The 72,089-nt window shown below is 47.4% G+C and overlaps 1 protein-coding gene across 1 annotated transcript; it reads right to left on the reverse strand.

Annotated features, from left to right (window-relative positions):
* Positions 1–5,189: 5,189 nt before the first annotated feature.
* Positions 5,190–43,984, reverse strand: LOC139275546 (NXPE family member 3-like). The gene is made up of 5 exons (XM_070892714.1): positions 43,868–43,984; positions 36,651–37,423; positions 33,060–33,133; positions 14,298–14,365; positions 5,190–5,789 (listed from the first exon to the last, which is right to left on the reverse strand). Exons 1-5 carry the CDS (start codon positions 43,982–43,984, stop codon positions 5,190–5,192), a joined length of 1,632 nt encoding a protein of 543 aa, XP_070748815.1.
* Between the last annotated feature and the right edge of the window lie 28,105 nt (positions 43,985–72,089).

Raw genomic sequence — 72,089 nt, forward strand, 5'->3', positions numbered from 1 at the left:
TCGAAGATTTTGGAGGGAGTCACGAACACTGTCAAAATCAATAATAAAGTTCAACTTTTTTTTACCTGTCAACATAGAAGTGTAAATTTGTTGGATTTCAGAAGTTTTACTCACTCACATGCCACCAGCGAACGTCTTGCAGCAGGGCTGAAGGGTCGTAGGTTTGGCCGGCAGAATTGGCCTCGTGCCCGGACACAGCGGCTCGGGGTTTGGCTACAAAACAAGCCGTGGGATGGGGGGCGCAGGAGAGAGAGCGAGGTGCCATCGGAAGGCTTGGAGCCCAGGGAGGGGGAGGGAGAGAGAGAAGTCACAAGACTACAATTAGTAACGACTGAGTGGGGGTGGGGGGGCGGGGAGGCGCGGGGGGGTGAGGAGAGGAGAGAGAGAGAGCGAGGTGCCGATCGAAAGGCTTGGAGCTCGAGGAGGGGAAGGGGGAAGGAGAGAGAAAAGTCACAAGACTCAAGGGGGAGGAGTGGGGGGGTGGGGGAGAGAGAAGTCACAAGACCTTTGGGTGTGGTCCATCCATACAGATTTGGAGAGCTACAACTGCGAACCTGTGCTGCCTGCTCTCCTGCCGTTTTGGGCTTCTTTTAAATCTGGGGGCAATACTGACAATGCCATACCTTGTGCGAGCCTTCTGCATCGTGGTGCTACATAGGAGACAATTGATTCGACTTCATCGCATCAGGAACATCAGAGCCCATAGGGTGTTGGGCAGGAGGCCTTACCCACCTCGGGTATATCGAGACAGGCGTTTGTACCTCCACCTGAGTGATGCAGACTGCGTCAGAAGGCTGCGTGTCCGCAAAGAAGTTATAACTGAGATCTGTGAGTTGGTCAAAGCAGACCTGCAACCTAGAAGCATCAGGAGGAATGCTTTGTCAGTTGAAGTGAAGGTTACCCCAACACTGGGACCCACAACCTCGGAAGATGTGAAACCATGGAATGTCCCACCAACATTCAAACCACTAGTCACGGAACGGGGCTGTCACCTCCATGAGCGGCACCTCCTCCCAAGTTAGTACAACAGTGGGAGCTTCATCCAGCTCCATCCCCTCCCCTTCAGCCCCATGGATGGATTGGAAGATGTTCTTCTCTTCAGGCTCGTCTGCGTCTGAATCTTCTTCTGCACGGGCAGGGTTGGCCTCAAGTTCTGCAAACTATAACAGAACAGTCAACTGGTTAGCAGCAGAGGAGGGGGCAGGGTGGGTGGCATGAGTAGGCTCACACATCGCAGGCCAGGCAGCAAGTTGATTTGAAGGGCCATGATGAATTTGCAGGACTTACCCTCTCCCTCGAGTGTGGGCCCAGCTTGTGCAGTACTGATTGCTTTTTTCCAGGCAGGACCCATCGAAGCAGCGACCCTCTCTTCCAAGGGTGTCAGTGGGTGGAGATTTGCCGGGCCTCCTCCTGTTCGAGTTCTTTCCCTTTTATTATGTGCCACCTTCCTCTGCAAAAATGAAAATGCAACTTTTTAGAGAGAGGGTCTTACTTACACTAACTACTTGACCAAGGTCCTGCCACTTCTTTTTACACTGGCCTCCAGATCTCGGGGTGGTCACCACTGCACGGTAATCTCCTGCAACTTGGTTCCGGCGTTTCTTCATTTCTTTGGATGGAACCTTTATGTGACCTCTGCTGGTGTCCAGCTCCTGCCATCTATTCTCAATCACAGTAACTACTGCCTCCACTTCTTCCTGTAAGAAATTCTTGGTCCTTGCACTGCGTTGCATCTTGTATTACTGCAGGTGCGATTTTTCCAATGCTCTCACAATACTCCTTCTCTCACACACACAACTGGCTCTTTAAAAATGGGCAATTGCCAAATCCAAGCTGTAATGAGCATGCGCATCCATTGGAACGATGTCAAAAACGTAACTTTTTTTCCACGTATGCGCAGAAGGTGCGGTTTTGTTTTTCGGCGCAGACAGCAGGCTCCACCCCCCGAGGCGACTGGACACGCTGCACGGCGCCATATTCAAATTATACATCAGGGAAACTTTGGCAAAATATTTCTGGCACCTTTCTGGCCTAGAAAAACGGGTGTAACTCTGGCAATATGCCAGAAAACGGGCTTGGAGACAATTGAGCCCATTATCCCTTCAATTGCACTGGAACATGAGGTTGGTGAATTTATCCTTGTCTCATAATCTGAGCTTGGGATGTGAAGCAAAGTAAAACAAATATATAAATGAGAATGTTCAGTGCCATTCCTTGGAAATAATGTCCTTCTTCTACTTTTAAGAGCTTGTGCTTACCACTGCACTTTCTAATTCCTAATTATCTAGCCTTTGACCTGCTATTCTTCACGACGTCTTTGCAGCTACTGACTTATTAAATCACACCCTCTCCATCAACTTTAATGCCCTTGTCCCCACTTAAACCATTACAACCTCTCACCCTGGTTGTTCCCCTGGTATACCCCTCATCTCTGCTCCCTTAAACCTAAGGGACGCAGACTTGAATGTCTTTGGCGGACAAGTGGTCTAATTATCCAATAACCGATTTGGCTAGACCAGATAAAGCACTACTGGGTGGTGCTTTCCATCACTAAAACCGCCGAGTATTCTAATACCATCCAGGATGGCAAATATAACACCAGGCTTCTCTTCACCACTAATCAGCTTCTCCAACCACCCTCTTCTGCCTCTTCCTCCTTCACCCCCAACAATAATTGTAAGGAGCTCATGAATGTCTTTGTTAAAAAGATTGATAACATCCATTGAACTGCTTCTGCTTTCAATTCCCCACTTCCCTTGCCCATCGGACCTTACTTCCTCTCCATTTTTCCTCTACCCTAACCCTAAATTTGCATAATTCTCTAATTTCTCTCCCATCTCCGCTCTTGTCCTTTCAAAGCTGATCATGTCAATGAGATCGATTGTCTGCTCTCTTGATCCTATTCCTACTAAATTGCTGACAGACAACTTTCCTTTCTGGCTTTCATGTTAACAGATATTGTTAATAGTTCTCTTGTATTGTTCCCCTTTTGCTTCAAATCTGCTGTCATCATCCCTCGCCTCAAAAAGACCCCTCAACCTCTCTGTCCTTGAAAACTATCTTTGACCTCCCTTTCCTCTCCAAAGTTCTTGAATGCTTTGTCACTTCCTAAATCCATGCCCAACTTTCCCAGAACTCCTTGCTTGAATTCCTCCAATCTTGCTTCTGCCCCTGCCACAGTACTAAAACTGATTTTACCAAGCTCACAAATCATATCCTAATTGACTGCAAAGGTAATCTATCCTTTCTTGTCCTTCTGGACCTGTCCGCAGCCTTTGACATGGTTGACCACAAAATTCTGCTCCAACGCCTCTCCACTGTCATCTAGCTGGATGTGACTGCACTTGCCTGGTTTCATTCCTATCTTTCCAGCTATTCCATGGAATCACCTGCAATGGCTTCTCTTCCCGATCCCGCATTGTCACCTCTGGTGTCCCCTAAGGATCAATCCTTGCCACCTCCTATTTCTCATTTACGTGTTCTCCCTCGGTGGCATCATCCAGCACCACAATGTGAGTTTTCACATGTACGCTGATGATACCCAGCTCTACCTCTCCTCCACCTCACTTGAACCCTCCACTGTCTCTATACTATCAGACTGCTTGTTCGACATCCATTGCTGGACGCGTAGAACTTTCCTCCAATTACATATTGGGATGACCGAAGCCATTTTCTTCGGTTCACACCACAAACTCCATTCCCCTTCCACTGAATCGATCTCTCTCCCCGGCAAAGATACAAGGCTGACCAAGTCTGTTCGTGACCTTGGTGTCAGATTGGATCACCATTGAGCTTCCTACCTCAGATCCGTTTTATCACAATGACAGCACATTTCTACCTTCATAATAGCGCCTGCCTCTGCTGTTACTCAACTTATCTGCTGCTGAAACCCTCATCCATGTCTTTATCACATCTAGACTTGACTTTTCCAATGCACTCCTGGCCAGCCTCTCTAGTTCTACCCTCCATAAACTTGAGGTCATCCAATACTCTGCCGCTCGTGTGCTCGAATACACCAAGTCCCACTCACCCATCTCCCCTGTGCTTGCTGATCTACGTTGGCTCCCAGTTAAGCAACACCTCGATTTTAAAATACCCATCCTTGTTTTCAAAACCCTCCATGGCCTTACCCCACCTTATCTTTGTAATCTCCTCCAGCCCTAAATTCCCTAAGATCCCTGTGCTCTGCCGATTCTGGTCTTTTGAATGTCCCCGATTTCAAATGCTCCACCATTTGCAGTCATGCCTTCAGCTGTGTAAGCCCTAAGCTCTGGAATTCCATCCCTAATTCTTTCTGCATCCCCACTTCTCTTTCCCCCTTTAAGATGCCATTAAAATCTACCTCTTCGACCAAGCTTTTGATTATCTGCCCCAACATCTCCTTATATGGTTTGGTGTCAAAATCTATTTTGTTAACACTCATGTGAAGTGCTTTGGGACGTTTTATTATGTTAAAGGCACTATATAAATAGAAGTTATTGTTGTTGTTTCCCACACCCTGTCCAGTAACCTCCAGCATTTCAAGGAGCTTCGGTGTCTGGTCCCACCCCAAAATCCACTGTCACCCACATTAATTGTGTGCCCAATCCTCTTAAAACATTATTTTTTTTCGAGGTTCACACACGTCTAAATGTCACTTGGCTGAGGTACGGGCTGACATGGTACCCATGGAAACATGAATCAGGAATTGTGTCAATCCTTCATTAGAGGAATGGTGTTAAGGTAAAGAAACAATAATATAACCACATAACACCCTTCCTGCAGGCATCTTGGCCCGTAGAGGGACCGGGACATTGGCAGTCATGATGACAACCAATGTAACTGCATTGTTATCCAGCAGTCGTAGAATTGATCTACAGATGTTCTGTAGCCTATGGTTGTATAGTTCTACGAGAAAAGTATTGAAATGGCACCAAATGGTGAAGGCTGTAACTGTGCTTTTTTCTCCTTTAATATCATCTAGTTTACAAGGAATAAATATGCATCAATGCATATTCCACACATTGGAATATGACTAATTTTTGAAAACAGTACAGCCTATAGATTTTCAACATTTTGTTTCAAAAAAATACATTCATTTAAAAAGCTTTTCCTACATTCTTGGAATTTCGATTGCTAATCTTTTTATTCTGTCATATTATGAATCTCATGATTGCCAAAAGCTGGTTGGCACCGATCTAAATCAGTCTTTAACCCTTTTTCAAAGGGCACACATAAGAAAGAAACACATCTACTTCATTCTTTATAATGACTCGCTTGGGGTGCAAGTTATGTGGTCGATAATGTGCTGTCGTCATCTCCCAAGCATCCACAGATGCCACCTTGATGCCCTCAAACATTTTTCTGAGCAGTAAATCAAGCTGATAGGAGTACCAGTCACTGTTGTAGAGACTGGCCTGCCGTGGAAGGGCCTGGACATTGGCAGTCTTTATTACAATCAGTGTATCTGGACTCCTATCCAGCAATCGCAGAATTGATCTCCGGATGTTTTGCAGCCTTCGGATGTATGTTTCTACTGGAAAAGTGTTGAAATGGCACCAAATGGTGAAGGCTATAACTGTGCTCTTTCCTCCTTTAATGTCATCCAGTTTATTTGCCATGAATGGCAGGTCCTGAAGCGAAATGGGAAAGATTCGGATTGGTTTACCATGGGCATAATATTCCATCTTGATCTTTTTATCGATATCCAAAGCGAGGTGAGGGCCGGTATTTGGAGATTTGCCAAGATCAAACTTCCTGAGACCTAAAACAAAAGATGTCACAGGATCAAACATGATGCTGTCATAATTCTGCAGATAATAATTATTAGCCATGAAATGAACGTACAGTTTTGGTCTACATATTTAAGGATGGATATACTTGCTTTGGAGGCTGTTCAGAGAAGGTTCACTAGCTTGATTCCGGAGATGAGGGGGTTGACTTCTGAGGATAAGTTGAGTAGGTTGGGCCTATACACACTGGAGTTCAGATCTTATTGAAACTTATAAGATAATGAGGGGGCTCGACAAGGTGGATGCAAAGAGGATATTTCCACTCAAAGGGGAAACTAAAACTAGGGGACATAGACTTAGAATAAGGGGCCGCCCATTTAAAACTGAGATGAGGAGAAATTTCTTCTCTCAGAGGGTTGTAAATCTATGGAATTCTCTGCCCCAGAGAGCTGGGGAGGTTGGGTCAATAAATATATTTAAGGCGAAGATAGACAGATTTTTGAGCGATAAGGAAATAAAGGGTTATTGGGAGCGGACAGGGAAGTGGAGCTGAGTCCATGATCAGATCAGCCATATTCTTATTGAATGGCGGAGCAGGCTCGAGGGGCCAAATGGCATACTCCTGCTCCTATTTCTTATGTTCTTATGTTCTTATGTCATTATGTCAAAACTAAAGTCACATCTGTAAGAACCATTCAGGCTCAAGGGCTGTGTCAGCTATCAGATTCGGAGGCACCCAGAGCAGAACAATGCACTGGAGGTGGGCAAGCAAGTGGATACATGATATAGGAGGCCTTGTAGTTGGATGGGGCAGCTTCTACAGGGCATTCTTTAGGATGGGGCCTCCACCCTCCCCAAACAAGAGATAATACACATCAGAGGGAGCATGGCCAGGGGAAGGGACTTTTTCAGATAGGTGAAAACAACCCACAGTCATATAGTGACTTTAACATACAAAAAACCTCCCAAGCCAATACGTGTAATCAGGCAAAAATTACTGAGACAAAGGAGATATTAGGGTGATGATCAAATGTTTGGTGAAAGAGGTGGGGTTTGAAGAGTTTTACAAAGAATGAGAGGGACGTGGAGTGGCAGAGAGGTTTAGGGAGGAAATGGCTGAATTTGAGCCTAGATGCTGAAGGCAATGCTGCCAATGGTGGGGTGAAGGGAGTGGGAGATGCACAAGAAGCTAGAGGAATACAGATTTCGAGGAGAATTTAGGGATGGAGAAGGTTACAGAGATAAGATTAGAGGAGGCCATGAAGGGATTTGAACACAATGATTAGAATTTCAAATTCGAGGTAATTGTTGGATCGGAAGCCAAGAAATGTCAATGAGCACAGGGGTAATGATTGAGTGGAACTTAGTGTGAGTTAGGACAGGGCAGCGCATTTTTGGAGGAGCTGAAAGTGGATGGGAACCAGCAGTAATGCAGGAAGCACTCTCACAAATAGGTAAACGGAAGGGCTAAGAACCACTCGGCCGAGTGGGTGTGTGCATCGCCAAGAGGGCATTGGTACAGTAGAGTTTGGAGGTGACAAACGAATGGATGAGTGTTTTGGCAGCAGATGGGTTAAAGCAGGGGAGATGTTGCTGAGGTAGCAGTAGGCAGTCTTTGTGATGGGGGGGATGTGTGGTTGGACTTTCAGTTCTGGGTCACAGAGTGCCAACAGTCTGCTTCAACCTGAGACAGTGGTCGGGCAGGAAGATGAGATAGATGGCAACAATATGGAGTTTTAGAAACATAGAAACTTAGAAAATAGCTGCAGAAGTAGGCCATTCGACCCTTCAAGCCTGCACCGCCATTCAATGAGTTCATGGCTGAACATGCAACTTCAGTACCCCATTCCTGCTTTCTCGCCATACCCTTTGATCCCCCGAGTAGTAACATAAGAACATAAGAACATAAGAATTAGCAACAGGAGTGGGCCATCTAGCCCCTCGAGCCTGCTCCGCCATTCAAAAAGATCATGGCTGATCTGGCCGTGGACTCAGCTCCACTTACCCGCCCGCTCCCCACACCCCTTAATTCCCTTATTGGTTAAAAATTTATCTATCTGTGATTTGAATACATTCAATGAGCTAGCCTCAACTGCTTCCCTGGGCAGAGAATTCCACAGATTCACAACACTCTGGGAGAAGAAATTCCTTCTCAACTCGGTTTTAAATTGGCTCCCCCGTATTTTGAGGCTGTGCCCCCTAGTTCTAGTCTCCCCGACTAGTGGAAACAACCTCTCTGCCTCTATCTTGTCTATCCCTTTCATTATTTTAAATGTTTCTAGAAGATCACCCCTCATCCTTCTGAACTCCAACGAGTAAAGACCCAATCTACTCAATCTATCATCAGAAGGTAAACCCCTCATCTCCGGAATCAGCCTAGTGAATCGTCTCTGTACCCCCTCCAAAGCTAGTATATCCTTCCTCAAGTAAGGTGACCAAAATTACACGCAGTACTCCAGGTGCGGCCTCACCAATACCCTGTACAGTTGCAGCAGGACCTCCCTGCTTTTGTACTCCATCCCTCTTGCAACATTCCATTCGCCTTCCTGATTATCTGCTGTATCTGCAAACAAACTTTTTGGGATTCATGCACAAGGACCCCCAGGTCCCTCTGCATTGCAGCATGTTGTAATTTCTCCCCATTCAAATAATATTCCCTTTTACTGTTTTTTTTCCAAGGTGGATGACCTCACATTTTCCGACATTGTATTCCATCTGCCAAACCTTAGCCCATTCGCTTAACCTATCTAAATCTCTTTGCAGCCTCTCTGTGTCCTCTACACAATCCACTTCCCCACTAATCTTTGTGTCATCTGCAAATTTTGTTACACTACACTCTGTCCCCTCCTCCAGGTCATCTGTGTATATTGCAAACAGTTATGGACCCAGCACCGATCCCTGTGGCACACCACTAACCAGCGATTTCCAACCTGAAAAGGACCCATTTATCCCAACTCTCTGCTTTCTGTTAGCCAGCCAATTCTCGATCCATGCTAATACATTTCCGCTGTCTACGCGTACCTTTATCTTCTGCAGTAACCTTTTGTGTAGCACCTTATCGTATGCCTTTTGGAAATCTAAATACACCACATCCATCGGTACACCTCTATCCACCATGCTCGTTATATCTTCAAAGAATTCCAGGATATTAGTTAAACATGATTTCCCCTTCATGAATCCATGTTGCATCTGCTTGATTGCACAATTCCTATCTAGATGTCCCGCTATTTCTTCATTAATGATAGCTTCAAGCATTTTCCCCACTACAGATGTTAATCTAATTGGCCAATAGTTACCTGCCTTTTGTCTGCCCCCTTTTTTAAACAGAGGCGTTACATTTGCTGCTTTCCAATCCACTGGTCCCTCCCCAGAGTCCAGAGAATTTTGGTAGATTATAACCAATGCATCTCCTATAACTTCTACCATCTCTTTTAATACCCTGGGATGCATTTCATCAGGACCAGGGGACTTGTCTACCTTGAATCCCATTAGCCTGTCCAGCACTACCTCCCTAGTGATAGTGATTGTCCCTTCCCACATTCCCGTGACCATCAATTTTTGGCATGATTTTTGTGTCTTCCACTGTGAAGACCGAAGCAAAATAATTGTTTAAGGTCTCAGCCATTTCCACATTTCCCATTATTAAATCCCCCTTCTCATCTTCTAAGGGACCAACATTTACTTTCGTCACTCTTTTCCTTTTTATATATCGGTAAAAGCTTTTACTATCTGTTTTTATCTTTTGCGCAAGTTTACTTTCGTAATCTACCTTTCCTTTCTTTATTGCTTTCTTAGTCATACTTTGCTGTCGTTTAAAATTTTCCCAATCTTCTAGTTTCCCACTAACCATGGCCACCTTATACGCATTGGTTTTTAATTTGATACTCTCCTTTATTTCCTTGGTTATCCACGGCTGGTTATCCGTTCTCTTACCGCCCTTCTTTTTCACTGGAATATATTTTTGTTGCGCACTATGAAAGAGCTCCTTGAAAGTCCTCCGCTGTTCCTCAATTGTGCCACCGTTTAGTCTATGTTCCCAGTCTACTTTAGCTAACTCTGCCCTCATCCCACTGCAGTCCCCTTTGTTTAAGCATAGTATGCTCGTTTGAGGCACTACTTCCTCACCCTCAATCTGAATTACAAATTCAACCATACTGTGATCACTCATTCCGAGAGGATCTTTTACTAGGAGATCGTTTATTATTCCTGTCTCATTACACAGGACCAGATCTAAGACAGCTTGCTCCCTTGTAGGTTCTGTAACATACTGTTCTGAGAAACAATCCCGTATGCATTCTTTGAATTCCTCCTCCAGGCTACCCCGTGCGATTTGATTTGACCAATCGATATGTAGGTTAAAATCCCCCATGATTACTGCCATTCCTTTTTCACATGCCTCCATTATTCCCTTGATTATTGTCCGCCCCACCGTGAAGTTATTATTTGGGGGCCTATAAACTACGCCCACCAGTGACTTTTTCCCCTTACTATCTCAAATCTCCACCCACAATGATTCAACATTTTGTTCATTAGAGCCAATATCATCTCTCACAACTGCCCTGTTATCATCCTTTATTAACAGAGCTACCCCACCTCCTTTCCCTTCTTGTCTATCCTTCCGAATTGTCAGATACTCCTGTATGTTTAATTCCCAGTCTTGGCAACTCTGCAACCACGTTAAGGACTACATCGAACTCCTTTTTGAATATATTCAGTGAATTGGCCTCAACAACTTTCTGTGGTAGAGAATTCCACAGGTTCACCACTCTCGGTGAAGAAGTTTCTCCTCATCTCGGTCCTAAATGGCTTACCCCTTATCCTTAGACTGTGACCCCTGTTTCTGGACTTCCCCAACATTGGGAACATTCTTCCTGCATTTAACCTGTCTAAACCCGTCAGAATTTTAAACGTTTCTATGAGATCCCATCTCATTCTTCTGAACTCCAGTGAATACAAGCCTTGTTGATCCAGTCTTTCTTGATATGTCAGTCCGGCCATCCCCGGAATAAGTCTGGTGAACCTTCGCTGCACTCCCTCAATAGCAAGAATGTCCTTCCTCAAGTTAGGAGACCAAAACTGTGCACAATATTCCAGGTGCGGCCTTACCAAGGCCCTGTACAACTGAAGTAACACCTCTCTGCCCCTGTACTCAAATCCCATCGCTATGAAGGCCAACATACCATTTGCTTTCTTAACCGCCTGCTGTACCTGCATGCCAACCGTCAATGACTGATGTACCATGACACCCAGGTCTCGTTGCACCTCCCCTTTTCCTAATCTGGGATTTTCCCACTTACCTAACCTATCCAAGTCATTCTGAAGCCTCATAGCATCCTCCTTGCAGCTCACACTGCCATCCAACTTAGTGTCATCCGCAAATTTGGAGATACTATATTTAATCCCCTCGTCTAAATCATTAATGTACAATGTAAACAGCTGGGGCCCCAGCACAGAACCTTACGGTACCCCACTAGTCACTGCCTGCCATTCTGAAAAGTACCCATTTACTCCTACTCTTTGATTCCTGTCTGCCAACCAGTTCTCAATCCACGTCAGCACACTACCCCCAATCCTATGTGCTTTAACTTTGCACATTAATCTCTTGTGTGGGACCTTGTCGAAAGCCTTCTGAAAGTCCAAATACACCACATCAACTGGTTCCCCCTTGTCCACTCTACTGGAAACATCCTCAAAAAATTCCAGAAGATTTGTCAAGCATGATTTCCCTTTCACAAATCCATGCTGACTTGGACCTATCATGTCACCTCTTTCCAAATGCGCTGCTATGACATCCTTAATAATTGATTCCATCATTTTACCCACTACCGATGTCAGGCTGACTGGTCTATAATTCCCTGTTTTCTCTCTCCCTCCTTTTTTTTAAAGTGAGGTTACATTGGCTACCCTCCACTCCATAGGAACTGATCTAGTGTCTATGGAATGTTGGAAAATGACTGTCAATTCATCCGCTATTTCCAAGGTCACCTCCCTAAGTACTCTGGGATACAGTCCATCAGGCCCTGGAGATGTATCGGCCTTCAATCCCATCAATTTCCCCAACACAATTTCCCAACTAATAAGGATTTCCCTCAGTTCCTCCTTCTTACTCGACCCTCTGACCCCTTTTATATCCAGAAGGTTGTTTGTGTCCTCCTTAGTGAATACTGAACCAAAGTACTTGTTCAATTGGTCTGCTATTTCTTTGTTTCCCATTATGACTTCCACTGGTTCTGACTGCAGGGGACCTACGTTTGTCTTTGCTAATCTTTTTCTCTTTACATATCTATAGAAGCTTTTGCAGTCCGTTTTAATGTTCCCTGAAAGCTTCCTCTCGTACTCTATTTTCCCTGCCCTAATCAAACCCTTTGTCCTCCTCTGCTGAGTTCTAAATTTCTCCCAGTCCCCGGGTTCGTTGCTATTTCTGGCCAATTTGTATGCCACTTCCTTGGCTTTAATACTATCACTGATTTCCCTTGCTAGCCACAGTTGAGCCACCTTCCCTTTTTTATTTTTATGCCAGTAGCGGAAGTAGCTGAAGGAAATGGCTTCAGACTTCCCAATGTTTAAATGAAACAAAATGCAATTCATTCAGGACTTATGCCAGATAAGCAGACTGACATCAGAGGCAGTAGAGAAGTTGAAAGAGCTGGTACAGAGGTCGGAATGGCTGTCATCAACATACACGTGGAAACTGGCCCCATGTCTTCATGGGGCATCATGTAGATGAGGAAGTGGAAATGGTCAAGGATAAGGCGTTGGGGGACTCCGGAGTTAAATATGAAGGCTGGGAAGAGTAGACATTGCTGGAAATGCACTGGCTATAATTAGATAGGTAAGAGTGGAACCAAGTAAGGGTGGTCTCTCAGAGAAGATATGCTAAAAGGGGTTGGGAGATGGGATGGACATCTGTATGAAAGAGTGTAGAGAGGTTGAGAAAAATAAGGAAGGATAATGTACCATAATCACATTCACAGAGGATGTTGTTTTTGACTTTTGTAAGAGCAGCTGGAGCCAACTTCCAAATTATTTTAACAATTTGATTTTTCACATCCTGCTAGTTTCAGCCAACATCCCAGAATCCTCCATCACCATCCCTAGGTATGGCCTGTCCCACCGGAAGGACAGATCCATCAGAGGTGGCCGGACAGTGGTAAACAGTCAGGAGGGAGTGGCCCTGGAAGTCCTCAACATTGACTCTGGGCTACATTAAATCTCATGGGTTCAAGTCAAACATGGGCAAGGGAACCCACTGCTGACTATCACATACCGCCCTCCCTCAGCTGATGAATCGGTATTCTTCCATGTTGAACATTATTTGGAAGAAGCACTGGGGTAGCAAGGGCACAGAATGTACTCTGGGTGGGGGACTTCAATGTCTATCAGCAAGAGTGACTCGATACCACCACGACTGACCGAGATGGCTGAGTCCTGAAGGACATAGCTGCCAGACTGCACCTGCAGCAGGTGGTGAGAGAACCAACACAAAGGAAAAACCTACTTGACCTGGTCCTCACCAATCTATCTGTTACAGATGCATCTGTCCATGACAGTATTGGTTGCAGTGATCACCGCACAGTCATTGTGGAGACAAAATCCAATCTTCACACCGAGGACATCCTCCATCACTAAGATCACAGGGTGGCACTATGACCTTGCTAAATTGAATGGTTTTAGAATAGATCTAGCAGCTCAAAACTGGGCATAAGGAGCTGTGGGCCATCAACAGCAGCAAAATTGTATTCCACCATATTCTGTAAACTCATGGCCCGGTATTTCCCTCACTCTACCATTACCATCAAGCCAGGTGACCAAAACTGGTCCAATGAGGAGTGCAGCAGAGCATGCCAGAGGCAGCACCAGATGTACCTAAAAATGAGGTGCCAACCTGGGGAAGTTGCAACACAGGACTACATGTATGCTAAACAACGGAAGCAGCATGCTATAGACAGAGCTTCGCGATCCCTCAACCAATGAATCAGATCAAAACCCTGCAGTCCTGCCACATCCAGTCATGAATGGCGGTTGACCATTAAACAACTAACAGGAGGTGGCGGCTCCATGAACTCAGGCTCCAGGTTCAATCATGGCAGAGCCCAGCACTGGAGTGTAAAAGACAAGGCGGACGTGTTTGCAGCCATCTTCAGCCAAAAGTTCCAAGTGAATGATCCATCTCAGCCTCCTCCTGAGGTTCCCACCATCACAGAAACCAGTCTTCAGCCAATTCGATTCACGGAAGTGGAACCAAGGGTCTCACACATAGCACTCCAGCTTTGTGCATGGGGTCAACACTGCAAGCGCAGCCCTCTACCCACAGAGGCCAGAAGGCCCTCGAGAAAGGATGATGTGAAAGTACATCACCAAGGCCATCACTGCGAGCAGTGTCAACACACCACCTGGCTCCAGTGCCCAAGGAAGCTTCATGACCCCACACCACTGGTCAAGGTCAGTGAATGCATCTTCAAAAGCTGTCTCCTACCACCAACACCATTGCCTCACACACTGCTCAATGCACAAACACCAATCACTCACCTACCAACAATCTGCACCAATGATGTTGCACATCTCCCATTCCTAGTCTCACCTCACCCCCTTGGAGGAGATGGTGCAGCTCATTGTTAGCGGGGGCATGGTTGCATCCTTGGCCAGTGGCAGGGCTGAAAGTATACAAGATACGAGCATCCTCGTACGCTATCCTCATTCTGGCATTCACCGCTTGCTTTCCCACCCTCCCATCAGCACACCTCTACCCTTGTGTCTCCAACATTTCACACACCCAAGAAATGCAGCCTGCCCAGCCAGTGGTTTAACAAGAGGAGGCACCTTGCCCAGCCAATAGCTGAATAGGAAGAAGCAGTTTTCCCAGCCAATGGGACCACAGGTGGATGATTCCATCCCAGATATCCCGGCCACAAAGGCGCTGACTGGGATGCATCCTTCGGTCTGATTCCTCCTCTTCGGCTTAGTCCTCTTCTGTGTCTTCCTCTTAGCTCTGCAAGTGGATGCTGTCAATGTGAAATGACAGCATAAAATGCTGGAAATACTCAGTGGGTCAGGCAGCATATCGACTTGAGACGTAAATTCTGTTTTACTCTCCAGAGATATTGTGTGAATTGCTGAGTATTTGCAGCATTTTCTGCTTTCTCAAAGCCTTCCTTTACCATCCAAGCCCTTGAAAGTGTCCAGCAGCACTGCCCACACACTTAAAAAACTTTTCCCATCTATTGCAGCAAGCCAACACTTCAATAACATTTTTTAAAAGTCCAAACCTTTAAATTCAAACTTAACTGAATGAAGTTTGGGTCCCTTTAAGAGCTTCAGTCTTCACCAATGGCAGCCTGCTTGCACACTAGGTTAACCTGATGAGCCTAGGACCTGGGGCTGAATTCAGTGTTGTGGTCAAAGTTCGTGTTGGTGACGTTAAGTCGGCATTGCGCCGACTGACGTCACTACGCCGCGATTTTTTTTTACACCGGGTGCTGACAGTTACTGGCAGTGTGAAGGGGGAGTGGAATACGATGGCCACTGCGGGACCCACCATCAGCTGGTGAAAGAGCGGCGGCTGCCATTTTATTGCCATTTCATGGCATTATGGAGTGACGGTAAGTGCATGAATTTCTAGCCCTCGAGTTAGCATGTAGGTACAGCAAGCAATGAGGACGACAAATGAAATTTTGGCCTTTATTGCAAAGTGGCTGGAGTACAAGAGTACAGAAGTCTTGCTGTGGAAGTGTCAACTATGGCTCAGTGGGTAGCACAGTCATATCTGCGTCAGAAGGTTTATAGGTTCAAGTCCCTCTTCAGGAACTTGAGTACATAAATCTAGGCTGACACTCCTGTGCAGTACTGGGGGAGTGCTGCACTGTTGGAACTGCTGTCTTTTGGATGAGACATTAAACTAAGGCCCTGTCTGCCCTTTCAGGTGGATGTAAAAGATCCCATGACACTATTTTGAAGAAAAGCAAGGGAGTGATCCCTGGTGTCCTGGCCAATGTTTATCCCTCAATCAAGGATTGATAGGATAGATGCTGAGAGGTTGTTTCCCCTGGTTGAAGAGTCCAGAAATAGGCGGCATAGTCTCAGGATCAGGGGTCGGCCATTTAAGAGTGAGATGAGGAGGGATTTCTTCACTCAGAGGTTTGTGAATCTTTGGAATTCTCTACCCCAAAGAGCTGTGGATGCTAAATCGTTAAGTATATTTTGATAGATAGATTTTTGCACTCTGGGGGAATCAAGGCTTATGGAGATCTGACGGGAAAATAGAGTGTGAAGAGGTCAGGCGCGGGCAGCGGAAGGAGCATGCGGCAAATCAGTCCCAGCCCCCTTCCCCCGACGAATGTCTGTCCCACCTGTGACAGGGTCTGTGGCTCTTGCATTGGACTGTTCAACCACCAAGGGACTCACTTTGGGTGTGGAAGCAAGTCTTCCTCGATTCCCAGGGACTGCCTATGATGATGAGAGCTGAGGTCGAACATCAGTCATGATCTTCTTGAATGGTGGAGCATGCTCGAGAGACCATATGGCCCACTCCTGCTCCTAATTCAAATGTTCTTATGTTCTAGTTCAATGACAATATTGTGAACAATATTCTGTCATTTCTGCATTCAGTTCTGGTCAAAAAGGCATAAGGACTATCAATCCCAGGAAGACCACAAGGCCTATGCCTGGTATTAGAGGACTATGTAATGTGGAACGATTAGAGAAACATGGAATCCTGAGCATTGAATGAAATGGTGAAAAGGGGACCTTACAGGAGGTATACAAGCTAGTAAAAAAGTTGAGCACAAATTCAAGACTGAAAATCCCGTGCAGTATTGAGGGAGTGCTGCACTGCCGGAGGTCCCATCTTTCAGATGTGATGTTAAACTGTGCCCCATCTGCCCTGTCAGATGAACATAAATGATCCCATGACACTATTTCGAAGAAGAGCAGGGGAGTTCTCCCTGATATCCTGGCCAATATTTATCCCTCACAACAGTGACTAAAATTTTAAAATAATTCATTGGCTGTCAAGCACTTTGGGACATCCGGAGGTCATGAAAGGCTCTATATTAATGCAAGTCTTTCTTTTTAAATGGAATAGAAACAGTTAATTTTTTGCACTATTGCAAGTTAAGTAACAACTGAAGGTCATGGACACATAGATACAATCAGACAAAAGGCAACATCGGGACCAAGGACAGGAATCACTTTTTCTGCAATGAATGATTAAAAGGTCTTCTAACTAGGGTCTTGGGGACAAAATCTCTGGAACCATTGAAAAGGTTGTTGGATGCTGTGAAAGGGGATCATTATGGAAGGGTGAGCTAGATGGGTCGAATAGCATCACTCATTTTTGTGACTAAATTTGAATATATTGATGCAATACTGAGCCAAACAATACAGAGCCAAACTAATTAGGAAGATACCATATTCCATTTTGAATAATTGGTCAATTTTAGCCAGGTCCAAGGACAAAAAAAATAATAAATGAGTCAACCAAAGTTACCACTCGAAGTAAACATCCAGTGATTCCTAATGACAAATGCACCTAAACAGGCAGCAGCTAAGGCAAGATTAGGATTGCCCTCAGCTAAGATGCCACCATCAACTAACTTGCTAACCCCTAGTCTCACATACAAAACATGGCCTATTGAGTAAATTACTTGAAGGTTTCTGTCACCTGTGGAATAATATTCCAGCTGGGCGTTCAGGCAGACAAAAGCGTGCTCAGCGCTAGGCTGAAAGCTACAATCAGGGAAATAAGCAGGCAACACAAAGTTTGCATTTTGCCTGCAGTCCTCTGAACGAGCTCGGATTGTTAGCAGATCACGAATCCCGTGCCCGTTTTGGGGGCCAAACAAATTTTTAGGCCTATGAATCTGCACCAACCCCACCATCCCTGCCCTCCTCACCGTTGTATTTACTGGGTGCCATGATTAATGCAAAGAAACCTCATATATTTCTATTATCTTTCAGAAGGCAGACTGAAAAGCACTGTGGTGAGATGAAGCCATCTGCAAACCAACTAAGTGGCTTGAATTCCACTCAACTGCCTCCATGAACCCCTCATACCTGCTCCCTCCATCCTTACCTCCTGCAACAAGATCATAAAGTTCTTTGTCACTATGATTAAGATCAGTCATTCATCTAAGTATAGGCAGACCTGGTAGAATAGCCATAGTAAGCTTTTAAAATCTATATCCACATATTAGCACTCATTCTGCAATGGGTACATGAGACTTGGAATGCCACAGAAAACTAATAAGTTGTGATGGAATGTCCGAAGTGTAATAAACTACCCAAGGCATCAAAGGCATGCACAATGAATGGTCATAGCTAACCTTACCATTAAACGAGTTTAGATATCTACAGCATGGACATAGAATGTGATGACAAAGGGGACCCACAATTATCCGATGTAAATAAACCTATAAAAGATACAGCACATTGGAGCTCCTGCGGAACTTCAATCTAGTCTTGCTGAGGGCAGCATATGCAGTCAGGACGGCACGTTTGTGATCTCCTGAACGAGTCCTTGGTATGTGTAATGGTACTTCTATCTCATATACACTGCATGGCCAAGTGGTTGTGTTTTATTATATTATTGATTTAATTTAATAAAGTGTATTAGTCAGACTTTGTCAATGTTTCAAAGTCCTCAAACTTTTATTAGGAGGTAAAGGATAATGACAATGTCCTAGAATACCTCCACATCAGGGTAATAGTGATACAGTATCAAATTTTGTCCGATTATGCTTCCATAAAGTGCTGTGGGACTTTTTTCTATGTTAAAGGAGCTATATAAATGAAAGTTATTAATGGAAATTCTTTTGGGGTTCGCATAGCACCCCATGACCTAGATAGGAAGGAGAGTTCAGAAGCAGACAACAAATACAGATGCAATGAGACCTGCGGCGTTTTCTCTGCACCAGCCCCTACCCCGGACCTCCATGTATAGACCGTTCTATGTATATTTCAATATGTCAGAGGATACCCATCTTTGCTGCTTCCACGTCACAAGAAATACCACTACCAAGATGTGCCATCTGCTGCACAATGACCTGCCAACAACATCTGGAAGAGAGGCACATTTTCCCTTAGAAATGAAAGTTATGTTTGCAAGAGGGCAATATGTTCATCACTTTCCCCATAGAAAGGAGGCATCACCTGGACAGTACAAAGCTTTGAGCAAAAGGCAAAGTTTCCTCAGATATAGAGCACTGTTAGTGACACTCATGTGACCAATAGGATTCCTCATATTAACCTCATGGTTTACATAATCAGAAAAGATTTGCAATAATATTAGGGTGGTATCTGAACACATAACCACAAAACATCAAAGTTAATAGCAGAAAGATCAAATGATTGAGAGAATGTTTTGAAGGATAGGCTCAAAAAAATTATACAATTGTTAAGCACATCAGGAATAAAGTGCTGGAATTAGAGGAATATGTAACATCAATGACCATCATTCAGGAAACAGCCATGAAGCCTTTATTATGCGGCAGTCCATGATGTCTGCATTACTTGAAGAAAAAGAAACATGGTTATTGAGAGGCCAGGGCTAATATCACTGAGAAATATCCTAACAGCAGGCTTATAGCCTAAGCATCTGTTTGCTGTGCCTCAGTCATCACCTCAATTTGCAAGAAGAGCGTGGCATCCAGCTTTGGCACAATGAAATAATGCATACAGCAAAGATCATTATTGGTATAGTGTTTGAAATGGTACCTCAGAAGTAATTCTCCAGGGCTGTGCAATGGATCACAGACGCCACACGAAGTGTGTGCAAAAGTGAGGCGCATACTCACCATTACCTTCTTCCCCATACCAGCAAATCTCTTCTGTGTTCGCAGCGAGTATGAGAATCTTGTCATGTATCTTACATTGCCACTATTGGTACTGTATCAAGGTGTGCCACCAGAGGGCACAGCAGTGGGAGACTCGTAGGTTACCTGTACAGGTGTGCCTGGCCGTGCATAAAAGGCAGGCCACCAGGTGTGATCCTGAATCTGGAGTTAACCAATAAAGGACTAAGGTCACTATAGTTCAAGTACAACACACTGCCTCGTGGAGTCATTGTTAGAGCATCTAAGGACATAATAACTGGTGACGAGATTTCGAACTTTCACGCGAAAATGGCTACCCTTGGTACGTTGCAACAGTTCGGCGATGATGATGATTGGGATGCCTTTGTAGGGAGGCGAGAACACTTTTTTACAGCAAACGGCCAGGCAGGAGACGAACTGGCCACGCTAGCTGATAAACGGCGCGCTATCCTACTGACCAGTTGTGGGCCCAACGTCTACGGCCTCGTTAGGGACTTGCTGGCACCAGCGAAGACAATGACCAAGTCGTACAAGGAGCTCGTAACCCTGATCCAGGAGAGCCTCAAGCCCAAGGAGAGCATCCTCACAGCCAGTCACCGGTTCTATACCCACCGTCGGCTTGAAGGCCAGGAAATTGCGATGTACGCCACAGACCTCAGGAGGCTGGCGGCACCGTGCGAGTTCGGCACCCACCTCAACGAAGCGCTGCGGGACATTTTCGTCATTGGAATCAGCCATGAGGGCCTTCTTCACAAGCTACTGTCGGTGAATATCATAGTCACACTGCAGAAGGCCATCTCTGTGAGCCAGTCTTTCATGATCTTGACCTGCGGCTCTCAGCAGATGTCTCACCCTCAGGACTCAAACCCGGCAGGTACTGTGCACCGAGTGGCGCCGTTCAGGAGCTGGACTATAGAGAGCGCACCCTCTCAGGGGCAAGGGAACAGGCCCCCCGAGTCCATTAACTCAGAGTACGCCGAGGGAGGGGGGTTAATCGAGTAGCACCATGCTGGCATTGCAGAGGGAATCACAGGGCTCACCAGTGCCATTTTAAAGACTATATTTGCAAAGCCTGTGGCACAAAGGGCCACCTCCAGCGAATGTGTAAGGGAAATAGGACTCACTGTGTCTATGAGGAGTCTGCAGATGGCCATGAATCCAACGTGGATTACGAATTGTTAGACAGAGAGGCAGACCAGCCCCACAATGAGGTATATAGCATGTGTACCTGCACCACTGAGTGTTCCCCGTTGAGAATGGAAGTCGAGATGAATGGCATTCCAGTCATCGTGGAAGTGGACACGGGGGTGAGCCAGTCAGTGATGAATCAAGAAGCCTTTGAGAGGCTATGGGACAATCCGGCTGAATGACCCGAGTTGGCCCTGGTTCAGGCAAAACAGCGCACCTACACCGATGAACTTATCCCAGTCGTTGGTAGTGCGAATGTAAAGGTACTCCATGATGGAGCGGATCACAAGTTACCTCTGTGGATTATTGCAGGTGATGAACCAACGCTGCTCGGCAGAAGGTGGATGGAGAGGATCCAGTGGAAGTGGGAATACCTCACCCCTCCAGCGATCAAAGCCCTTTATGCTCAGAGGCAAAGCAAGCCCTCACCTGAGGGTGGATCCGGCACCGATGAGCTGACCAGCACGGTAGCCGAGATACAGACTGCCCAGCACGACTGCGTGGAGATGATCCAGCTGAGACGACCTGAACGCACCTTCCAGGCTCCAGTGGCAGGACTCAGGAGGGAGAAAATCGGATCCAGCAGTGACTTCCCAGCTTCGGTGGCAGAACCCGGGGAGAAGAGGATCACCGCGGTCGACATCGTGGATGAAGAAAAGATGGCGCCTGTTAGATCTCTTAATTTCCAATGAAATACGAACTCCGATTGTAGTTTTAATGTAACTTTATTTTTGGCAGGCAGCAACAAGCTCTTGGCTTTAAGCCAGGTCTTTGTCCTTCTGAGACCACATGGTCAAAATGGCTGTATTTATACCTGGATCAATTTACAGAAAAGAACTCACCTTCTTTGACCTTATTGGCTCAATTAATAGTCTTTTAACCTTTTAATTGGCTCGCTACCCAAAGTCCTAAAATGTCAAGTTGATTGATGACTTAATGCAACATGCTCCCACTCACGTAGCATCTCTGACTTGGTGTCTGTGAATTCTCACAGTCTGTCTAAATGCAGCCTGTTTGAATTCTCGATCAATCCCCCCTTTGATTCTTTCACAAACTGAATCATAAAACATCAGGTTTCACTGCTTAAACATTCTACAAAATAATTTCATACATGTTAATAGAGTTTCCTTCTAAAATTTGTTGATGTCCACACAAATTTACACCAACCCGAGTTCCATCGTGGCCACAATGGAAGTCTGGTTTTAGTAGGTTAATTAACCTTATTCCAATTTAATCCAAATCAATATCTTAGTTCAACCAGTAAACAACTTTCCCTTAAGCATAACATACCCCTGCGCAACGTACAGACGGTTTGCTGTGACCTGCAAGGTGTCTCACATGCGGGACAGCAGCTACAGCCGCCTGGTCGCAACAACATTTAATAAACAATTAATAAACATAAACAAACAATATAAAAGTAAAATAATTACAACAAATAGAATTAAACCTTCCACCAATGAAGTTCCTATTGAACCTAGCCATTCAGTGGCTCCACTCCACAAAGTGAATGATGGGGGTTGCTTAAGTTTTTCTACCTCCTTTTGGATATGCTCCGCTAAGTGGGTAATTTCTTCGGAGCTATCTGGGAAATATGTGCAACACTCAGTTCCGATTAGGGTGCAAGTACCTCCCTTTTCAGGCAGAATGTAGTCAAGGGCCAGTCTATTCTGTAGGGCTACTGTGCGGATTGCTACCATTTCTGTATTGATTTTTACTAGGGCCTCTGAGGTATCATTGGCTACCCATTCCACAACGGATGCCATGTTAATGGATTCCCTTGCCAGTCTGGCAGTCCCATACCTGGGGATCAGAATGGCAAAGAACCTCTCTGTTTCTGTGATAGCTCTCTTAGGACAGTGTAAATGTTCCGACAGTGACTTTATATGATACATATAAGGCACAATGTAGGCTAAATAGCAGGATCCCGTCCAATTCTGGGGCAACCAAGGGTAAGCCTTGTGGCCACACACCCAATAGGTGCCATTATATGCAATGAATGTTAGCTGTTTCTTTGTCAGCAACACTCCGGGGCCTGTCCAGGCTTTTCCATCTGTTTTATTCAGAATCCCCGTTACGTTAAAAATTCCCACATTGGCCCAGTTTGGACGGTTCCGTGGCTTGATTATAATTCCGGGAGCAGTTACTATACCCCATATTTTGGCCTCCTTTGATGTTTCTAATCATACAGATCGATTCCCCCGGTCTTCCTTTTCCCGTTGTATTAGTGATTACAAAAAATGGGGGCCGTTTGGAATTATTGTTGCACAGTTGGTATCCCCCTTCAAAGATAGTCAGATTGTAACCTGCTGACTTCCATTTACGTGCCCAGTTTTCCGTATCCTGAAACGCATTGCCTGTTTTGTTTTGATGAATTATCCACTCAGCCATTTCCGAGATATTCAAGGGAACTGGCCTCAAGGGAATCCCTCCCTTTGAGTGAATAGGAATATGCGCACACACCCAACAACTAGAAATGTTACCTGGTTTGGCATAAATGTATGACATATATAAAAAAGTATTTACATGTAATTCCCTTGCTACCCTACTATTTCCCTTTGGTGCAGAGGGTCGGCTAGTAAGAAGTAGGCCTATGCCTAGAATACCTACAATCAATAATACAGTAAATTTATACATTTTCGCAAAATGTAATTGACCTTAATAGATTTCAGCTTCAGTTATGGGTGCTCGTTTAACGTGTGAAGCATGGATCCAGGCTTTCTTTCCTTGGACTTTAACAGCTGCCTGGGTGGTCAATAACACTTGATAAGGTCCCTCCCACTTGGCACGCAAAGGTTCTTTATGCAACTTTTTCACATACACCTAGACTCCCGGGATGATGTCATGTCCTCCTTCGGGTGGATTACCCCAAACTGCCGATACCTGTCGGGAAACAGAACTAATCGCATTGGTTAAGTTCTGACAGTATGATAACAAAGTGTCACTCATTGAATGAACATCAGCTTTCCGTAAATCGATAGTTCCTGGCAGCGACATGGGTCTTCCTGTTATAATTTCAAATGGGCTTAGACCTGTAGTTCTGTTCGGGGTTGCCCTAATGCTACATAGCACTATTGGTAGTGCTGGGGCCATGGTGTTCCTTCTTGGTGATATTTGGCAAGCTGTTGTTTCAGAGTTCGATTCATTCATTCTACTTGTCCTGATGATTGTGGATGATAAGGACAGTGTAAATCCCACGTAATGTTCAGTAACCTACAGACTTCTTGGCAGACAGCACCTGTGAAGTGTGTTCCCTGATCTGAGTCAATGCTACTCTGGACTCCCCGTCGGGGAATGTAATCCTTACACAAGACCTTTGCAGTGTGATTGGCTGTGGCTCTTTTAGTTGGGACAGCTTCTACCCATCTAGAGAATCTGTCGACCATGACAAGAATATTAGTGTATCCTTGGCATGAAGGACGAGATATATAATCAACCTGCAGATGCTGGAATGGTCCGACAGGGGCAGGGGGCCTCAGTTGGGGCATTACCGTGATGGATCCAGAATTATTTTTCTGGCAGACCACACAGCGGTCTGTTACCAGCTGGGCATGTTTTTTAAAATCCCCGACTCCACCAGTTTTTCTGGAACCGTGCCGTCATTTGTTGTGAGGCCAAGTGTCCCCACGAGTGGATCTGTTGGGCTAAAAAAGGCATAAGCGCTTGTGGCGCGACTGGCTTGTCGGTAATTCTTTGTCTCCAGACTCCATCTTCACATAGCTTAATTCCTGCCTCAATCCATGTCCATTTTTCCTCTCGGGAGCACTCGCCTAGCATTGTTTGAAGGTCTCGTGTCAGAGTCCTAAGTGCTTTCAATCTGCACATCTTTGTTGGTTCTTCTGGAGGAACGCCCTGTGAGGCGGCATCTTTAGCTGCCTGGTCAGCTAGGGCATTTCCCTGTGCTTCTGTGGTATTTTCCTTGGTATGGGCCTTACACTTCAGGATGGACACTTCCTGAGGTAGTTGTATGGTCTCCAGTAAGTCTCGGACTTCTTTTCCATTTCGGATAGGTGTACCAGCAGCAGTGAGGAATCCTCTTTTACGCCATAACAGACCAAAGTCGTGAGCGACTCCAAAAGCATAAGGTGAATCTGTGTAGACATTAGCTGTCTGTCCTTCTGCTATTCGACATGCTTCTGACAGGGCCCGTAACTCGGCCTGTTGTACTGACGTTCCTGAGGGTAAACATCCTTTTGTCACTACCTCATATAAGGTTGTAACTGCCCATCCTGCTTTTCTGGTACCATTGTCAACAAAGGTACCATCTGTAAACAGGATGAGGTCTGGGTTGTGCAGAGGCTCCTCTGCTGCTAAGGCTGCTTCTTCTGTTTCTTTTAAAATCTCCACGCAGTCATGCTCTTCACATTCTCCACCCTCTTGCTCCCTCGATTCTGACATCGGGAGCATAGTTGGGGGATTAACCGGGCTGGCCCGGACGATATGGAGATTAGGAGCTTCCAAAACTGCTGTCCAGCGGGTCCATCTAGCTGCGTCACCTGAGACATTCTATTCATAGACAGCAAAGCGTATACGGTGTGGGGACACTTGACAATCAGCTTTTGGTCGAGGACTAGACCCGCAGTGATCATTACCGCTCGACATGTAGCTTCCATGGCCCTTAGGCAACTTCCCCATCCGAGGGCTACCGCATCCAGTTTTGCCGAATAACAGCCAATAGGTCTTTGCCGATCCCCATGTTCTTGTGTCAGTATAGCTATCATATATCCTTCTTTCTCATGGACAAACAGGGTAAATGGCTTACCACTGTCGGGGATTCCCAGAACCGGTGCCGAACACAAAGCCTTTTTCAAACTCAGGAAGGCCTCTTGCTGTTCCTTAGTGAGGGTGATGGCTTCTTTAGAGGCACGTTTCCCCTTTAAAATATCATTCAGTGGCTGAGCAAGCTGTGTGAAGGAGTCAATCCAATTTCTGTTAAAGTTACACAATCCCAAAAAAGACCTTAGTTCCTGAATAGTGGTGGGTTTTTTAGCGGCCCGAATGGCTGCAGTTCTATCCTGGGTAAGTTCTCTCTTTCCTTGTGAAATCTTTTGTCCCAGGTATACAACCTCTTCTTGGGATATCTGTGCTTTGTCGATGCTGGCTTTAGGTCCTTTCAGCCGAAGGTGGTCCAGCAAAGCTCGTAAATCTTGTTCATGCTGGTCTTCCGTGTTTGAAGCTAGCAAGATATCGTCTACATATTGGATGACTGTGGATGATAGAGGAGGTAATTATCGCAAATGGCTTTGTAAAGCCATGTGGAATACCGTAGGGCTGTTGTGGAAACCCTGTGGTAACCAGGTCCAAGTATACTGTTGTCCTTGGACAGTGAAAGCAAACAACTGTCGAACCTCCGGTGCCAGAGGCACCGACCAAAATCCGTTGCCCATATCTATAACCGAGAAATATTTATGTTCCGGTTTGAGGGCATTAAAAATGGTGGAGGGATCTGCGACCAAAGGAGCTTTTTGGTCAATACACTGGTTAGCTTTCTTATAATCGACAGTCAAACGCCAAGTCTCATTAGATTTCTGTATCGGCCACACGGGGCTATTGGAGGAGCTATGCGTTTTAAAAAGCACCCCTTGTTTCTCCAATTGCTGAATAACCGGTAAGATTCCTGCGATGGCAGTTTGGCAGTTGGACTGATGGGATACTGTTTAGTGCATGGAGGCTTGGTCCCGGTAAATGACACAGGCTCCATCTGGAGTAGGCCACAATCGTTCTTATCTTTAGCCCATATCGGGTGTTCCTTCAATTCTTCTTTCTTCAAAGTTCTAATTGACCATGTCACCCGACCATCCTCGAAATGCAACAATGAATCTATTTGGATTAGAATGTCCATTCCCAAAAGGGGTTGATCTACTGGGCCTATCCAGACCGGCGTGGTTAGTTCATGTGGACCCAGCCCTATAAGTACCGGTGTTGACCTTTTAATTTCCATTTTATGGCCCCCAACTCCATAGGCTGTACGTGCCCTACCATCCAATGGCAAAAAGTCTCCATATTGTAGGGGTAAGCATGTTAATTCCGCCCCTGTGTCTAAAAGACAGTCCACATCCTTATCGCCCACCCTCACAGTTATATATAGCCCATCTCCCCTCTGTTGTATTAGTGCGAGGAGGGGGGCCAGGGTGGGCTCTTATCGTTTTTTGCTATCCCAAGTAACTCCTTCTGTTGTTGTATTGTCAGTCGCTTAAATGCTTCTATGAGGTCGTTATCTTGTGACAAGCCTGGTTTGTTGGCTGAATTATATCCCTGGCTGCGTCCTCTTCCCCAGCCATGACCTTTCTGTTTTGCCCTGCACGTCTTGGCCCAGTGACCTTCTTTCCCACAATAATGACATTTTCCGGGTAATTTTCCTAATGATTGTTTATCGGAATCCTGGGATTTCCATCCCATAGCCTGTACAGCTCGGACTTTAGCGCCCATATCCCGATCTAATTGGTTACATCGATCCACCAATGCTGCAAAGGTAGTTCCTCTACCTTCCCAGTCCGGTAACACTACCTTAAGCATTTTGGACAGTTCTGGCTTTAGACCTGCCATGAAAGCTGCTTTCAGGGGTCCAAACACTTGTTCATCCATTTCCTTATCCGTATTATTCATACCCGAATGTTCTAGCCACGTGCATCTAAACCACTCGTCATACTCTTAGGACCTCCTCTGTTCCTTTCTGTTGGCAGGCTGCAATTTTTCCCCAGTCTGTCTTAGCTGGACTGAAGGCTTGCAGCCAGTGTTTAATCGCCTCTCATCCTGCGTTTAATTCTTGCTCATTCTGCCCCAAAGCTTCATCTACCTTGTCGTGCAATTTTCTTCCCTGTGTTTTTGGCACCATTATGGTCAAAATTTACACTCCGTCCCAGGGATGAAGTTGATATATATTTCTTAAGCGGTCCAATTGGTCCCACGTTTTTACTCCCCCTTTCTTTGGATTGGGCAATTCCTTGGACCATTTATCAATTTTCTCTGGCTCTGCCGGATCATGAATTAAGTATTCTGCATACACCCTGTTCTTCGATTTTTTGGTTCCGCCCTCATCCGCAGTCTCTTCTGATTTGACTACTACTCGTCTTTTTTTAAACGGGGCAAAGCGCACCCCTAATTCTTCATCCTCCAACCCTGTATCGTCGGAGGATTCAGGATCCGTATCTATTCCTCGGTCGTGTCTTCGGGTTTGTGCTTTTAATTTATCCAAACATGGGTACCCTGGGAATTGACCGATACATTTTCCTTGTCCTATTACTGTCTCTTGACCTAATGATTTTTTCCATTCTTTAATTTCACCTTTAAGATCTTTAACTTCCGCTTCCAACTTTTCAAGTTCAAGTTTTTTCTGTCGCAGCTGTGCACAAACTGCTTGCAATTGGTCCTTTGTACTGGTCAGTTCTCGACCATGTTGGGAACGCATTATAATTTAATTCCGCTTTCGGATCTGTCCCATAACCGCTAGGGACCACCTGATTCGCTCTTTATTTTTCATACGGGTCGTTTTTCCCCAGACCCTTTTAATCTCCATTGTCGTTTGGAGGTTCCATACTTTTGTTCGATCTTAATACAGGTTTTAGATAAGTTGAATTGTTGCTCCATGTATTCTTTCAACTGTTCGAGAATTTTATCTATCGAAACTTCAGGTGGTGCCTGCCCACCTTTAACAGTTGTAGGCAATTCTTTGCTCTTATCTCCTGCTGCCATAATACTGATTTCTTTACTGGGGTCTCGAGTCGTAGACTTTCTAGCCGATCAATAGGTCGGTGATTAATTAACTAACACACCGCCGAAGTTTAGACATCTATGGGACCTCGAGCCGACTGCCAACTGGAGGATTCGCAAACCAGAGGCTTTCGGAATCGCGTAGAAGGAGAGGCGAATTTAGACTTTTGACCGAGGACTTTTATAAAGAGGAGTCCTTACCTCAGTATGGAGGTCCGATGTCCAAAATTCAGTTTCTTTCCTCAGCGATCGTGTTCGTGACGCCAACATTGTTAGATCTCTTAATTTCCAATGAAATACGAACTCCGATTGTAGTTTTAAAGTAACTTTATTTTTGGCAGACAGCAACAAGCTCTTGGCTTTAAGCCAGGTCTTTGTCCTTCTGCGACCACATTGTCAAAATGGCTGTATTTATACCTGGATCAATTTACAGAAAAGAACTCGCCTTCTTTGACCTTATTGGCTCAATTAATAATCTTTTAACCTTTTAATTTACCCAAAGTCCTAAAATGTCAAGTTGATTGATGACTTAATGCAACATGCTCCCACTCACGTAGCATCTCTGACTTGGTGTCTGTGAATTCTCACAGTCTGTCTAAATGCAGCCTGTTTGAATTCTCTATCAGCGCCCGAACCATGAGGCGATGTGCTGCAGACAAAGATGGCCGCGACCAGACCACGAGGTGCAGCGCTGATGGAGCAACACGTGCCACCAAGCGGAGAAGCGGATTGGGGTAAAGCAAGCAAGGCTCTCTTAAAGAAGGCCTGCAAACCATTGAAATTAAAGGGACAGTTCCACACAATTAAGCAATGTAACAAGTACTGTAAGTCAGAGAGTAAAAGTGCAATGGATCATGTAAAATATGTAACTGACCATGTAAAATGCGCAAATGATGATCGGAACTGTATACATGCAACGAGCGAGGAAAAGTCGCGTGATCGTGTTCGGACCCCCAGAGTGTCCATCATAAGCAAGGAAAACCTGTGCGATGCAGGGTTCCCACTGCATGCAGCCAATGCAGCGGGCAGACCCCCATCGGGTGCACACAGGTCCAGCAGGGTACCCAATGCTGTAACCTGCGTCCCGGGGACCAGGGTCAGGCACCACGAAATGTGGCCACAAGCAGCCAACATACACGAGCTGCAAGGCAAGCGACCTGAGCAGGGCAACGGCAACGATAGTGAGACCATGCCCTGGGTCGGCTCCATCTCTCAGGCAACCGAGAACTCCAATTACCACAAGGCTGATGGAGCAGAGTGCACTAAGGCCATACCCCTAGGTGTAGGATCACTCGCCAATGTTTCCCCAGAGGAAACAAGCACCAGCCAGGATCATGAACCAAGCGACGCTCAGGTCAGCGAGTCAGCAGTTCCCTGTGCACTGCTAGACGACAGCTCCTCAGGGAACAGCTGGGACCCAGGGCGTAAAGAAAGAACTAGGGGGTCACAGACATCTGTGAACCTGCCTGCTGCTAGGGACCATGGCAACAGCCCCGAGAGCAAGCTATGCGAGCCAACCGGCTTCCCACTGCCAACACCGGGCACTGAACCACCACCAGACTGCAGTGACACCACCCAGCAGCTTGGGAACGAGCCATCCTTACGCACCGGTCACCACATCTTGTCGCACCACAAACACAAACAAAAAAAAAGGAGAGAAACGCAAAACCCACTCACCTGAACTTGTAGGTACATGAAAGCCAAGAGCCTCTGCCACACCAATGTGGGAAGGGGGGCAGAATGGAGTGGTCAGTAAAACACATACACACAAACTGCAACCACCAGCACGCTACTGCACCAACTACCCACCCAAGGTCGAGCCGGCCCGCCAGAGGTCTACCAGACAGAACCCACATAGAGCTAAGCCCAGAGCATAGTTAATGAAGAGCCGATTTGTACTAAGGGTTCAGGGGGGGAGTGATGTCATGCATCTTACATGGCCACTGTTGGTACTATATCAAGTGCCACCAGAGCGCACAGCAGTGGGAGACTCATAGAAACATAGAAACATAGAAAATAGGTGCAGGAGTAGGCCATTCGGCCCTTCGAGCCTGCACCACCATTCAATAAGATCATGGCTGATCCTTCACCTCAGTACCCCTTTCCTGCTTTCTCTCCATACCCCTTGATCCCTTTAGCCGTAAGGGCCATATCTAACTCCCTCTTGAATATATCCAATGAACTGGCATCAACAACTCTTTGTGGTCAGGAATTCCACAGGTTAACAACTCTCTGAGTGAAGAAGTTTCTCCTTATCTCAGTCCTAAATGGCCTATCCCTTATCCTTAGACTGTGACCCCTGGTTCTGGACTTCCCCAACATTGGAAGCTTTCTTTCTGTATCTAACCTGTCCAGTCCCGTCAGAATTATTTATGTTTCTATGAGATCCCCTCTCATCCTTCTAAACTCCAGTGAATACAGGCGCAGTCGATCCAGTCTCTCCTCATATGTCAATCCCACCATCCCAGGAATCAGTCTGGTGAACCTTCGCTGCACTCCCTCAATAGCAAGAACGTCCTTCCTCAGATTAGGAGACCAAAACTGAACACAATATTCCAGGTGAGGCCTCACTAAGGCCCTGTACAACTGCAGTAAGACCTCCCTGCTCCTATACTCAATTCCGTTAGCTATGAAGGCCAACATACCATTTGCCTTCTTCACCGCCTGCTGTACCTGCATGCCACTTTCAATGATTGAAGTAACATGACACCCAGGTCTCGTTGCACCTCCCCTTTTCCTAATCTGAGAACCATTCAGATAATATTCTGCCTTCGTGTTTTTGACCCCGAAGTGGATAACCTCACATTTAGCCACATTATACTGCATCTGCCATGCATTTGCCCACTCACCTAACTGTACAGGTGTGCCTGGCCTGGTATAAAAGGCAGGCCACCAGGTGTAATCCTAACTCTGGAGTTAACCAATAAAAGACTATGATCACTACAGTTCAAGTACAACACACTGCCTCGTGGAGTCATTGTTAGAGCATCTAAGGACATAACAGATCTGGGCGGCTGCATTGACTTGGTTGGCAATTGCCCTCCATGCAACTGGCACCTGTGCTTTAACTGGAGTTCCAAATAGGGCCACCCTCCTGCAGTATCATCATAGGCAGTCCCTCGGAATTGAGGAAGACTTGCTTCCACTCTTAGCATGAGTTCTTAGGTGGCTGTACACTCCAATACGAGAACCACAGTCTCTGTCACAGGTGGGACAGATAGTCATTGAGGGAATGGGTGGGCAGGGAGTCTGGTTTGCCGCTCGCTCCTTCCGCTGCCTGCGCTTGATTTCTGCATGCTCTCGGGGACGAGACTCGAGGAGCTCAGCATCCTCCCGAATGCATTTCCTCCACTTAGGGCGGTCTATGGCCAGGGACTCCCAGGTGTCAGTGGGGATGTCGCACTTTATCAGGAGGCTTTGAGGGTGTGCTTGTAATGTTTCCTCTGCCCGTCTTTGGCTCGTTTGCCATGGACGAGTTCCGAGTCGAGCGCTTGCTTTGGGAGTCTCGTGGTCTGGCATGTGAACTATGTGGCCTGCCCAGCGGAGCTGATCAAGTGTGGCCAGCGCTTCAACGCTGGGGCTGTTGGCCTGGACGAGGACGCTAATGTTTGTGCGTCTGTCCTCCCAGGGGATTTGCAGGATCTTGTGGTATTTCTCCAGCGACTTGAGGTGTCTACTGTACATGGTCCACGTCTCTGAGGCATACAGGAGGGCGGGTATTACTACGGCCCTGTAGACCATGAGCTTGGTGACAGTTTTGAGGGATTGGTCTTCAAACGCTCTTTTCCTCAGGCGGCCGAAGGCTGCACTGGTGCACTGGAGGCGGTGTTGGATCTCGTCGTCAATGCCTGCTCTTGTTGATAGGAGGCTCCCGAGATAGGGGAACTGGTCCACGTTGTCCAGGGCCACACTGTGGATCTTGATGTCTGGGGGGCAGTGATGTGCGGTGAGGACAGGCTGGTGGAGGACCTTTGTTTAGCGTAAGGCCCATGCTTTCTTACGCCTCGGTAAATACGTCGACTATATCCTGGAGTTCAGCCTCTGTGTGTGCACAGACGCAGACATCGTCCGCGTACAGTAGCTTGATGACAGAGGTTGGAGTGGTCTTGGACCTGGCCTGGAAATGGCGAAGGTTGAACAGCTTCCCACTAGTTCTGTAGTTTAGTTCCACTCCAGCAGGGAGCTTATCATATACCTCCAAATCCAAAGGTGCCTACATATTGCCAGTGTGTGATTGAGAACATGAGTTCATTGTTCTGTCACTGTGACAGCAGGCCAAGCTATCTGGGAAAGCTATTGATATGTCAATAACTTATTCAATTTAGGACATCGCATCAGAACATTATTTCGAGCCTGCTCTCGGAACTTCCAGCACTTTGAGAAATCGACTCAGGTGAACCTGTGACAAGCAGAAGCACAACCCTATTTTTACCTGACATGTGGAAAAAATAAATACTACTTGAACTAAATAAAGGTTGCGCCCAAAATGTGACTGAACTCAATAAGAAACTGCATGAAACATTAAATTAAATTTAGAATATAAGATAGCATCTGCAGCACCAAAGAATTACTGCAACATTCTTCTTACTTGTATTCCCTCTAATATACTAAACCTCTATCCTGCAATAATTTATATTTCTCTTACCTGTACGAGGTGAAGGTTCAACAATGACATAACCCGAACCACTGGGTAATATGGGCTCCTTGACATTGACCCCACTGAAAATAAATTATTATTATTATTGTACATTATGCCACAATCCATGAATTGTAACAAGTGAAAGTTTCAAATGACTGAAAGCTTAGCAATACAAGGTGGCATTGTATTATTTGGGCACACGGTCAGCGGAACACAAGACTCTCCCTGACCCCCTCCCATGACATACCCGAGTGCTGAGGACCATTCCTCTTGTCTGTGATTATGCTCCCACCCACTGCTCAGCTGCCTCTTCCTGCCAGTTTTGGGCAGTAGAATGACTGGCTATGTATGTGAGTTTCAGCCCCCGCCCACCCAGGTTATAATCGGAGTGTTTTTCTCGCTTCCAGCCGTTTCTGGCGCGGAGCGGTGCGGGCACCAATTTGGGCAGGTTGGCAGCGCGGCCGTGGCCTGCGCTTGCTGTCGAGTCAGATTGTGTCGCCACGACCTGCTATTTTAGACGTCGCTGCTCGAATGTTCGCCTTCTCCAAAGCAGACACATCTGAAGGTGTGTTCAGCTGCATGACGGACCCACACTAACGCTACTTAAAGGGACACACAAAACTTTCAAGTAAGTTTTGATTGTTGCTTTTATGCTGGTTCCTGTACAGTTTATTTGAGTAGGGTCTTGGTTGTAAGACATTTAAAACATTGTTAAAGTGCAGAGAGAATGCTGCTGGACATTTGAAAGGCTTTGGCCCAGAAATTCGGATCATTTGCACCTCCCGTTAGCACACCCAGCGGTTTGCTAACGGGCCGTAAATGATTTTTTACCCAGGTGTGGCACCACTAACAACTCCCACTAAATTACGCGGAAGTTTAGTGCCGTCAGTAACCCATAGCGGCCCGCTCCACTGTGCTGGTGTTGATGACCTCATCACTGTGCGCAGTGCCCCGTTATTGCCCCAGAACAAAAATTGGGGAGCACCCCCTGAAGTTGCACCAGGCAATGCCAGCAACAGCTTCTGGGGACGTGAACCATGCTGCAGGCCGCTCTCGGGCAATACTGAAAGGGGAGGTGGCGGCCATTTAAAAACTGACAAATATCATCTGTGCCCCTGAGGCGCTTCGATCGCGGGGACCATGCCGCGATTGGTCAGCTCGCCTCTCTGCTTGAGTGCCAGGCTGTTGGCACAGCACCCCCGCTCCCCGCCGGTCCAGGGAGACCCGTTTCTTCACTGCAGAGTTTACAGCTTGGGCCCTTCCCTTTAATGAAAGGAAGAACCCCTCCTATACGGCAGCGCTACACGGCCCAGTGCATAGTGCTGTGGCCTGCTCCCATCCACCTTACTACCAGCCCAGAAATGAAGTGGAGCGCTTTATTTTGTGCTGCACTTACTTTCAGGGGAGGTAAACTGAATTTTGTGAGTCGGGCAGGTCTTCCGCACCTGACGCGAAATGTCCAGCTTCCGGGATATTACCACCCCCCCAAACGCGGTGCAATGGAATTTCACCCCATTTGTCTCTTAAAAGGAGGGGTCTTGAGACCACCACTTGCTCCCAGTCCTGGGGGCTCCAGTCCCCCTTGGGTTACAGCACGGCATGGAGATGGAGCAGAGGCAGCAAAGGAACAAGCTGCTTGCAGAGAGAAGTGGAGGAGGAAGAGAAGGAGGAGGAAGTGGAAGAAGCGAATAGGAGGAAGCGGAAAAGGAGGAAATGGATGTGGAGGAGGAAAAAGTGGAATGATGGAGGCAACCCAGACAGCCCCTTTCTGGCCTTGACATCCAGAATCAAATCCACACTCTCCACACTTTCCCCACATTCCCCACTCTCCCCACACATTCCCCCCACACACACACTCTCCACACTCTCCACACACTCCCCACTTTCCCAACACACTCCCCACAGTCCCCACACTCTCCCCACACTCCCCACTCTCCCAACACACTCCCCACAGTCCCCACACTCTCCCCACACTCCCCACTCTCCCAACACACTCCCCACAGTCCCCACACTCTCCCCACACTCCCCACTCTCCCAACACACTCCCCACACTCTCCCCACACTCCCCACTCTCCGCACACACTCCCCCCCACCACACACACTCTCTCCACACTCCCCACACTCCCCACACACACACACTCTCCCCACACTCCCCACTCTCCCAACACACTCCCCATACTCCCCACTCTCCCAACACACTCCCCACACACTCCCCACACACACACACTTCCCACACACAAATACTCCCCACACACACACTCTCCCCACACTCCCCACACACTCCCCACACACACACTCCCCACACACACACACTCTCCCCACACTCCGCACACACTCCCCACACTCCCCAGACACTCTCCCCACACACTCCCCACACACACGCACTCCCCACACACTCCCCACACACTCCCCACACTCCCCACACACTCCCCACACACACACACACTCCCCACACTCTCCCCACACTCCCCACACTCCCCACATACTCCCCACACTCCCCACACACTCCCCACACTCCACACTCCCCACACACTCTCCCCACCCTCCCCACATACTGCCCACACTCGCCCCCACACACACTCCCCACACACTCCCCACACACACACTCCCCACACACTCCCCACACACACTCTCCCCACACTTTCCCCACACTCCCCACACAGTCTCCCCACGCACACACACCCCACACTCTCCCCACATGCCCCACACACTCTCCCCACTCTCCCCACACACTCCCCACACTCCTCACACTCTCCACACTCTCCTCTCCTTCATTCTCCTCTCCCTCTTCTTGACCCAATGGCTGGACAGGCTGAATTTGTTGGCTGTGTGAAATGAGGAAGGCACAAGGGGAGGACTGTGGTGAGGAGAGGGGAGGAAGCTAAAGGTGCACCATGTGCAGCTTGTACATCAGAAGAGATTGTGGGATGAGGGGGAAGTACGAGCGAGGTACCTCACATGGGTCTGGAACAAAAAATCTATCCCATTAACTTACCATCCGAGAGAAAAGTTTCAGACTTTATGATTTTGCTGCGTTTTAGCTCTCTCCCTCTGTACCACATAAGAGTCCCTGTCTGGGAAACAGGAAGTTGACCAATTCCAATGCATCGGGTAATGATGCCCTTCAGACAGCTCTTGGAAATGTCCGAGAGTGGCCGAGGATTACTTACATTTGAAATTTCCTCCCTCATTGTATAATTACTAAATTAACAACCGCTTGCTGCCCACTCAACAGCTACTCATCTCCAAATAATGCTATGACAAATGCCGGAAGTTTTCCATGTTTAAGTTTTTAAATTGACATTCCAGCTTAGATAGGCCTAGTTCTAGTCTAGGCACAGGCTCGACGGGCTGAATGGCCCCCTCCTGTGCTGTAAGCATTCCATGATTCTATAAAGTGAATCCATCAATCCCATGCTGAAAAGGAGTATGGATCGGAGATAAGGCTATAACACTGTAGTGCTGCATCTCCAACCCATGATCCCTTCAGTTGCACTGGAACATGAGGTTGGTGAATTTATCCTTGTCTCATAATCTGAGCTCGGGATGTGAAGAAAAGTAAAACAAACATATAAATGAGAATGTTCAGTGCCATACCTTTGGAAATAATGTCCTTCTTCTCCTTTTAAGAGTTTCTGCTGATAGCCTCCCATCATATGGTTGATACGAGCAGAGCAGGGGAGTTTCTGTGGTTTGTAACAGAACCAGGGCTCCCCAGTCCTGGGATCAGTAAAGTTACAGAGCGGTTCAGTTTGAGGCAAACAAAGATCACACACAGTGGTCTCAGAGATATCCCCTGATTTGAAGGTACTTTTAAAATACACTCTCTCTGGCCAATCATCGCGTAGCCTGTCAAGTGCTTGGATCCCTTCACTGGGATGAACCAAGGAAACAGACACTTCAACTTTTCCTGACCAAGATAAATTAAAATTTATGTAATAAAATCCATTTTGATTATCTACAACTGTTCCTGCTGAGCCGGCTTTTAAAGCTGGGGTGTGGATCCGGCCTTGGAGATAGTCACCCCCATATTGCTTTGGGTGTCCTTCAAAATCATTCATACGCAGCATCACTTGTAACTGATCTCCAACATAGAAAGTCTTTCCAGAATTTACAATAACAAAGTGAACATTTGATGGGTCGCTGCTTTTCAGAAAGGGCACAGCAGGCTTGGGTGGTTTTGGCCATTCAATCATTTTCATAAGGATTGTCCCCTCTGACCTTTCTTCAGGGGTGAAGCGCTGATTCTGGTAGCCACATTGCAACAGTCGGTCCGTCCAAAGAGATGTTGTTTTGTCCTTTGGGTGTTCTATTATGGGATCAGACTTTGGAGCTGGGTAACTCTTCCAATTTGCCTCTGATCCATTGTACTGTGAAAAGGAACAACTATTTAAAATTAACATATTCGTACTTCAGGTGCACTTTCTAAATCACATCCACCTCCAGCCAAGAAAGATGCATGGAATTAAAAAGGGCAAACAATTCTTCGAAAGTTGTTCAAGATCTTGCTGGATGGGAACATGTTTGAAAATTGTTGAAGGAAGGAACCGAGGCCTGGAAAAGAGCATTCATTGACTCAATCCCTCTACCTATTGCTTCGATGAGGTTTCCTCTCAGCTGTAGTTGACAGGATTCATGACCATATTTATCACATTTCCCAAGCCTATGATCGTGTAAGGGATAAATTGTAAGAGTTGCAAATAGGTGGTGACAATTATGCTGAAGATAGTGAACTTATCAGTAGTAGGAGGGTCTGTATAATTGCCTATATATGTAACATTTGCTTATATAGGTATAGCACAAATGTATAACGCATTAAACTGAATCTGTAACCTCAGTAATACTTAAACAGCAAAATCAGCAGTTGTTGATCAGAAGTCTCTGAGGAAGAGATAAGGAAGCCAGTTTAGGCATCTATTATACTGTGGCAAAGTGCAAGTTATGGAACATCACCATAGAAGATGGGCAATTGCATATACCACTCAGAGACAGTTTGATAAGAGTCGACAAATCAATGTAACTTCGCTGATAGAATTAGACCTATCGAGGATTTTGTAGGAGGGTGCTCCTCTCCAAAACCTGTATAAATTGTACTTGAAACCTCTTGTATTTTGGAGGTTTTAGACTGTGCATTGCTCATAATGAAACCGGTAAACCTGAGGTTTTGTTTGTTTACTTCTGTGGTCGTTATTCAGTGGGAAGCTGGGCGAGGTGTCGGTTAACTATATCAGTTAGTCCACCTTGAAGGAGAGAAGCCTCTCCTTTACCCCAACAATCTCATCCCCTGTCGCTCCTCTCATAGCAACAGGGACTCCTCACCTTCACCTTCCATCCCACCAGCTTCCCCTATGCCAAATTATTTTCTGTCATTTCTGCCGCCTAAGGACATGACCCCACCATCAAGTGCTTTGTCCCCTCTGGGATACAGTCGTTCATTCTTCTTCCAATCTATCTTCCAGCTGCCCTTCCCAACCCCGCTCCCTGAAACCTCAGTAGATGTAAGGAGAATTGATTCCGACACATTGTCCAGGGCACCAATTATTGCAGTTTACCTATATGTTGGCAGGTCTGGTACATTGCATTCACTCAGCTAGATTTGGGTAAATCAAACGCAGTTTCAATTATCACTTTTTTGAACACCTTCTTTCTGTCCACAAGACTGAGTCGTAACTCCCTGTGGCTCATTACTTCCAAATTCCACCTCCCATTCCTACTCTGAAATCTCTGGCACTCTTCCCTGGAAGGTGGCAAACATCAGGAACAGAGGGCAGCCCTCTGCCACACATGTAGCAACTGCAGACCTGAGCTACCTTTCTCATTTGCTTAGAGGTATGGTTACTGGAGGTGCATTAGTGTCTGGGGGAAGATATCAAGTTAATATTGCCGCTGTTTACCCATTATTGGAACATATTTCTAGCCCTGGAGTCTGACTTATAGTGCTGGCCCATTTTATTTCTGGGGGCAGGGAGCCTGCTGTCTGCTCCAAGCATTTTGAGAAGCTTTTTTACTGCCTTCTTTTGACTTGGGGCTCAAGGTGCCAACATCTGCGGACTGCCGCCTGGTATTTGTGTTGTTGAGTCTTTTTCTCCATGGTCCAGTAGCAGAATCACTGGCTCCTGTAAAACTGGGGGGCAGATTTGAGGACACATGGATGTCAGAGGCCGGCTCACAGGCCATGAGACAGCCAATTCATCTAAAGAAATTGTTCCATTGAGTGGTCCTACAAAGCAGGAGACCCACTGGAACAATACCCAGAAAATGAATGGGCAGTGGTGGAAACAGAGGCAGTCACAGTCGTGGGAGGGGAGGGAAAAACCCGAGTCGGGGGACACCCAAAGGTGCACTCCTGCTCCTCCTGGCCCACAAAGTAACTGCAACAACAATCTCACCATTTTGCCATCCCCTGGCCCTTCTGCTGCTTGGCTCCGTGTTTCCCGGGTGATGTTGACATCCCTGTTACATTGTGAGGGCTGCTCCCGGGCTTCCCCAGGATTTCTGGCTAAAGCGCCTGATCAGCCCAGTGCAAGTGACTTGTGCTGAGAGCAGGAAAAGGTTTCCTTGTGGGCTAAAGAGGGGCCTGAACTGCAGAACAATGTGCAATTGATGCAAGAAGGAATCAATGACATTTCTAAAATGGCCCTTTGATATTAAAAAGAAATCCTGACGTCTTTTGTCGTCACCCCGATCGCGACCTCCTGTTGCCCCCCGCATAGCGGCAGCGTGCCGCTCTGGGATCCGCTGCTTGTGCGGGACAGGTATCTCTGATGTGTCGCTTTCGGAGCAAGTGACTGCCATATTTATATAACTTATCCTGTCCCTTTGATTTGGGATGAGATCAGTGGCAAGTCAGCAGGCGGATGTTCCATCCCTCTACACTTCTGCAGGCGTAAAGCTGCCACAGAATTTCTTCCCCAATATCGTTAACTGCAGATCAGGAAAGGCATAAGTTCCATTTCCAGTCAGTGCTGAGTTGGCTGGTTTCAGGCAGGCAGCAGTAAGCATGCTACAATTGGTCTCAGCAGCTGTAGGTCTCCACACCCCCTCCCCAGTCTCCCCAACCTTCCCAGTCTCTACATACCCTCACCAGTCTCTCTCCTCAACCTTCCCAGTCTCTCTACCCCCTCCCCAGTCTCTCTCCCCATCCTTCCCAGTCTCTCTACCCTGTCCCCAGTCTCTCCCCCCAACATTCCCAGTCTCTACACCCCCTCTCTAGTCTCTCTCCCCAACCTTCCCAGTCTCTCTATCGCCTCCCCAGTCTCTTTCCCCAACCTTCACAGTCTTTCTCCCCCCTCCACAGTCTCTCTCCCCACCTCCACAGTCTCTCTCCCTCTCCCAGACTCTCTCCTTCCCCCTCCCAGTCTCTCTACCCGCTCCCCAGTCTCTCTCCTTCCCCCTCCCAATCTCTCTCCTCCCAGTCTCTCTCCCCATCTCTATCACGGTCTGCACCCCCTCCCCAGTCCTCACTGCCCCAGTCTCTCTATCCCTCTCCCCCTCCTGCCTCCCCAGTCTCTTCCCTATCACCAGTCTCCCCCGCCCAGTTTCTCCCCCACCCTCCTCAGTCTCTCTCCTTCCCCCTCCCATTCTCTCTCTGCCCAGTCTTTCTCCTCCATCTCTATCTTTGTCTGCACCTCCTCCCCAGTCTCTCTCTCCATCCCCTTCCCAGTCTCTCACCCCTCCCCAGTCTCCCCCCAGCCTCTCCCCTCCCTCTCCAGTCTCTCTCTCTCTATCTCCCCAGTCTCTCTCTCTCTCACACTCCGAGTCTCGCTCTCTAGCCCCCTCCCAATCTCTATCTCTCTCCTCCTCCCCAGTCTCTCTTACCCCCCAGCCCAGTCTCTCTCATCCCCTCCCCAGTATCTCTTCCCCCACCCCCAGTCTGTCTCTCCCAACCACAGTCTCATCCTCTTCCTCCCCGCTCTCTCTCCCCCCTCCAATCCCAGACTCTCTCCACTCCCTCCCAGTCTCTCTCCACCACCTGCAAGTCTCACTTTCCATCTTCCCAGTCTCTCTCCCCCATCCCAGTCTGCCCCCCTTAGTCTCTCTTTCTCTCCACCTGCCCCATCTGTCTCTCTCTCTCTCCCTCCCCAGTCTCTCTCTCTCCCCCGCCCCCCCCAGCCTCTCACTCTCTCAACTCAAGTCTCTCTCTCTCTCATCCCAGTCTCTCTCTCTCTATATATCCCCCCATTCTCTCTCTCTCTTGCTCCACCCAGTCTCTCTCTCTTTCTCCCCCCAGTATCTCTCTCTCTCCCCTGCCCCTACTCTCTCACTCTCTCAACTCAAGTCTTTCTCTCTCTCTTTTTTTTCCCCTGCAGTCTCTCTCTCTCTCTCTCTCTCCCCCCAACCCCAGTCTCGAACTCTCTCAACTCAATTCTCACTTTCTCTCCCCCGTCTCTCTCTCTCCCCCTTCTCCCCAGTATCTCCCACTCCCCCTCCCCACCCCATCTCTCTAATGCTCTCACCCCTCCCGAGCCTCTCTCGCCCCTCTCTCCAGACTCTCCCACTCTCCTCAGTCTCTCGCACCACCTCTCCTCAGTCTCTCTCTCCCCCCCTCAGTCTCTCTCTCTACCTCTCTCCCCTAAGTCTCTCTCCCCCCACTCTCTCTTCCCATCCCTCCCAGTTTCTCTGCCACCACTCTCTCCCCCTCCCCAGTCTCTCCCCCTCCCCAGTCTCTCTCACCCTCTCCCCAGTCCCTCTATCCCCCACCCCAGTCTCTCACCGCCCCCCCCACCACAGTATCTCTCACCCTCCCTTCCCAGTCTCTCTCTCTCACCTTCCCTCCCCAGTCTCTCTCCCTCTCTCTCCCACCCCCCCCCCGAGTCTCTCAACTCAAGTTCTCTCTCTCTCTCCCCAGTCTCTCTGCCCCAGTCTCTCTCTCCCCCATTCCCCATTCTCTCTCCCTCCCCCACTCCCCAGTCTCTCTCTATCTGCTCCACCCCAGTCTCTCTATCCTTCCCCGCCTCCCCCAGTCTCTCCCCCCTCCCCAGTCTCTTCCCCTCCCAGTCTCTCCCCCTCCCTCCCCAGTATCTCTCTCTCTCCCTCCCAGTCTCTTTCTCTCTCACCCACCACCCCACCAGTCTTTCTCTCTCTCTCTCTCCCCCACCGCCCCCCGCTCATCTCTCACTCTCTCAACCTGTCCCTCTCTGTCTCTTCCCCAGTCTCTCTCTCCCCCTCTGCCCCCAGTCTTTCTCCCACCAGTTTCTCTCTTTCCCCCTTCTCCCCAGTATCTCACCCCCTCCCTCCCCAGTCTTTCTCCCCTCTCCCTCCCCAGTCTCCCTCCCTCCTCCCTCCCCAGTCTCTCTACCCCCTCCCTCCCAGTCTCCCCCTCGCACTCGCACTTTCCCTCCCCAGTCTCTCTGTCTCACCCCCCACCCCCACCAGTATCTCTCTCTCCCCCCGCAGTCTCTCTCTCTCTCAACTCGTCTCTCTCTCTCTCCCTCTCTTGCCCCAGTCTCTCTTCCCCATCTTTTTCTCTCCCTCTCTACACCCCAGTCTCACCCCCCCCAGTCTCTCGCCCTCCCCAGTCTCTCCCGCTCCCCAATCTCTCTCCGCCACTCCCCAGTCTATCTCTCCCCCAGCCCAATCTCTCTCCTCTCCCAACCACAGTCTCTTTCCCCACTCCCTTCCCAGTCTCTCGCTTCCCTTCCCAGTCTCCCCTCCTAAATCTCTCTTTCTCTCCACCCCCACCGTGTCTCTCTAACTCTCTATCCTCTCCCTAGTCTCTCTCACCCCCCTCTCCAAACTCTCTCTCCCACTCCCCCCAGTCTCTCTCCCCCCTCCCCAGTCTCTCTCTCTCCCTCCCCCCAGACTCTCTCTCTCTCTCCCCTCAAGTCTCTCTCTCTCTCCCCTCCAGTCTCCCCCCGCAGTTTCTCTACCCCCAGTCTCTCTCTCTCTCCCGCGCTCCCCCCAGTCTCTCTCCTCCCAGTCTCTCTCCTCACCCCCCAGTCTCTCGCCCCCACTCTCTCCCCTACCCAGTCTCTCCCCCTCCCCAGTCTCTTACATTCCCAACTCAAGTCTCTCTCCCCCCACCACAGTCTCTCTCCCCCCTCCCTTCCAGGTCTCACTCCCCTTTCCCTCCCCAGTCTCCCTCCCTCCTCCCTCCGCAGTCTCTCTCCCCACCCTAGTTTCTTCCCCTCTCTCTCACCCCCCACTCCTCCAGTCTCTCTCCCTCTCTCTCTCTCTCTCTCTCTGTCTCCCCCCCAGACTCTCTCCCCTCAGGTCTCTTGATTGTATTAAGTTCCTCCTTCCCTATAGCCCCTTGATTATCAACTATTGGGATGTTGTTTGTGTCTTCAACTGTGAAGACCGATACAAAATATTTGTTCAACATCTCTGCCATTTCCCTGTTCCCCATTATTAGTTCCCCAGTCTCATCCTCCAGGGCACCAACATTTACTTTAGCCACTTGTTTCCTTTTTATGTATCTATAGAAACTCTTACTATCTGTTTTTATATTTCGTGCTAGTATAGTTTCATAATCTATCTTCCCTCTCTCCATCATATGTTTAGTTGTTCTTTACGAGCTATTAAAAGATTCCCAATTCTCTGGCCTCACACTAGTATTGGTCACATTGTATGCCCCATGTTTTCAATTTGATACCATCCCTTATTTCGTTAGTTAGCCATGGATGGTTACCCCTTTTCTTACAGTTTTTCCTTCTCATTGGGATATATTTTGTTGCAAGTTATGAAATATCTCCTTAAATGTCTGCCACTGCTCATCAACCGTCCCACTCTTTAATCTATTCTCCCAGTCCACAGATGGTTATCCCAAATCTGCCTTCATACCTTTGAACACGCTATTTTATTATTCTACACACCTTTATGTGATGAATGTTTAGAATCATCATCACCGACGTCATCAGCACCAACAGCCCGAAAAGGAACTGGAAAATCGAGCATGAAAGGAATGATTCTTTTGGGGGTCGTTCATCCATGCTTGGAGCTCACAGTGCACCACTATTGTCAACCTGACCCACAATGCCTGCTTCTTAAACCTGCAAAAAGAGAAAGAAAGAGCTTGCATTTTCATTGGGTCTTTTATGATCTCAGGATGTCCCAAAGTGCTTTACAGCTAATGAAGAATTTTGAAGTGTAGTCACTGTTGTAATGTAGGAAACGCAGCAGACAATTTATGCACAGCAAGCTCCCACAAAGAGCAACATGATAATGACCAGATGCTCTGTTTTTGAGATGTTGATTGATGGATAAATATTGGGCAGGACACCAGGGAGAACTCCCCTGTTCTTCAAAATCTTACCATGGGATCTTTTATGTCTACCTGAGAGTCAGGCAGGGCTTCGCATTAACGTCACACCTCCAGCAGAGCAGCTCTCGGGCCGTGTTGCACTGGACTCTCAGCCTAGATTTTGTGCTTGAATCTCTGGAGTGGAATTCAATGCACAACCTTCAAATTGTTTGAGAATCATTAAAGTTACATCATTGGCAAATTCAAAAACTTTACTGAGTTTTACCATTTTGGAGAAAGTGCCAAATAAAGTCCCTGTCAAACAGATTGGAAGCAAATTTGCATTAAGTTTGGTTTCTATGTCTTAATTCAATATTTATCTCCAAACAAAAGTTAATTTCAAAATGATAGTTTTCAGGTGCTGTAGGGGTACATTTACAAACGAACAATCATACATCATAGGCACTCCCTCGAACGAGGATGCCTTGCTTCCACATGAGTTCACAGATGTTTCAATGAAGGACCCGATGTTCCAGTCCTGAACTCCAATTGAGGGAGTGGAAGATGCCTGTGTGTGGATTTTTTTAACGTGTGGTGACCATTGCACATCAGCCACCACATGGGCTTAGGCACAATACAATGCAGCCAAAAGCTGGTTTCAGAGCTGACCTGCCGCTGAAGCAAAGCGGGTTGAGATTCATCTGACGATTAATGCTGTTGGCTGTTAGTTAGACAGTTACACTAGACAAGTTAAACTAGTTGTATAAATGCTTAAATAAAAACAGAATCTGCTAGAAAACAATCAGTAGAACAGTCAGCATCTCTGGAGTGAGAAACAGGTAATGTTTCTGGTCAATGACCTTTTATCATACAATCAACCTCACTCCAAAGAGAACAAAATAGCCTGCTCACACCTCGGCAACATTCAGGTTTTTTTGCTGCCGGGTTGTTATTTAACGATCCTGCCAGTTGATCAGAATTCCATTGTGATGAATAGTTATTTATGCAAATTCTTAAAGGGATAGCCAATAAATGCTGCCCTTGTAAATGACATCCACATCCCATGAATGAATTTTAAAAAAGTGCTTTCTGGAGAAATTAAAAAAAACACCTCACACATACACTGTCAGCTATTTTACCACAACAGCAACATTCTTCAAGCTCGTCACAAGACTCCCACTAACACACTTCACTCTTTCTTGCAGGAGAAGGTCACAAACAATACAAGGCAACAGGCTGCTATCGGATGAGGTAGAGCCCATCTGCCTCCTTGAAGAAATTGAAGAATCATGGAAAGGAGCAGAGTGGAGGCCCTGGCCAGTGGCGATTCTGGAGGAGTCACCATGCTGGGTTTCTTTACACCTAAACCCCTTTGTCTCTTCTGACCTCTGCAGAAGCTTCCAATTCTTTCTTTCTTCTCTCCCATGCCCCACTCTTTTATTTCAGCTCCTGAGAATATCAACGGCCCTCCGCCAGTGGAGGAAAAGAGCGCAGTGTTCCTGAAGATTCACTGTCACTTGATCTGATTCTCAAGCACCAGCTCACATACCGACACCGTGTGGAATTTGCACGTGGTGACTAAACGGGCACAAGTGCGCAGGAGTTAGTGCAGGAGGATAGGATGCCACAGGTGCCAGCTCGCCGGAAGGTGAGTTTGCAAATTGGTTCTGTTGTTGAGGACTCCAAGCTGTAGACATTGAGAACGCACCTGGTAGGAGCACCAAGACAGGAAAACCAACACATAGGACAGGTACTAAAAACTTGCACAAGAGTGATTAGTCATTTATTTATCATTCTTGACATCACTTGTGTGATAAGCATTTTTAAATTTGGATTTGGTGTTGTTATTGGAAGTGAGGCCAAGACAATTAAAGTTTGTGTTGAAGGAATGCAATTGGTTGTAAAAGAGTGACAAAAGTTGTGGAATTTTTGGTGAATTGGGAATGGGAGAGCTGAGTTAGTTGAAGCACTCCTCAATGAGCTCAGAACAACGTAATGCTCAGCTGTTATATCCTCCATGGTACAAATCCTGCTGTTTATCTGGATCCAATAAGCCACAATCCCATGCTGCTATCTTAACAATGGCAGGCAGGACCTCCTTCTGCCATTCAGTTATGTGGCTAACCCCTGTGAAATGCCAAGGTTCTGGTATTTTACAGATAAAGGCACTAATGGCCAGTATCAGCACATTGTGGGGGATGGAATCAAAAATTGCAGTGTTGGCAAGCTGCTGTCTATCACTGCTTGTAGATCGGGCAGATGGAATATCCAAGAATAGAAAATTGGACCTATTGCAGAAAGGCCATTCTCCAATCACTTTGCAATAGGCTGCTGAGATTAAAATTACCTTCAACAATCTGTGGGCCCCACTTCAGCCTGCGGTGGTGCCAGAAGCAGCATTGATGAGAATTCCAGTGGGTTCGATCATCCTGCAAATCCCAACTCCATCTGTGATAGCAGGCTGGAAAAAACCCTCCCTCAAGTCCCTTACCCTGCACTTTCTAATTCCCAAAAATCTAGCCTTCGGCTTACTATTCTCCCTCATATCAATGCAGCTACTGACTTACTAAATCTCACCCTCTCCAATATCTTTGATGCCCTTGTCCTCACTAAAATCATTACAGTCTCTCACCCTAGTCATTTCCCCTGGTATACCCCTCATCTCAGCTCCCTTAAGTCCTCCCTGTCAGCTGTGGTTCAGTGAGTAGCACTCTCTAGGGGGGAGGGACTAGGAGTGAGCAGGTGCTGCTGACTACCACAGGACTTGGAGTGAGTTTGTAAAAAGTTGGGGTGCATTTTGGGATGTTTTCTTTCAAATGTTAGGGCCTTTTTGGCCCATAAACAGGGAGAGTTTTTTCCAGCCTGCGATCACAGATTGGATTTCTCACCAATACTGCTTCTGGCACCAACGCAGGCTGCAGTGGGGCCCACAGATGGCTGCTGAGGTGCCTGAAGTGCCAGGCCACTCTGAGGACAATGCTTCTAGGATGAATTTAATCAGGGGAGAAAATGTTTTGAGAAGGGAGAATAAAAGGCCCAAAGATTTGGACAGGGACCTGAGGAGGTTTGGAAAAGCAAACATGGTGGTGGTTCACTGTTGGGATAAGGAGATATGAGCTTGGGATATCATCCAGGTAGTACATGAGGACTCCGGTGAGGGAAGTTGCTTTGCTTGCTGACCAAAGCTGAATGTTGGTTGGATGTTGGAAGTGACGGTCAGAGAGGAGGTGGAAAGGCTTTTACTGAGCCTGAAGATTGGTGAGAATTATATAGATGTATCTCTGCTGTATTCTGGAGGTGATGTACTCATTCTTAAACCTGTTTATGTTGAGGATGCTGTGCTGCTAAAAACGTTGGAGTCGTGGGACATTAAACTTTGCTCAGTAATAAAGAGGAGATACGATCCAGGAATGCGGGTGGCCGATGGAACCCGTTATGTAAAGGTGCGGTTCTCAGAGGGGGTGAAGTCATTACCTACAGCATGAAATTCGAGACAATGGTAGGAATGCAGTACTTCCAGGTACACATGGTAACCAGGTGAAGGTTTGCTATTACTGTCTTGGACATGACCATTTAGTAAGAAGCTGTTCAGACTAGTACTGTTATAACTGTGGTGAGTCTGGACACATCGCTTGGAACTGCAAGGCTGAGAGCTCTGCGGTTTACCACAAAAGCCCATCCGCTGTGAGTGTGAGGTAGAAGGAAGCCCCTTGAGTGATGAGGGGATGGGAGAAGGAGCAGGAGGTGTGAGTGGAGTGGCCAGAAGAGCGGAGCAGATGGAGGACACAGCCATCGAATGGAATGAGACAAGAAGAGACAGAAAATTGCAGAGCAGAAAACAGGAGGGAGATGGTGGAAAACACACCAAGTATGGGGTAAAGGATAAAGTCAGCAGAGGACATCATGGGTAAAGGACAGAGTTGAGCCATGATACAGCTCATCTTTCCCTAAAGAATCAGGTGACCATGGGGGGTGCAGGTTAAGCGTAAGTACTTCAAAGAAAGACAGGAAGTTGTACATCTCAAGGAGAAGGAGGGGGCAAGACAAGGAGATGGTGCAAGAAGCAGGAGCCTTAAAGGGGCAGCTGGAGGAGAGAGTGGAGACAAAGATGCCAAAAGGAAGCAAGATGGGTGGAGATGCACCATTTTGCCAGAGAGAAAAGAAATGGGGAGCAAGGGTCAGCGGTGGAGGTGAGGCCAAAGGGAGTGGTACTGTTGGAGAAACCATGTTAGCAGGAGGACTCTCTAAGGGAAATTATGTATTTGATAGGGAACAGGGACAGGAGATTACAGAAGAGCTCGAGAGTGAGGAGTCAGAGGAGGATGGAGACATGGAATTGGGGGGTGGGGAGGGCATCATGTGGATAGGGAAAGGTTAGTGAGGGGTAGGAGGGAGGGAGAAGGGGAAGTTCCTTGGCTTAAATCTAATGTAAGGAAGAGTCTGAAACTGCAGGGAAAGTTCAAACAGGAGGTGAAAAAATCCGGAGGCTGCAGGAGAAAGCAACAGCTGCCCAAAAAGTTGGGAAGGAGCATGAGAGGAGGAAAGTGCCAGAGATTAAATGATGGGGGGATTATCAGGCACACTTCTTTTATTAGGAGTAATGATTACATTGGTCTCGATCAATATGAACGGATTTAAGGAGAGAAACAATTGCAGCAGTTGTTGCAGTGTTTTAAGGGCACTGACCTGTTGTGTCTGCAAGAAACCTTTTGGGATGAGGATATCCTAGAAAGCATTCGGAAGTTTTGGAAGGGAGAAGTGTTTGCAAGTTGCGCAAATAATAATCGTAGAGGGGCGGCTGTTTTAGTGAGTTCATCCATCAAAGAGAACGTTGCATTGGTGGACAAGGACACTGAGGGGAGATTTTTACAGCTAAAGGATGTAGGGGGTGGTGGGTCTGTCAGCTTGCCTTCCTGACCAGAGCCGTTGTGAGTCACTCCCACTCCCTGGTTCTCGAGCCTGGATTTATTAATCAGGGTGTGATAAAGTGCAGCAGGCAACTGTTTTGTACAAAGAAGGTTTGGATTTTATTCAAGAAAACAAATAACACAAATACACTCCAATAAAACTGTAAAATCTTACAAAAAAGGTTCTAAACAATGGGGAATACTTTATTACAGGTAATGAACACAACAGAAATACCTCCCACCTCCAACTTACTCTCTAACTAGGTCAAACTCTAGGGTTCCAGGGATTCATGCTCACCAGGTCCTTCCTTTGACAGCTAGGGCTGTTTCGTGGTTTCGGGTTTCCTTGGTTATAGCTGGTTTGCCTTGCCATACCCGGACATGGTAGAAGACCTCTGCTGCGTATTGAAGCCAGTTGGGTTGAGTCCGCTGATGCGGTTAGACGCATTTTGGATTTGTCTCTGGTGAGTACCCAATTTCCTTTGTTAGCAATAGGGTTTTAAGTTCTTTAGGTAATTTTTAGTCTAGGCCTACCAAGTCAGTTGGTATTGATGTTCCACTGAGTGGTTTTTGAACTTCTTTTCTCTGATGTCGCGATATTTCTTCCTGTGGTTTCTCGCCATGTGCTCTCGGTCTTGTTGTTCCGAAGTGCTTGGTCAGAATAGTTCTCCCTGTGATGGTCAGAATAGAGTAGTTCTCTTGGTACGATAGACCCTCAATTATACTCTGAGAGGCTGCTTAATCTTCGCGCCAAATCTAACGTTTCTTTTGTTTGAGTTTTGTTGCCCATTGATTTTAAGTAGTCTTCCTTGCATAAGTTTTGGCGGGCTAACTGACTGAAACTTGATTAAATGTTTTAATCTGGCGTTGATAGACTTTGGGATTGTGGGTCCCCTTATTTATGAGCTGATGAACTCCCAGCTATTGTTAAATTTATACTCTGGTTTCGAGTTGGCTGTCTGGGTCTGAGATTTCTATGCAGGGTGGAAAGGTGATTAGAATTGTGCATGTGTTGAATGGGTCATGTGATTAGGGTTGGGACTGTTTTTCTGTGGGTCGATTGTTGGAAATGTTAATATCTTCTAGGGGGCTGACTGAGGTTAAACAGTTCCCCCAGACAATTTGATTAACTCCAATATCCAAATTGGCTTTACAGAGGTCGATTCCATCCCCTGGTTGCAGTCTTTTTCCCTTTACAGGCCCAACATGCACCTTTAAAGTTCCAAACCTTGGTTAAAACTCATAGATTTCTTCCGTATGCATGTTAGGATCCCAAACTTTTTGTTCAATAGGCCCAAATCGAATTTCCTTTTCAGTGAGTCCAAACACTGGGGAGTGGGGGGGGGTTTCCACGAATTCTGGAATCTTACACTCTTCGCCACAGAATGTCATCCTAAGTGAACAAAATTCCTGATCCCCAAGAGCTAAAACCTTCCCCTGACATTTACCTAGCTAACCCCAAACGTACATTCCCCTTTGAAATGTATTGCTATTTACAGATAAATTCTGTCATTCCAATTACATTACAGCATAGAGGGGGTCCAACACCCCTCCATTACTCCAGTTTCACAAAAATACCCAGCAAAATACATATAGTACAAGCTTTTTACAACACTTGACCTCTGCGCTTTTACAGCAGGTGGAATCTAAACCGGACATCACCAGGTGACTGTGGTTTTTCTGCAGTGTTCTATCATATTTTATGTTTCCCTCCCTGATACAATCCTTAAGTTCAGCTGGGGCTCGTCCAGCACCCTCTGGTGCCGGGATCGACGACTTCTGCCCCTCACCCTGCAGGTAGTACACCATAAATAACAAATAATCACAAGCTGGCAGATAATTAAAACATGGGAAGCTATTCTGATCCAGGGAGGGACCTCTATATTTCTCACAATATCCCACCAGGGATATCCAAAATTTCGCCCCCTATCTCAACTGTTTTTTGTTCTTGAGTATCGAAATGTTTCTGTGATGCCTCTACAGTTCATTCCTCGCAGCCTGATCCGAGGCATTCCTGTCCTCCCGTATAAGTGCATTTACTGTTTTTGCGTGTCTTTCCAGCTCAGCAATAATCTCCTTTAAATGGACCATCATAGCCTGGTCCTCGTGAAGCTCAGAGCCTACTGTGTTCTCTTCCCTTAGGATTTTCTGTAGTTGTTTTTTTTAGACCATTTATTTGAATTTACAGTTCCATATCGTCCATGCTATTTATCACGGAGGATCCTGTATTATATGCGGTGAAAATGTTATTCCAGGTTCCCCTCCTTTGTCTCCTTGTGCCCATAGTATTCCCAGCATATAGTGTGTATAAATCTGCTTTGTCTACGTTGCCAAAATCTAATTCGTAAAATTTCCTGAACATTTCTCTGAGTAGGGCCTGGTATAACTGCTCTGTTTCCTTCGGGCACCATGCAGGTAAGTGTACTTCTGTAAGGTTTAAGATGACTGAAGCTACTGCATAGTGTACCTCCTGGTATTCCTCGATGTCACCTCTGTGACCCGTACTCGCCCCCATTAGGGCGAGCAAGAGCAAGGCCTTTCTCATCATTCCCTGTAGGGACACAAAATAGATAGCCTTGCCCAAGAGAAAACTGGTTCTCTGGCTTGGCAAAGGTGATCCAGTTCTACAATACAACTTAAACTTTAAAATTTTAAAAATTCCAACTAAAATACTAAAACTTAAACTAAAACACGCAATCCTGGAAAAGCTATGTACACCGCCACCCGTCTCCGGGTGGCCAGGCTAATTACTGTTCAGCCTCTGCTTTTTCCGGTCCTTTGGCCGCTTGTACATTTGAGTGTACGGTGGTTCATGCCTTAGAACTCAGAGAGTTCTTCCCGGTAGCTGGGGCCTTTCCCGAGTCCCAGATAATGGGTGGGATAGCTCCTCCTGTATTACAGTTCACCACCCCTTGCTGTAGGGCCGGTGAGTCCACTACTTCTTCTGTGGGTTCCACACAGCCGGAGGCTGCCGGCTGGGGACCCTCATTTGGTGGCTGGTCCATCACTACCTCCCCTGTGAGTCCCTCACAGTTGGAGGCTGCAGGCTGTGGACCCTTATCCTTTAAATGGTCCCCCGCCTCAATCAATCTTTTTCGTCGTAGCCCTCTCGGGCCTGAGCAGTGTGAATTGGGGCACTGGTGACCACGGCGTTCTTGGCCGTGGTGTGCGGGAAATTCTCTTTAGGGCTACGGCTACTAGGGGTGTATCCGAGACCCAGATGTCCTGCCCTGTGGGTTCCGCGCAGCCTGAGGCCGCAGGTTGGGGACTCTTGTCATTCTCTTGGCCCACCGCTACCTCTCCTGTGAGTCCCTCCCCGTGGAAGGCTGCAGGCTGGAGATCCCTATCCCTAGAATGATCCTTGACCTTGGGCATTCTTTTACGGGCTGCAACCCTCCCGGGGCTGAACCACCGAAACTGGGGTGCTGGTGACCACGGTGTCTTTGGCCGTGGTGTACGGGGAGTCCTTCTTAGGGCTCCGGCTACTGGAGGTGCGTCCGAGTCCCAAACAATTGGGGGGATAGCCCCTTCAATAATACAATTCACCACCCCCATCTGTACGGTCTGTGAGTCTGCAACGTCCCCTGTGGGCCTTCCACAGTCGGAGGTTGCTGGCTGAGGATCCCTGTCCCTAGAACGGTTCACTGCCCCCAATGGTAGCGGGATGGAGAACGACCCAGCCTGTTCGTTCTCTGTGAACCCCACGAGACTGTACGGGACCCCGTTAGATACAGGTGAGGTGGCTGGGTTATCTGCGTATATAATGGTGTTTGAAGCTCCAGTATCTAGCAGATAGGTCCCTGTCACCTTCTCCACCTCCATCTTAACGCGCGGTCTCTTGTGTGCATCGTATTCTAGGGGACACAGGTACACAGGTGGCGCCGGTTTTGGTCATGGGTCGGGATTTGGCGGGGCGGATGGGGTTTCCCTTCCGATGGCCATAGCTACCTTCCCTGGGCCGCCCAATATGGGCCGGAGCATGGCCATGAACTCCTCGAAGGAAGAGGGAGAGTTCTGCGCTCCGGGTCCGGGTCCGACATTTTGGGCAGGTGCTGGGGATTCCTTAGCTATGTTATTCTTCCAAAGTTTCCTACAATCCTTTATTCAATGCCCACTTTTCTCGCACCCAAAGCAGTTACGCTTGGTGTCGGAAGAGATCCCCCCTCCTGGTGCCATTCCCGCTTTGCTTAGTGGGGCCTTAGCTCATGTACCTTCCCCTTGGGTGGGTTCTCCTCCGTCCCTCGGCCGCTCCTAAAAGCCAAGGTTAGTTGCCTGATCACTGACTCCTCGGTGGCGTTGGGATCCCTAGGACCGAACCACAGCTCAGCTTTGGCCTTCACCCATGACAAACTGTTTGCCACCAGGCTCCAGAACCATTGGGCCCTCTCATCCCGGGTCAAGAGATCCTGGTTGAGGGTCCCACTGCAGGCACTCTTGTAGACGGGCCACAGCCTGTCTGCGAAAGCTTGTGGGGTTTCCCCTGCCTGTTGCATCGTCTTCTCCACTCAGGAGAAGGGACTCCCGTCACTTAGGCCCATAACTTCCAAGACTGCTTCCCTGACTGTAGCGTATGTACTCTGCCCTCTCTTGCTTTCCGCAGAGAGAGACTGGTGTACTCCACTGTGAAGGGAGAATAGGAGCATTTTTGCCGTTTCGGAGTTGTCGCTCCCATTGATGCCTGCCGCTTGGTCTACTTCCATAAAGTGACCGAAGGATCCCCTTTATGGGTGAGCTTTTACAGGTGGGCTACCATGGTTCTAAGCTGCTGGGTGCTGTGGGGGACCATGACTTTCGAGGGGCCCTGCTGCCCCACCGAGAGTGGGCGCACCGTACTTCTGCTGCCGTACCGGGCACATCGGCCCGGTCCTTGCCCTTGTCGTACTGGTGTCGCTCCCACCTCTCCCTGCTGCCAAGCCGAGTTACAACCCGACGTCACAGGTGGTGGTGCACCATCCCCGTCTGCCCCGCAAACTGTTTGCCCCTCCTGCTGCCTGACCGGGTTGGGCCCCGGCACCACAGGTACTGGGTGAATGTCCCTCTCCATTCGCCCCTCCTGCTGCCAAACCGGGCTGAGCCCCGGCGCCACAGGTACTGGGTGAATGTCCCTCTCCATTCACCCCTCCTGCTGCCTGACTGGGCTAAGCCCCGGCACCACAGGTACTGGGTGAATGTCCCTCTCTGTTCGCCCCTCCTGCTGCCTGACTGGGCTAAGCCCCGGTACCACAGGTACTGGTTGAGCGGTTCCCTCCTGCTCTTCCAGGTCTGCCCGAGCCATACTTGGGTTTATTAGGCAGAACATGCCTTTGGCCTTGGAAAGAGCAAGGTTCAGACTCTCAATTTGCTTTTGGCAGGACCGTGGTCTCCAGTCTCGAACCCTCTGCTGCTTGCTACCTTATAAGCGGCCTGTACATCCCTTAACTTCTCCTCCTGCTCTTTAATTATCCTGGTGAAGTGGGTATTTTCCTCCCGCAACACCAGTTCTTGACCCTTCACTTCGGTGACCTGGCACTGAAGGTAATCCTGGCAGTTTCTATGTGTTTCCACTAACTATAGTTTCCCTTGCTTTTGCTTGCCTAACTCCTCAAATAATCTCTCCCCCATGATAGCTCTGGCACTTGAGTGTTCCTCGGACTCCCTAAGGTCTGCCTCCAGCGACTCGACTTTCTTGTCCAATTGCTGGACTTATCGCTGTAGGTAGACTAACCATATTGCTTTTTCCACAGAGCGCTTATGGTCCTTACTCTCAGTCCATTTGGTTGCAGCGCGCAATAGGTTCAGTACCCATTTCTTTGTTAGATTGACTTTCTTGAATACGTAAGAGGAAATCCTCTCTTCCATTTTGCTTCTTTCCTCAAAAACAGTGTCTACTGCATCACACCCTTTTGACCAAGCTCCTACCTGGCTCACCATTCTGTAGGGAGTGGGGGTCTGTCAGCTTGCCTTCCTGACCAGAGCGGTTGTGAGTCACTCCCACTCCCTGGTTCTCGAGCATGGATTTATTAATCAGGGTGTGATAAAGTGCAGCAAGCAACTGTATTGTACAAAGAAGGTTTGGGTTTTATTCAAGAAAGCAAATAACACAAATACACTCCAATAAAACTATAAAATCTTACAAAAAAGGTTCTAAACAATGGGGAATACTTTATTACAGGTAATGAACACACAGAAATACCTCTCACTTCCCACTTACTCTCTAACTAGGTCAAACTCTAGGACTCCAGGGATTCATGCTCACCAGATCCTTCCTTTGACAGCTAGGGCTGTTTCGTGGTTTCGGGTTTCCTTGGTTATAGCTGGTTTGCCTTGCCGTACCCCGGACGTGGTAGAAGACCTCTACTGCATATTGAAGCCAGTTGGGTTGAGTCCACTGATGCGGTTAGACGTGTTATGGATTTATCTCTGGTGAGTACCCAATTTCCTTTGTTAGCAATAGGATTTTAAGTTCTTTAGGTAATTTTTACCCGCTGGATAGTCTAGGCCTACCAAGTCAGTTGGTATTGATGTTCCACTGAGTGGTTTTTGAAGTTCTTTTCTCCGATGTCACGATGTTTCTTCCTGTGGTTTCTCGCTGTCTGCTCTCGGTCTTCTTGTTCCGAAGTGCTTGGTCAGAAAAGTTTTTCTGTGATGGTCAGAACAGATCTTCCTGTGATGGTCAGAATAGGGTAGTTCTCTTGGTACGATAGGTCTTAAATTATACTCTGAGAGGCTGCTTAATCTTCGTGTCAAATCTAACGTTTCTTTTGTTTGAGTTTTGTTGCCCATTGATTTTTAAGTGGTCTTCATTGTGTAAGTTTTGGCGGGCTAGCTAACTGAAACTTGATTAAATGTTTTAATCTGGCATTGATAGTGTTGTGTATGGAGAAAGAGTCAGACTGAACACAGTGAGCTCAAAGTAAAGTGTGATCTTAGTCTTTTATTGCAAGTCTCCAGAGTGTCTCGCCAAACTGTGAAGCCTCCTTGGCTAAATCTGTGGGCTGCGCCATTTCCACTCCCGTGGTGAACAATGGCAGCCTACTGAGAGCATCGGTGCAGCCCGCAGATCTAGCATCATTATGGAAGCATTTGAGAGTGAGCAATCACCCGTCACTGCCCGGCAGATCAAAACCTGGACAAGCCAGGACCCCTTATTATCTCTCGTCAAAAGCAGTTTTCTGTGCCTGGCCTGTGGCGGATGGCGTAGTTGTATTCGGACAACGTTAGAGCCCATCTCTGGATGTGGGCCGATGCATTGGTATTTATCCCTTTACTCTCGGAGAACAGGAATATAAGTGGCTTATGTTCAGTTTCCAATTTGAATTTTAGCACAAACAGTTATTGATGCATTTTCTTTACCCCATAGACACACGCTAACGCTTCTTTCTCAATCATGCTGTAGGCTCTCTCAGCCTTAGACAGACTCCTGGATGCAGAAGCAATCGGTTGCAGTTTCCCGAAGTCATTAGCTTGTTACAATGCACACCCGACGCCATATGACGATGCATCACATGCTAGTACCAAACGCTTACATGGATCATACAACACAAGCAATTTGTTTGAGCATAACAATTTTCTCGCTTTTACAAAGGCATTTTCTTGGCTTTTGCCCCAAACCCATTCGTCCCCTTTTCGTAGTAAGACATGCAGTAATTCAAGCAGGGTGCTGAGAACTGGTAAGAAGTTACCAAAGTAGTTCAGGAGGCCTAGAAAAGACCGCAGCTCCGTCACGTTCTGCGACCTCGTGTATTCTCGATTGCCTCCATCTTCGTGTTGGTGGGCCTGATGCCGTCCTCCGCAATCCTCCTTCCCAGGAACTCCACTTCAGGCGCCAGGAAAATGCACTTGGAACGTTTTAACCTGAGCCCCACGCTGTTGAGTCGACTAAGAACCTCCTCCAGGTGCTGCAGATGCTTGACTGTGTTCCGACCTGTGACCAAGATGTCGTCCTGGAAGATCACGGTGTGCGGGACCGATTTCAGTAAACTTTCTATGTTTCTCTGGAATATCGCTGCCGCCGATTGGATTCCAAATGGGCATCTGTTATAGACAAAAAGACCTTTGTGCGTGTTGATGCAGGTGAGGGCCTTCGATGATTCCTCCAGTTCCTGCATCATGCAGGCTGAAGTCAGATCCAGCTTCGCGAACGTCTTTCCTCCCGCCAGCGTTGCAAAGAGGTCGTCGGCCTTTGGTAGTGGGTATTGGTCCTGCATGGAGAAACGATAGATAGTTACTTTTTAATCGCCACAGATTCTGACGGTGCCGTCGCCCTTGAGGACTGGGATGATAGGACTGGCCCACTCGTTGAACTCGATCGGGGAAATGATGCCCTCTCTTTGCATCCAGTCTAGCTCGATCTCTACCCTTTTTCTCATCATGTACGGTACCGCTCTCGCCTTATGATGGATGGGTTGCGCCACCGGAATTAGGTGGATCTGCACTTTTGCTCCTTGGAATTTCCCGATGCCTGGTTCGAACAGCGAAGGGAACTTGTTTCAGACCTGGGCACACGAAGTGTCGTCAGCGGGCAATAGCGCGTAGATGTCGTCCCAGTTCTAGCGTATCTTTCCCAGCCAGCTCCTGCCGAGCAGCGTGGGACCATCACCCGGTACCACCCAGAGTGGTAGCTTGTGCACCGCTCCATCATAGGAGACCTTTATGGTAGCACTGCCGATTGCAGGAATCAGTTCTTTCATGTAAATTCTTAGTTTCGTGTGAACTGGAGTTAAGACTGGCCTTGAGGTCTTGTTGCACCACAACCTTACGAAAGTCTTTTTGCCTATGATGGACTGGTCGCGCCCGTGTCCAGCTCCATTGACACCTGGAGTCCATTTAGTTCAACATTCAGCATTATCGGGGGACAATTCGTGGTGAATTTGTACATCCCATGTACCTCTGCCTCGTCAAGCTGAGGCTCTGGTTCGTCGTGACCCTCCGTGGATCTGTCCTCCTCTGCAACATGGTGGTTTGCAGGTTTAACAGGCTTTGCAGCTCGCCTGCACACTCATTGGAGGTGTCCCATTGTTCCACAGCCCTAGCAAACGTACAATTTGAATCGGCATGAATGGAAACGATGATCACCCCCACAGCGCCAACAAGGTGTTAATGGCCTTGCATTCATCAGCCTTGATGGTGGACTCTGAGACATCTGCGGACGTATAGCTGCAGGTATGTGTGACCTGCCCTGTGCATTATGATTCGAAAACAACATCACTTTTTCACAGTACTTGTAGCAGCACTTGTGTGCTGAGAGATTTACTTCGTATTGTCACTGGTGGCAATGAACGCCTGGGCTATCGCTATGGCCTTACTCAAGGTTGGGCTCTCGACAGTCAAAAGTTTGCGAAGTATGGTTTCGTGGCTAATGCCAAGTACGAAAAAGTCTCTGAGCATGTGCTCCAAATGTCCTTCAAATTCGCAATGTCCTGCAAGGCGTCTTAGCTCGGTGACATAACTCACCACTTCCTGACCTTTAAACCTTTTGTAGGTGTAGAACTGGTACCTCGCCATCAGAACGCTTTCCTTTGGGTTCAAATGCTCTCGGACCAGCGTGCACAAATCGTCATACGATTTCTCCGTGGGTTTCGCTGGAGTGAGCAGATTCTTCATGAGGCCATACATTGGTGCCCCACAGACGGTGAGGGGGTTCGCCCTTCGTTTGGCAGTGCTCTCTTCCCCATCTAGCTCATTGGTCACGAAGTATTGGTCGAGTCGTTCCACAAAAGTTTCCCAGTCATCTCCCTCCGAAAATTTCATCAGGATACCCACTGTTCTCTGCATCTTTGGGTTCGCTATCTGTATCTTGTCGCCAGTTGTTGTGTATGGAGAAAGAGTCAGACTGAACACTGAGCTCAAAGTAAAGTGTGACCGTAGTCTTTTATTGCAGGTCTCCAGAGTGCCTCTCCAACCTGTGAAGCCTCCTTAAATACCTGTGCTCCCAAGGGATTATGGGATCCCTTGGGACTCCAGGGGTTGAGCCCTCTGGTGGCTGTACAGAGTAAATACAAGTATACATATATAACAGATAGACTTTATGATTGTGAGACTCCTTATTTATGAGCTGATGAACTCCCAGCTATTGTTAAATTTATACTCTGGTTTCGAGTTGCCTGTCTGGGTCCGAGATTTCTATGCATGTTGGAAAGGTGATTAGAATTGTGCATGTATTGAATGGGTCCTGTGATTAGGGTGGGGACTGCTCTTCTGTGGGTCGATTGTTGGAAATGTTAATGTCTTCTAGGGGGCTGACTGAGGTTAACCAGTTCCCCCAGACAATTTGATTAACTTCAATATCCAAATTGGCTTTATAGAGGTCGATTCCATCCCCTGGTTGCAGTCTTTTTCCCTTTACAGGCCCAACATGCACCTTTAAAGTTCCAAACCTTGGTTAAAACTCATAGATTTCTTCCGTATGCATGTTAGGATCCCAAACTTTTTGTTCAATAGGCCCAAATCGAATTTCCTTTTCAGTGAGTCCAAACACTGGGGAGTGGGGGGGGGGTTTCCACGAATTCTGGAATCTTACACTCTTCGCCACAGAATGTCATCCTAAGTGAACAAAATTCCTGATCCCCAAGAGCTAAAACCTTCCCCTGACATTTACCTAGCTAACCCCAAACGTACATTCCCCTTTGAAATGTATTGCTATTTACAGATAAATTCCGTCATTCCAATTACATTACAGCATAGAGGGGGTCCAACACCCCTCCATTACTCCAGTTTCACAAAAATACCCAGCAAAATACATATAGTACAAGCTTTTTACAACACTTGACCTCTGCGCTTTTACAGCAGGTGGAATCTAAACCGGACATCACCAGGTGACTGTGGTTTTTCTGCAGTGTTCTATCATATTTTATGTTTCCCTCCCTGATACAATCCTTAAGTTCAGCTGGGGCTCGTCCAGCACCCTCTGGTGCCGGGATCGACGACTTCTGCCCCTCACCCTGCAGGTAGTACACCATAAATAACAAATAATCACAAGCTGGCAGATAACTAAAACGTGGGAAGCTATTCTGATCCAGGGAGGGACCTCTATATTTCTCACAATATCCCACCAGGGATATCCAAAATTTCGCCCCCTATCTCAACTGTTTTTTGTTCTTGAGTATCGAAATGTTTCTGTGATGCCTCTACAGTTCATTCCTCGCAGCCTGATCCGAGGCATTCCTGTCCTCCCGTATAAGTGCATTTACTGTTTTTGCATGTCTTTCCAGCTCAGCAATAATCTCCTTTAAATGGACCATCATAGCCTGGTCCTCGTGAAGCTCAGAGCCTACTGTGTTCTCTTCCCTTAGGATTTTCTGTAGTTGTTTTTTTTAGACCATTTATTTGAATTTACAGTTCCATATCGTCCATGCTATTTATCACGGAGGATCCTGTATTATATGCGGTGAAAATGTTATTCCAGGTTCCCCTCCTTTGTCTCCTTGTGCCCATAGTATTCCCAGCATATAGTGTGTATAAATCTGCTTTGTCTACGTTGCCAAAATCTAATTCGTAAAATTTCCTGAACATTTCTCTGAGTAGGGCCTGGTATAACTGCTCTGTTTCCTTCGGGCACCATGCAGGTAAGTGTACTTCTGTAAGGTTTAAGATGACTGAAGCTACTGCATAGTGTACCTCCTGGTATTCCTCGATGTCACCTCTGTGACCCGTACTCGCCCCCATTAGGGCGAGCAAGAGCAAGGCCTTTCTCATCATTCCCTGTAGGGACACAAAATAGATAGCCTTGCCCAAGAGAAAACTGGTTCTCTGGCTTGGCAAAGGTGATCCAGTTCTACAATACAACTTAAACTTTAAAATTTTAAAAATTCCAACTAAAATACTAAAACTTAAACTAAAACACGCAATCCTGGAAAAGCTATGTACACCGCCACCTGTCTCCGGGTGGCCAGGCTAATTACTGTTCAGCCTCTGCTTTTTCCGGTCCTTTGGCCGCTTGTACATTTGAGTGTACGGTGGTTCATGCCTTAGAACTCGGAGAGTTCTTTCCAGTAGCTGGGGCTTTTCCCGAGTCCCAGATAATGGGTGGGATAGCTCCTCCTGTATTACAGTTCACCACCCCTTGCTGTAGGGCCGGTGAGTCCACTACTTCTTCTGTGGGTTCCACACAGCCGGAGGCTGCCGGCTGGGGACCGTCATTTGGTGGCTGGTCCATCACTACCTCCCCTGTGAGTCCCTCACAGTTGGAGGCTGCAGGCTGTGGACCCTTATCCTTTAAATGGTCCCCCGCCTCAATCAATCTTTTTCGTCGTAGCCCTCTCGGGCCTGAGCAGTGTGAATTGGGGCACTGGTGACCACGGCGTTCTTGGCCGTGGTGTGCGGGAAATTCTCTTTAGGGCTACGGCTACTAGGGGTGTATCCGAGACCCAGATGTCCTGCCCTGTGGGTTCCGCGCAGCCTGAGGCCGCAGGTTGGGGACTCTTGTCGTTCTCTTGGCCCACCGCTACCTCTCCTGTGAGTCCCTCCCCGTGGAAGGCTGCAGGCTGGAGATCCCTATCCCTAGAATGATCCTTGACCTTGGGCATTCTTTTACGGGCTGCAACCCTCCCGGGGCTGAACCACCGAAACTGGGGTGCTGGTGACCACGGTGTCTTTGGCCGTGGTGTACGGGGAGTCCTTCTTAGGGCTCCGGCTACTGGAGGTGCGTCCGAGTCCCAAACAATTGGGGGGATAGCCCCTTCAATAATACAATTCACCACCCCCATCTGTACGGTCTGTGAGTCTGCAACGTCCCCTGTGGGCCTTCCACAGTCGGAGGTTGCTGGCTGAGGATCCCTGTCCCTAGAACGGTTCACTGCCCCCAATGGTAGCGGGATGGAGAACGACCCAGCCTGTTCGTTCTCTGTGAACCCCACGAGACTGTACGGGACCCCGTTAGATACAGGTGAGGTGGCTGGGTTATCTGCGTATATAATGGTGTTTGAAGCTCCAGTATCTAGCAGATAGGTCCCTGTCACCTTCTCCACCTCCATCTTAACACGCGGTCTCTTGTGTGCATCGTATTCTAGGGGACACAGGTACACAGGTGGCGCCGGTTTTGGTCATGGGTCGGGATTTGGCGGGGCGGATGGGGTTTCCCTTCCGATGGCCATAGCTACCTTCCCTGGGCCGCCCAATATGGGCCGGAGCATGGCCATGAACTCCTCGAAGGAAGAGGGAGAGTTCTGCGCTCCGGGTCCGGGTCCGACATTTTGGGCAGGTGCTGGGGATTCCTTAGCTATGTTATTCTTCCAAAGTTTCCTACAATCCTTTATTCAATGCCCACTTTTCACGCACCCAAAGCAGTTACGCTTGGTGTCGGAAGAGATCCCCCCTCCTGGTGCCATTCCCGCTTTGCTTAGTGGGGCCTTAGCTCATGTACCTTCCCCTTGGGTGGGTTCTCCTCCGTCCCTCGGCCGCTCCTAAAAGCCAAGGTTAGTTGCCTGATCACTGACTCCTCGGTGGCGTTGGGATCCCTAGGACCGAACCACAGCTCAGCTTTGGCCTTCACCCATGACAAACTGTTTGCCACCAGGCTCCAGAACCAGTGGGCCCTCTCATCCCGGGTCAAGAGATCCTGGTTGAGGGTCCCACTGCAGGCACTCTTGTAGACGGGCCACAGCCTGTCTGCGAAAGCTTGTGGGGTTTCCCCTGCCTGTTGCATCGTCTTCTCCACTCAGGAGAAGGGACTCCCGTCACTTAGGCCCATAACTTCCAAGACTGCTTCCCTGACTGTAGCGTATGTACTCTGCCCTCTCTTGCTTTCCGCAGAGAGAGACTGGTGTACTCCACTGTGAAGGGAGAATAGGAGCATTTTTGCCGTTTCGGAGTTGTCGCTCCCATTGATGCCTGCCGCTTGGTCTACTTCCATAAAGTGACCGAAGGGTCCCCTTTATGGGTGAGCTTTTACAGGTGGGCTTCCATGGTTCTAAGCTGCTGGGTGCTGTGGGGGACCATGACTTTCGAGGGGCCCTGCTGCCCCACCGAGAGTGGGCGCACCGTACTTCTGCTGCCGTACCGGGCACATCGGCCCGGTCCCTGCCCTTGTCGTACTGGTGTCGCTCCCACCTCTCCCTGCTGCCAAGCCGAGTTACAACCCGACGCCACAGGTGGTGGTGCACCATCCCCGTCTGCCCCGCAAACTGTTTGCCCCTCCTGCTGCCTGACCGGGTTGGGCCCCGGCACCACAGGTACTGGGTGAATGTCCCTCTCCATTCGCCCCTCCTGCTGCCAAACCGGGCTGAGCCCCGGCGCCACAGGTACTGGGTGAATGTCCCTCTCCATTCACCCCTCCTGCTGCCTGACTGGGCTAAGCCCCGGCACCACAGGTACTGGGTGAATGTCCCTCTCCGTTCGCCCCTCCTGCTGCCTGACTGGGCTAAGCCCCGGTACCACAGGTACTGGTTGAGCGGTTCCCTCCTGCTCTTCCAGGTCTGCCCGAGCCATACCTGGGTTTATTAGGCAGAACCTTTGGCCTTGGAAAGAGCAAGGTTCAGACTCTCAATTTGCTTTTGGCAGGACCGTGGTCTCCAGTCTCGAACCCTCTGCTGCTTGCTACCTTATAAGCGGCCTGTACATCCCTTAACTTCTCCTCCTGCTCTTTAATTATCCTGGTGAAGTGGGTATTTTCCTCCCGCAACACCAGTTCTTGACCCTTCACTTCGGTGACCTGGCACTGAAGGTAATCCTGGCAGTTTCTATGTGTTTCCACTAACTATAGTTTCCCTTGCTTTTGCTTGCCTAACTCCTCAAATAATCTCTCCCCCATGATAGCTCTGGCACTTGAGTGTTCCTCGGACTCCCTAAGGTCTGCCTCCAGCGACTCGACTTTCTTGTCCAATTGCTGGACTTATCGCTGTAGGTAGACTAACCATATTGCTTTTTCCACAGAGCGCTTATGGTCCTTACTCTCAGTCCATTTGGTTGCAGCGCGCAATAGGTTCAGTACCCATTTCTTTGTTAGATTGACTTTCTTGAATACGTAAGAGGAAATCCTCTCTTCCATTTTGCTTCTTTCCTCAAAAACAGTGTCTACTGCATCACACCCTTTTGACCAAGCTCCTACCTGGCTCACCATTCTGTAGGGGGTGGGGGTCTGTCAGCTTGCCTTCCTGACCAGAGCGGTTGTGAGTCACTCCCACTCCCTGGTTCTCGAGCATGGATTTATTAATCAGGGTGTGATAAAGTGCAGCAAGCAACTGTATTGTACAAAGAAGGTTTGGGTTTTATTCAAGAAAGCAAATAACACAAATACACTCCAATAAAACTATAAAATCTTACAAAAAAGGTTCTAAACAATGGGGAATACTTTATTACAGGTAATGAACACACAGAAATACCTCTCACTTCCCACTTACTCTCTAACTAGGTCAAACTCTAGGACTCCAGGGATTCATGCTCACCAGATCCTTCCTTTGACAGCTAGGGCTGTTTCGTGGTTTCGGGGTCCCTTGGTTATAGCTGGTTTGCCTTGCCGTACCCCGGACGTGGTAGAAGACCTCTACTGCATATTGAAGCCAGTTGGGTTGAGTCCGCTGATGCGGTTAGACGCGTTATGGATTTATCTCTGGTGAGTACCCAATTTCCTTTGTTAGCAATAGGATTTTAAGTTCTTTAGGTAATTTTTACCCGCTGGATAGTCTAGGCCTACCAAGTCAGTTGGTATTGATGTTCCACTGAGTGGTTTTTGAAGTTCTTTTCTCCGATGTCACGATGTTTCTTCCTGTGGTTTCTCGCTGTCTGCTCTCGGTCTTCTTGTTCCGAAGTGCTTGGTCAGAAAAGTTTTTCTGTGATGGTCAGAACAGATCTTCCTGTGATGGTCAGAATAGGGTAGTTCTCTTGGTATGATAGGCCTTAAATTATACTCTGAGAGGCTGCTTAATCTTCGTGTCAAATCTAACGTTTCTTTTGTTTGAGTTTTGTTGCCCATTGATTTTTAAGTGGTCTTCATTGTGTAAGTTTTGGCGGGCTAGCTAACTGAAACTTGATTAAATGTTTTAATCTGGCATTGATAGTGTTGTGTATGGAGAAAGAGTCAGACTGAACACAGTGAGCTCAAAGTAAAGTGTGATCTTAGTCTTTTATTGCAAGTCTCCAGAGTGTCTCGCCAAATTGTGAAGCCTCCTTGGCTAAATCTGTGGGCTGCGCCATTTCCACTCCCGTGGTGAACAATGGCAGCCTACTGAGAGCATCGGTGCAGCCCGCAGATCTAGCATCATTATGGAAGCATTTGAGAGTGAGCAATCACCCGTCACTGCCCGGCAGATCAAAACCTGGACAAGCCAGGACCCCTTATTATCTCTCGTCAAAAGCAGTTTTCTGTGCCTGGCCTGTGGCGGATGGCGTAGTTGTATTCGGCCAACGTTAGAGCCCATCTCTGGATGTGGGCCGATGCATTGGTATTTATCCCTTTACTCTCGGAGAACAGGAATATAAGTGGCTTATGTTCAGTTTCCAATTCGAATTTTAGCACAAACAGTTATTGATGCATTTTCTTTACCCCATAGACACACGCTAACGCTTCTTTCTCAATCATGCTGTAGGCTCTCTCAGCCTTAGACAGACTCCTGGATGCAGAAGCAATCGGTTGCAGTTTCCCGAAGTCATTAGCTTGTTACAATGCACACCCGACGCCATATGACGATGCATCACATGCTAGTACCAAACGCTTACATGGATCATACAACACAAGCAATTTGTTTGAGCATAACAATTTTCTCGCTTTTACAAAGGCATTTTCTTGGCTTTTTTCCCAAACCCATTCGTCCCCTTTTCGTAGTAAGACATGCAGTGGTTCAAGCAGGGTGCTGAGAACTGGTAAGAAGTTACCAAAGTAGTTCAGGAGGCCTAGAAAAGACCGCAGCTCCGTCACGTTCTGCGACCTCGTGTATTCTCGATTGCCTCCATCTTCGCGTTGGTGTGCCTGATGCCGTCCTCCGCAATTTTCCTTCCCAGGAACTCCACTTCAGGCGCCAGGAAAATGCACTTGGAACGTTTTAACCTGAGTCCCACGCTGTTGAGTCGACTAAGAACCTCCTCCAGGTGCTGCAGATGCTTGACTGTGTTCCGACCTGTGACCAAGATGTCGTCCTGGAAGATCACGGTGTGCGGGACCGACTTCAGTAAACTTTCTATGTTTCTCTGGAATATCGCTGCCGCCGATTGGATTCCAAATGGGCATCTGTTATAGACAAAAAGACCTTTGTGCGTGTTGATGCAGGTGAGGGCCTTCGATGATTCCTCCAGTTCCTGCATCATGCAGGCTGAAGTCAGATCCAGCTTCGCGAACGTCTTTCCTCCCGCCAGCGTTGCAAAGAGGTCGTCGGCCTTTGGTAGTGGGTATTGGTCCTGCATGGAGAAACGATAGATAGTTACTTTTTAATCGCCACAGATTCTGACGGTGCCGTCGCCCTTGAGGACTGGGATGATAGGACTGGCCCACTCGTTGAACTCGATCGGGGAAATGATGCCCTCTCTTTGCATCCGGTCTAGCTCAATCTCTACCCTTTTTCTCATCATGTACGGTACCGCTCTCGCCTTATGATGGATGGGTTGCGCCACCGGAATTAGGTGGATCTGCACTTTTGCTCCTTGGAATTTCCCGATGCCTGGTTCGAACAGCGAAGGGAACTTGTTTCAGACCTGGGCACACGAAGTGTCGTCAACGGGCAATAGCGCGTAGATGTCGTCCCAGTTCTAGCGTATCTTTCCCAGCCAGCTCCTGCCGAGCAGTGTGGGACCATCACCCGGTACCACCCAGAGTGGTAGCTTGTGCACCGCACCATCATAGGAGACCTTTACGGTAGCACTGCCGATTGCAGGAATCAGGTCTTTCATGTAAATTCTTAGTTTCGTGTGAACTGGAGTTAAGACTGGCCTTGAGGTCTTGTTGCACCACAACCTTACGAAAGTCTTTTTGCCTATGATGGACTGGTCGCGCCCGTGTCCAGCTCCATTGACACCGGGAGTCCATTTAGTTCAACATTCAGCATTATCGGGGGACAATTCGTGGTGAATTTGTACATCCCATGTACCTCTGCCTCGTCAAGCTGAGGCTCTGGTTCGTCGTGACCCTCCGTGGATCTGTCCTCCTCTGCAACATGGTGGTTTGCAGGTTTAACAGGCTTTGCAGCTCGCCTGCACACTCATTGGAGGTGTCCCATTGTTCCACAGCCCTAGCAAACGTACAATTTGAATCGGCATGAATGGAAACGATGATCACCCCCACAGCGCCAACAAAGTGTTAATGGCCTTGCATTCATCAGCCTTGATGGTGGACTCTGAGACATCTGCGGACGTATAGCTGCAGGTATGTGTGACCTGCCCTGTGCATTATGATTCGAAAACAACATCACTTTTTCACAGTACTTGTAGCAGCACTTGTGTGCTGAGAGATTTACTTCGTATTGTCACTGGTGGCAATGAACACCTGGGCTATCGCTATGGCCTTACTCAAGGTTGGGCTCTCGACAGTCAAAAGTTTGCGAAGTATGGTTTCGTGGCTAATGCCAAGTACGAAAAAGTCTCTGAGCATGTGCTCCAAATGTCCTTCAAATTCGCAATGTCCTGCAAGGCGTCTTAGCTCGGTGACATAACTCACCACTTCCTGACCTTTAAACCTTTTGTAGGTGTAGAACTGGTATCTCGCCATCAGAACACTTTCCTTTGGGTTCAAATGCTCTCGGACCAGCGTGCACAAATCGTCGTACGATTTCTCCGTGGGTTTCGCTGGAGTGAGCAGATTCTTCATGAGGCCATACATTGGTGCCCCACAGATGGTGAGGGGGTTCGCCCTTCGTTTGGCAGTGCTCTCTTCCCCATCTAGCTCATTGGTCACGAAGTATTGGTCGAGTCGTTCCACAAAAGTTTCCCAGTCATCTCCCTCCGAAAATTTCATCAGGATACCCACTGTTCTCTGCATCTTTGGGTTCGCTATCTGTATCTTGTCGCCAGTTGTTGTGTATGGAGAAAGAGTCAGACTGAACACTGAGCTCAAAGTAAAGTGTGACCGTAGTCTTTTATTGCAGGTCTCCAGAGTGCCTCTCCAACCTGTGAAGCCTCCTTAAATACCTGTGCTCCCAAGGGATTATGGGATCCCTTGGGACTCCAGGGGTTGAGCCCTCTGGTGGCTGTACAGAGTAAATACAAGTATACATATATAACAGATAGACTTTATGATTGTGAGACTCCTTATTTATGAGCTGATGAACTCCCAGCTATTGTTAAATTTATACTCTGGTTTCGAGTTGCCTGTCTGGGTCCGAGATTTCTATGCATGTTGGAAAGGTGATTAGAATTGTGCATGTATTGAATGGGTCCTGTGATTAGGGTGGGGACTGCTCTTCTGTGGGTCGATTGTTGGAAATGTTAATGTCTTCTAGGGGGCTGACTGAGGTTAACCAGTTCCCCCAGACAATTTGATTAACTTCAATATCCAAACTGGCATGACAGAGGTTGATCCCATCCCCTGGTTGCAGCCTTTTACCCTTTGCAGGCCCAACATGCAACTTTAAAATTCCAAACCTTGGTTAAAAGTTGTAGATTTCTTCCTTACGCATTTTAGGATCCCAAACTTTCTGTTTAATAGGCCCAAATCGAATTTCCTTTTCAATGAGTCCAAACACAGGGGCGGGGGGGCGGTGGTTTACACAAATTTTGGAATCTTACAAGGTGCAAATGGAGGAATTGAATTGTGATCTCTTTAATATCTATGCGCTGAATGACCATTGCAATCAGCGTGAGTTTTTTCCGGTGGTTATCCACAGAAGTGACAGAGGTGGAAAACCCTTGTATAATGGGGGATTTTAAAGTACTTTTTATCTTGGATGGACATTTCAGCCCAGACCTTTAAGGATGATATCTCCAGAGGAATGATTGTAAAAATGATGGCAAATTTAAATTGGAGAGGCTTATGGCGGGATCGGAACCCCAAAAAAGGGAATTCTACAGAAGAGGTTGTGTGAATGATGTTTTAAAACAGAGCCAAATAGATTTTATGTTAATACAGGAAGGGATAAGTTCTGAGGTGATGGAGATTTATAATAAAGTATTTTTTAGTGACCACTCGGCTTTGGTTCTTAAAACTGGGAACAGCAGAGTTAAGGTCAGTCCAGGGGTGAGGATTTTAAACCATCAGTACCTGAAAGAAATTGCTTATAAAGAAGGGATTTTAAATGTAATAAAGAATCCTGGGAAGGAACCTTTATTCTTGAAACGAAAAAGAGTTTGGTGGGACAATTTCAAATATGAGGTGAAAGTTTTTCCGGTACATTATGGGAAAGAGCAACAGCTAACCAGCGTCGAGAAAGGAATATGAACAGAAGGTTTACAGATATCAGTAAAACAGTTGACGGAGGGAATAAGGGAGCCGAGACTAAATGGAAGGTTTTAAAGGAAGAGTGGGAATTATTGCAAGCTGAAAAATACAAGGGGGCCATTCTCTGTGCAATGGCTAAAGATACATTGGAGGGAGAAAGATGCACTCGATATTTTCGAGAGCAAGAGAAGTTGCCAACAAAGGTTATCATTAACTGGAGAGTTGAAGGTTGGGGAAAAGATCATTAATGAAATTGGAGAGATTGTGGAGGTGACTAGTAGCTTTTATCAAGAGTTATATACAAAAGAAGACATTTCCAAATTGCTGATGGAGAAGGTTAGTGCTTTTATTGAAGAGAGTTTAAAGGAGGATGAGAGAAGCATGTGTGACAAAGAAGTAGGCTTAGTGAAAATAAAAGTAGCAATACGTGGAATGAAGAGAGGGAAAAGTCCAGGGTCCGATGGACTAAGTGCAGAATTTTATAAAGAAGCATTAGAGATTTTAAGTCCATTGGTCTTAGAGGTTTTTAAGGAAATTTAAACTGAGGGAAATCTGGGCCCATCTATGAGGAGAGGTATCGTAAACTTGGCTTATACATAGAAACATAGAAATTATGAAAATAAAGGAGATAGAAGAGATCTGAAGAATTGGAGGCACATCACATTATTAAATGTGGATTATGAGGTCTTGGAGAGGGTTATGGCAAATCGTATCAGAGAGGTGATGCCACAGAAAGTCTCTCTCTCTCAGTCCGATGGAGTCATAGGCCGGGACATCGCTGACTCTGTGGTCTCAATCCGAGATGCGAAAGAGCTCATGGAAGCTGATGTGTTAAAAATAGATCAAGAGAAAGCCTTTGATAGAGTCTTTGATAGAATTTTTATTGATGGTTTTGAAAGTATTTGGTTTCGGAAAAATTTAATTGAGTGGATAAGGATTTTTTATTCAAACATATTTATTCAGCTGTGTTTTTTATCCAAGTATGTTCTAATACAGCGATCAGTGAGACAGGGTTGTCCCCTGTTCCCATTATTGTACACATTGGTAGCAGAAGCATTAGGTTACAAGATGCGAAAGAAACAAGGCATAGTCGGGATTGCGGTTCCTAGTCCCGGGCAGGTATCGGCGATACACCAATATGCAGATGACACAACCTTAATGTTGAGAGATGGGGAGTCAGTGAGGAAAGCTATGGGAGTAGTGGAGGAGTATTGTAGAGCTTTAGGAGCCAGAGTGAATTACAGTAAGTCCCAATGCCTGGTTGTGGGAAGCAGGGGGAATGGTTGCAAGAAAGCCCTTTTAATGGTGATGGAGATTTTGGAAGTTCTTGGGGTGCATCTGGGGTGCAAGAAGGATCGGGATGAAGTGGATCGAAAAAAGCCTTCAGAATAAATTAGGTGAAGAGAGTTCTTCAGAAGTCAAATACAAGTTTTTGGAAGAGTTGTTTCCAGTTTTTTTTTCAATTTAGTGCGATGAGAGGACAGGGAATATTTTATATGGAATACAACAATATGTTTTTGAAATCGATTAAACCTCTCCCTGGGTTTTATAAGGGGGTTGTAGAGACTTGGCCTAATTTTTTAAAAGTGTGCAGTTTATGCCCAAAGGTGCTGAGTAATTTTTGAACAGGTGAATCAACATTGAAGGCGAAGTATTATTTAATCAAGCTTTTATAAAAGCTGGTATTATATATGTGAAAGTTGTATATAATGAGGTAATTCCAGGTTGGTTGTCGGAAGCGGTAGTGAGGGACATGGTTTAGGAGAAGGATCAGGAGGTACAGGAAAAAGCAATTATGATCATGTATGAGAAGATTGTGAGGGCAATGCCACAGGAGTGGATGGAAGAAATAAATGCACAAATCTCAGGAGGTATAATGCGTCCCGCTTTTCCAAGCTTTCTGCTGGAGAAAGGGGAGGAGTTGGTCCAAGGTGACAACTGTAACACTCGAGATTTCTATGTGGTATTTAGAGAACGGAGATTCAAGACACCTGCTGGTCAGGAGTTTTAGCAGAGTGTAAACCCACAGCTGGACTTCAACAGGATTTGGAAGGTAATGGAAGCAAATTTTAAATGTTCAGAGTGGATTGAATTGGATTTCAAATTGGCTCATAGCCAGATTTTTACCATGATAGACTTATGTAAGATTGGGCGAGTAGAGGCAACTTGCCCAGTGTGTGGGATGCGGGATGAGATTCTGTATAGTACTATTAGGCAGTCCCTCATGTCAAGGATGACCCACTTCCACACCAAAAAAAGATGAGTTCACAGGTGTTTCAATGAGGGACCTGACATTCTAGGTCCCGAGCTGCATCTTGAAGGGTGGAAGATGCCTGTGAGTGAATTATAATAATGTGGAGTGGCCGTTGTACACCAGCCACCACATGGGCTTGACAGAGCAAGGCCATGGTCCAGTGGCAAGGATTAACCAAGATGACTAGAGACCAGCTCTGCTGAGCCATCCCTGGGACCCGACCCCACTATTGTTATATGCTGCACAGCTCCTGGCCCACGACCCCGCCGCTCCTGGCCCACGACCCCATCTCTTCTGGGCCACGACCCCGCCGCTCCTGGGCCATGACCCCGCCGCTCCTGGGCCACGACCCCACTGCTTCTGGGCCACGACCCCTTCACTCCTCTACTCCAACTCTGGCCGCTCCTTGACTACGACCCCG

The sequence above is a fragment of the Pristiophorus japonicus genome, chromosome 11 (assembly GCF_044704955.1).
Source record: "Pristiophorus japonicus isolate sPriJap1 chromosome 11, sPriJap1.hap1, whole genome shotgun sequence".
Classification (NCBI taxonomy): domain Eukaryota; kingdom Metazoa; phylum Chordata; class Chondrichthyes; family Pristiophoridae; genus Pristiophorus; species Pristiophorus japonicus.

Excerpts from the sequence above, each read along its gene's own strand:
- LOC139275546 (XM_070892714.1), bottom strand. The coding sequence starts at position 43,984 with ATGGATGAACGACCCCCAAAAGAATCATTCCTTTCATGCTCGATTTTC. Across the intron at positions 37,424-43,867 it reads TAAACATTCATCACATAAAG|TACAATGGATCAGAGGCAAA; the intron begins GTGTGTAGAATA and ends TCCTTTTCACAG. Across the intron at positions 14,366-33,059 it reads TGAACCTTCACCTCGTACAG|CCCTGCCACTGGCCAAGGAT; the intron begins GTAAGAGAAATA and ends GTATACTTTCAG.